The sequence below is a fragment of the Salmo salar genome, chromosome 02 (genome assembly GCF_965601325.2).
Source record: "Salmo salar chromosome 02, fSalSal1, whole genome shotgun sequence".
Classification (NCBI taxonomy): domain Eukaryota; kingdom Metazoa; phylum Chordata; class Actinopteri; order Salmoniformes; family Salmonidae; genus Salmo; species Salmo salar.
In genome coordinates, this window is record NC_138292.1 from 89,919,883 (window position 1) to 89,991,971 (window position 72,089).

Here is a 72,089-nt window from a genome sequence, read left to right on the forward strand (position 1 = left end):
AGCGGATATGAGGCGATCCGTAATTTTGATTAAGATATTAATGAGCGAGCTAGGACCGACGTAGTCAATATAACTATTTTTTTAGCACTTTTGAAATGTACAGTGACAGAATTCAGAACATGGGCCGTTCTAACAATGTCCTCCCTGTACACCAAGTCAGAACCGTAGGATAAATAAAGGGGGCAAATAAGCAGACAATTAAAGTTTACAATATTCAACGATTACATTTCTCTAAAACAGGTTATAGGCTACATGTGCACCACCAAGTCAGAACAGTAGGAGAAATTAAGAGGGGAAAATAGACAAATTATTAGGGTGAGGCACATGGGCTACTAACATCTTACTACATGTTACGCACGCCTCTAGAAAGAGGGAACGCAACACCCTGCTACAACTCAACTCTCCTTGTTGTGAATAAGGTAGGGAAGTGTAGGTGTGAACAAGTATGACGAATAGGCAGAGAATACCGTTAACAGGGAATTTATTCCTTCACGTGGTAAGGTTTGGGAAAAAGGGGCTGGACGGAACCAAAGCAAAGAAAGTAAATATCAAAGCCCCCTCTCCTACCTTACCTGACTACCCACTACTTACCTATCTAGCACCACCTGGTGCACTAACCAAAATACAGGGGATGGTCCGCCCAGGTCTTTCCTAGTGTGCATAGACAGCAAACTACTACGGGTATATGTATGCCCGCGGGCCTCTTGCCTAAACACTCCCTAGGTGCCTTCCCCTTCCCCCCTGGGAACAAATGAAACAGAATTACACAAATGTAAGTCAATAATCAAAACACTGCATCCTATTGACACACACAACCAATCAGCTCCCTCAGCAACAACGGACACAGTACATACCAAAATTCTTGGAAACAACCAACATGCTATAACCCTCAGCCATTAGCCTTGTCTCTCAGCAATCATCTCCCTTCTGAGCAACAGAACTGGGGCTTATATAGCTTCAGAAGAAGTTAGTAATTGGAGACAGCTGCGTCCTGATGAGGGGGCGGGGTCAGCTCTCCAAACAATCAATGTTGATTGCCCAATCAGCTGCTCGTTGAGAACTTCAGGAATCCATCTCCTGAAATACATACATGATAATACACAAACCACAACAGAAACTGGGGAACGTAACACTACACAACATACACTTAGTATTACTTTCTTAGCTACAGTATACATATCTCTGGCATATTACATAATTTATGCAGCAGCATAGAATATATTATATGCAAGATATTTTTGGACTCACTGTGTTGTTCTGTGCTCACTTGAACAGGAAGGTGTCCTTCGTGGGCAAATTTTGTCATCAAAGTCTGTCATTCTCTGGATTTATGGTGATTTCAAGACAACTGGGAACTCGGGGGAAAAACAAGGTTGAATCCTGATGATGTCAGTGATCTTCAGGTCGTAGCTCTAGAAAGAGTCCCGAGTTCCGGATTTACAATTCCCAGTTGGATGACCGTTCAAAACTTATTTTCCCAGTCAGAGCTTGTTTTTTCCTGAGTTCCCAGTTGTCTTGAACTCACGTTTTCATAGTTCCTGAGTTAACAGTTGTTTTGAGCGTGGCACAAACAATGCTTCATTGACAATTCATTAAAATTGGGTTTGATTCACACCCTGCCAGTGTGCCAGGTGGAAATTGGGTTTAATTCAGACCCTGCCAGTGTACCAGGTGGACATTGGGTTTGATTCAGACCCTGTCAGTGTACCAGGTGGACATTGGGTTTGATTCAGACCCTGTCAGAGTACCAGGTGGACATTGGGTTTGATTCAGACCCTGTCAGTGTACCAGGTGGACATTGGGTTTGATTCAGACCCTGTCAGTGTACCAGGTGGACATTGGGTTTGATTCAGACCCTGTCAGTGTACCAGGTGGACATTGGGTTTGATTCAGACCCTGTCAGTGTACCAGGTGGACATTGGGTTTGATTCAGACTCTGCCAGTGTACCAGGTGGACATTGGGTTTGATTCAGACCCTGTCAGTGTACCAGGTGGACATTGGGTTTGATTCAGACCCTGTCAGTGTACCAGGTGGACATTGGGTTTGATTCAGACTCTGCCAGCATGGCCAGAAATATATTCCAAGGTCAGTAACTTATAACCACAGAACCACCCCAGACCGTTCATGCATGACTAAAAACACCTAAGTATTAGATTTACTGCCATGGTCTAGTATGTCACCGCCTCAGACATCATTCACAATGCTGGCTGAGGTACGAGTAAAACATGACATATTATTTCATAACCATTCACAATGCTGGCTGAGGTACGAGTAAAACATGACATATTATTTCCTAACCATTCACAATGCTGGCTGAGGTACGAGTAAAACATGACATATTATTTCCTAACCATTCACAATGCTGGCTGAGGTACGAGTAAAACATGACATATTATTCCCTAACCGAGAATAATTACAAGGATCATATTTCACAATCATTCCCACTGCTGATATTCACAGAGAATAATTACAAGGATCATATTTCTCAGCTGCATTGACCTGCAGACATCAGACACCACCTTTCCGTTATGCACATGTGACTGAAATGTAACCAATCACACAAATTACTGAGACAGCTTTGATGGCCCAATAAAAAAAACAGCAAGTTTCTACCAGCTAATGGGATAATTCCAGTGCAGTACATGTGTAAAGGGTGTAGACTCTACAAGGGTGTAGAGGGATAATTCCAGTGCAGTACATGTGTAGAGGGATAATTTCAGTGCAGTACATGTGTAGAGGGATACTGGAAATCAACCAATCCTCCATTGCTAATGCAATAGAAAGGTCAAATGCTTTATTATCTAAAATTGTAAAGTTCTGGGCGAGAGAGAGAAATAAAATGGTGCAGTTTGAGGCCATGTGGGAGGATGCAGGAGCTGGAGATGGAGGTGTGTTCTAGTGGGTCTGGACAGGTGTGATGTAGTTAATGGAGATGGAGGTGTGTTCTAGTGGGCAGGTGTGATGTAGTTAATGGAGATGGAGGTGTGTTCTAGTGGGTCTGGACAGGTGTGATGTAGTTAATGGAGATGGAGGTGTGTTCTAGTGGGTCTGGATAGGTGTGATGTAGTTAATGGAGATGGAGGTGTGTTCTAGTGGGTCTGGACAGGTGTGATGTAGTTAATTGAGATGGAGGTGTGTTCTATTGGGTCTGGACAGGTGTGATGTAGTTAATGGAGATGGAGGTGTGTTCTAGTAGGTCTGGACAGGTGTGATGTAGTTAATGGAGATGGAGGTGTGTTCTAGTGGGTCTGGGCAGGTGTGATGTAGTTAATGGAGATGGAGGTGTGTTCTAGCGGCATAGGCAAGATGCAGTAGATGGTATAGAGTACAGTATATACATATGAGATGAGTAATGTAGGGTAAGTAAACATTATATAATATAAAGTGGCTAGTGATAAATAGATTACATACATTTTTCCATTATTAAAGTGGCTGGAGTTGAGTCAGTATGTTGGCAGCAGCCACTCAATGTTAGTGATGGCTGTTTAACAGTCTGATGTCCTTGAGATAGAAGCTGTTTTTCAGTCTCTCGGTCCCAGCTTTGATGCACCTGTACTGACATCGCCTTCTGGATGATAGCGGGGTGAACAGGCAGTGGCTCGGGTGGTTGTTGTCCTTGATGATCTTTTTGGCCTTCCTGTGACATTGGGTGGTGTAGGTGTCCTGGAGAGCAGGTAGTTTGCACCCGGTGATGCGTTGTGCAGACCTCACTACCCTCTGGAGAGCCTTCCGGTTATGGGCGGAGCAGCTGCCGTACCAGGCGGTGATACAGCCCGACAGGATGCTCTCGATTGTGCATCTTGTAAAAGTTTGTGAGTGTTTTTGGTAACAAGCCGAATTTCTTCAGCCTCCTAAGGTTGAAGAGGCGCTGCTGCACCTTCTTCACCACGCTGTCTGTGTGGGTGGACCATTTCAGTTTGAGCTGATCTGGGGATCTGGGGAAGGGTACCAAAAAATGTCTTCGGCATTGAAGGTCCCCAAGAACACAGAGGCCTCCATCATTCTTAAATGGAAGAAGTTTGGAACCACCAAGACTCTTCCTAGAGCTGGACACCCAGCCAAACTGAGAAATAGGGGGAGAAGGGCCTTGGTCAGGGAGGTGAACAAGAACCCGATGTTCACTCTGACAGAGCTCCAGAGTTCCTCTGTGGAGATGGGAGAACCTTCCAGAAGGACATTTTCGAATCCAAGAGTAAAGAGAGACAAATATATTGATACAAGTATTTGTATTTATTATGGATCCCCATTAGTTCCTGCCAAGGCAACAGCTACTCTTCCTGGGGTTTATTATGGATCCCCATTAGTTCCTGCTGAGTAAGGTAGCGTGCCAGCCGACTTGAACCGCCCCTTTCAAGCAAAAGGTATAAATGATGGGTTATGAATTAACAGGTATATGTGATGGGATATGGATTAACAGGTATAAATGATGGGTTATGAATTAACACATCCCCTGCGAGCCCAGGCATTTCAATACATTCAAGACTTCTTACGGTCCATGTGCAATGGATATGGTTCTCTCTCTCTCTCTCCATCTCTTCTTTAACAAGCAGCCATGTTGTCATTCCGCTAGTGACCCGTTTTCAGCATTTTAAGTCTCCAGTCAACAGTGCACTGGAATTATCCCTCAACACCCTTTACACATGTACTGTACTGGAATTATCCCTCAACACCCTTTACACATGTACTGTACTGGAATTATCCCTCAACACCCTTTACACATGTACTGTACTGGAATTATCCCTCTACACCCTTTACACATGTACTGTACTGGAATGATCCCTTTACACATGTACTGTACTGGAATTATTCCTCAACACCCTTTACACATGTACTGTACTGGAATTATCCCTCAACACCCTTTACACATGTACTGGAATTATCCCTCAACACCCTTTACACATGTACTGTACTGGAATTATCCCTCTACACCCTTTACACATGTACTGTACTGGAATGATCCCTTTACACATGTACTGTACTGGAATTATCCCTCAACACCCTTTACACATGTACTATACTGGAATTATCCCTCAACACCCTCTACACATGTACTGTACTGGAATTATCCCTTTACACATGTACTGTACTGGAATTATCCCTCAACACCCTTTACACATGTACTGTACTGGAATTATCCCTCAACACCCTCTACACATGTACTGCACTGGAATTATCCCTCAACACCCTTTACACATGTACTGCACTGGAATTATCCCTCTACACATGTACTGTACTGGAACGATCCCTCTACACATGTAATGCCCTGGAACGATCCCTCTACACATGTACTGTACTGGAATTATCCCTCTGCACATGTACTGTACTGGAATTATCCCTCTACACATGCACTGTACTGGAATTATCCCTCTGCACATGTACTGTACTGGAACGATCCCTCTACACATGTACTGTACTGGAATTATCCCTCTACACATGTACTGTACTGGAATTATCACATTGGCTGGCAGAAACTTACTGTTTTTTTATTGGGCCATCAAAGCTGTCTCAGTGAGAGACTAGTTGATTATGGACTAACAGTCTAACAGTTTGAAGGACACAACTCATGTTATTCTGGTTAAACAGTGAGAGACTAGTTGATTAAGGAGTGGGGATTCTTTTACAATTATGAAAAAAATATTTCATGTTTTATTCGTACAGCAGCCAACATTTTGAATGGTTAGGAAATAATATGTCATGTTTTACTCGTACCTTAGCCAGCATTGTGAATGGTTCGGTAATAATATGTCATGTTTTATTCGTACAGCAGCCAACATTTTGAATGGTTAGGAAATAATATGTCATGTTTTACTCGTACCTTAGCCAGCATTGTGAATGGTTCGGTAATAATATATCATGTTTTACTCGTACCTCAGCCAGAATTGTGAATGGTTCGGTAATAATATGTCATGTTTTACTCGTACCTCAGCCAGCATTGTGAATGGTTCGGTAATAATATGTCATGTTTTACTCGTACCTCAGCCAGCATTGTGAATGGTGTCTGATGCAGTGACATACTAGACCATGGCAGTAAATCTAATACTTAGGTGTTTTTAGTCAGGCATGAAAGGTCTGTGTTGGTTCCGTGGTTATAAGTTACATCTGTGGCCATGCTGGCAGGGTCTGAATCAAACCCAATGTCCAGTGGGATTGATCTGTTTGATCCATTTGTTTGTTTCAGTTTACAGTTGTTGAATCCTTTGACATATTGTTGATTTCAACATTTTTCATTTTCAACTATTTTTTTATTTATTTATTCCACCTTTATTTAAGCAGGTAGGCTAGTTGAGAACAAGTTCTCATTTACAACTGCGACCTGGCCAAGATAAAGCAAAGCAGTTTGACACATACAACAACACAGAGTTACACATGGAGTAAAACAAACATACAGTCAATAATATAGTAGAAAAATAAGTCTATATACAAAGTGAGCAAATGAGGTGAGATAAGGGAGGTAAAGGCAAAAAAGGCCATGGTGGCGAAGTAAATACAATATAGCAAGTAAAACACTGGAATAGTAGATTTGCAGTGGAAGAAGGTGCAAAGTAGAAATAATAGGGTGCAAACGAGCAAAATAAATAAATAAATACAGTAGGGAAAAGGTAGTTGTTTGGGCTAAATTATAGATGGGCTATGTACAGGTGCAGTAATCTGTGAGCTGCTCTGACAGCTGGTGCTTAAAGCTAGTGAGGGAGATAAGTGTTTCCAGTTTTAGAGATTTTTGTAGTTCGTTCCAGTCATTGGCAGCAGAGAACTGGAAGGAGAGGCGGCCGAAGGAGGAATTGGCTTTGGGGGTGACCAGAGAGATATACCTGCTGGAGCGCGTGCTACAGGTGGGTGCTGCTATGGTGACCAGCGAGCTGAGATAAGGGGGAACTTTACCTAGCAGGGTCTTGTAGATGACCTGGAGCCAGTGGGTTTGGCGACGAGTATGAAGCGAGGGCCAGCCAACGAGAGCGTACAGGTCACAGTGGTGGGTAGTATATGGGGCTTTGGTGACAAAACGGATGGCACTGTGATAGACTGCATCCAATTTATTGAGTAGGGTATTGGAGGCTATTTTGTAAATGACGTCGCCGAAGTCGAGGATCGGTAGGATGGTCAGTTTTACGAGGGTATGTTTGGCAGCATGAGTGAAAGATGCTTTGTTGCAAAATAGGAAGCCAATTCTAGATTTAACTTTGGATTGGAGATGTATGATGTGAGTCTGGATGGAGAGTTTACAGTCTAACCAGACACCTAGGTATTTGTAGTTGTCCACATATTCTAAGTCAGAACCGTCCAGAGTAGTGATGCTGGATGGGCGGGCAGGTGCAGGCAGCGATCGGTTGAAGAGCATGCATTTAGTTTTACTTGTATTTAGGAGCAATTGGAGTTGCACTGGGTTGGTTGAAAAGTGATACTAAACTTATAGACCATGCACTATATTGACATAGTGGAAGATTTCTTAATTTTTTTTATATATAAAAGTTTTTATTACGTACAATGCCATTCATACAAAACCATCAATATTCCAAACAAACTCAAATATAGGCATTTTTAAATTCAAAACGAAACAAAAACCCAATAACAAAAAACTCAGGGGAGCATCTTCCCTCCCCTTCATGCCTACAAACTACATCTCTAAAGCCCTACCTTCCCCTATCTCCCAGTCACTATTCTATTCCCTTAAATCATCTAAATTAACCCTAGCCCTAAACCTCCCTTCCACCTCTGCCGGGCAGCATGCTGCCCCCACTTCCTCTCCTCCCTCTTCAACCTCCCCCTCAAATTTCCTTCCACCCTCCTCACTTTCCCCTCCATCCCCCAATCTCTCCCTGTCTTTACCATGTCCTGCCTGGCTTCCCACAGCCCCCGTTTAAAGAGGCTTATGAGAAGCCAGAGCAGAAACCTGTCCTTGACCGTCCCCCTCGCTCTCCCTACACCTCTCTCTACCCTAGCCCAAGTTAAAACAAAATTCCCTTTCACCTTACCTAACAACAGCCGTGCCCATACTACTCCGGCAAAGGCACAGTCCCAAAAGGTGCACTGTCTCCTCCACACCACAAGATGGTCTTGGACAGGTGGGGGATCGCGCCAAGCTATGCCGGTACATGATGGAACGTACCGGTAAGCACTTGTGGAGGCTCAACCAATTCAGGTCCTTGAGCTTGTTGTCCATACCTTACCTTAACTAAATCCCACCACTCTAACACCCCCTCACACATGGACCGGAGGCCTTCAATCCCCCGAAACAAACCAGTAAAGGCTTCAATGAAAGCTCATCCAGCACATCCCGATCTAATTTCCAGTACCCCCTACCGAAGAGGCTGACTGGTGACCTCACCTGCAGGAGCAGCCCGTCGGGATCCGAAATGAACACAGGCAACAGCTGCCTAGACAACTGACCCAAGGACCTGGACAGAAAAATATAGTCAGGCCTCCGTTCGAGTTGCACCAAGTGGAACCAGCCATTGTAGGAGTAGTGTGCAGGCCTCCATCAATCCCCCGGGAGTTGCACCAAGTGGAACCAGCCATTGTAGGAGTAGTGTGCAGACCTCCATCAACCCCCCGGGAGTTGCACCAAGTGGAACCAGCCATTGTAGGAGTAGTGTGCAGACCTCCATCAACCAGACCATGGAAGCCATTAGCCCGGTGATGGCGCCTGCACTGCTATCCCCCCCTACCCCTAAATCTATATTAAAATCCCCCCTACCCCTAAATCTATATTAAAATCCCCCCTACCCCTAAATCTATATTAAAATCCCCCCTACCCCTAAATCTATATTAAAATCCCCCCCACCCCTAAATCTATATTAAAATCCCCCCCACCCCTAAATCTATATTAAAATCCCCCTCTAATCCCTAAATCTATATTAAAATCCCCCCCTACCCCTAAATCTATATTAAAATCCCCCCCCCTACCCCTAAATCTATATTAAAATCCCCCCCCCACCCCTAAATCTATATTAAAATCCCCCCCTACCCCTAAATCTATATTAAAATCCCCCCCTACCCCTAAATCTATATTAAAATCCCCCCAACCCTAAATCTATATTAAAATCCCCCCCACCCCTAAATCTATATTAAAATCCCCCCCCTACATCTATATTAAAATCCCCCCCACCCCTAAATCTATATTAAAATCCCCCCTACCCCTAAATCTATATTAAAATCCCCCCTATCACCACTTGCCTATTTGTGGCGCACAGGGGCCCAAGACAGTTCACCATCTCCTTCCTGTCTGCCGCCACCTGTGGCCCGTACACCCCCACTAATCTATATCTGCAATCCCTTAAGGTGACATCCACCCCCAAAACTCTCCCCTGCAATACCACAAATGAACCCTCAACCTTTACCTCCCAGTGCCCACACAATATCCCTACCCCCGATGAGTGCAACCCCCCTATACCCCAAACTGACTCACCTTGTCCCACTCCCTCCTAAATCTATTAACATCCCCTCCATCCCTCCCCCCTATACCCCAAACTGACTCCCCTTGTCCCACTCCCTCCTAAATCTATTAACATCCCCTCCATCCCTCCCCCCTATACCCCAAACTGACTCCCCTTGCCCCACTCCCTCCTAAATCTATTAACATCCTCTCCATCCCTCCCCCCTATACCCCAAACCGACTCCCCATGTCCCACTCCCTCCTAAATCTATTAACATCCCCTCCATCCCTCCCCCCTATACCCCAAACCGACTCCCCATGTCCCACTCCCTCCTAAATCTATTAACATCCCCTCCATCCCTCAGGTGAATCTCCTTTAAAAAACAAAAGTCAAAACCCACACCCTCTATATAACTAAAAACCTTCCTCCTCTTAACAAAATCCCTTAAATGCTTCCATTTAAACTAACAAAAGTTATAGTAGACTCCATGAAAACAATTATAAAATCAAAAACAACAATCACCCAACTGCTAACCCCCCCAGGAGTCTCACCCGATGCTCCCCTGCTCCATCTCCACCGGCAGGGACGCCGTCTCTCCTCCCGACGTCCCCCCGTCTTCCTCCATCTCACCAACCCAGGATGCAGGAAGGGTGTTTGGCACCTGAGTGCTCTGCATCCTGGGAAGACCACCAAACTCCTCCACTTCCCCAGCCCTGTATCTGGTTGGGTAGAGAGTAGGGGAGCCCGTGTCCCCAAACAGGAACTGCGACCCCCCCCTCAGTTGACCAGCCCTGAGCCATGCTTGGTGTATCAAGCTCCACCAGGAGTTGAGGGGCTGGGGAAGCCAGCGAGGACACAGAAGTTTCTCCCGCCCCCATCACTCGCTTGGCCACCCCCTCCCCCCCATACCCCCTTCCCTCTCGCTGTCCGTCGAGAGCCCCTTCCTCTTCCCTCTCTTCTTTGGCGATAACAGGGAGACACCACCCCCCCTCCCCACAAGCTCCTCCACCATTCCCCCCATCTCTTCCACGAGGGCGCTCGACATTCTGCTGTCCCCCCACTCCCTCTCCCCCCCTCTCCCCTCCTCCACTGGTCTTGCCACCGACTCCTTCTCCACCACCTCTCCCTCCATTGCTGCCCTCTCTGGCTCCTCCACTCCCTTGCTTCCTTCCACCTCTTTTCCCTCCTCTCCTCCCGGTTCTGCTGCTCCCGTGCCTTCTCTGTCCCCCTTTCCTCCTGCTGCCGCTCTTTGCTCCTCCTCCTTCCGTGAGGCCGTCCCCTCTGGGCCTGTGTTCGGTTCTTGGTCTGGGCCTCCTCCCCTTCTTCCCCCATCCCCATCCCCCGCTCCTCCCCCAGCCGCAGACACGTATGATCTCTGACGAGCTGGGAATTCCTGCCCCAGGTGTGCTGACGAGCCACACCCGTGGCACGCCTTGAGCTCGTCACAGTCCTTCGCCTTGTGCTCCCCAGATCCACAATATCTGCACTTTCTTGTGCTGCACGAGGCTAGGATGTGGCCGTTGGCCATACAACGCCTGCAAAACGGGGGCTGACATGCATAAAACAATGTCCCCCTGTCAGCCCCCAGGGAGAACAGAGCTGGAGGATGAAGGTAGCCGCCCAGTCCCTTTGGGTCCTCCCTGAGGAGGGCCTGGAAGTCTCTCCTCCCGTTCCAAAAACCCAGGGAGTCCTTGAGGTGCCTTGCTGAGGAGATGTCATCCATGTATCTCCCCAGAAAGGCCCTCACCTCCTCGTCCTTGACGTACGGGTTATAAATGTTCACAGTTACAATCCTGAAATTGTTTTTGCTGTTTTTTGCCAAGCTGGTTACCTCGTAGTGACACATCGGCCTCGCACCTCCCACTTCTCTAACCTTTTTCAGGATCTCGTCGTGTTTTTCTTCTGTGTGTAAAGCCACATCATAAGTTCCCTCCAACGGGTGACCTTGGAGGCAAAACACATCCTTCCCTGTCAGTTTAAGGATCCACATCAAGATAGTCCTTCCAAAAGTTTCACGTCCGAATGGCTCCATCTCCTTGTCCTTCCACGCAAAGCGAACCGTATTCGCCAGTCCGATCCCAGGGACCGACCTACTTGAAGAATTTTGCGCCATCTCCACTCCCGCTCTCTTCCAAAAAAGGAAAAACTGAAAAGAAAAGCAAAAACGGCTGAGAATCGTTACCCCCCCCCAAAAACTTTTTTACCGCCCTCCAGCCTTTGACTTTCAGCTAAGAGGTTACGGTACCTCAGTACCCAACTTGAACTTAGCCACACAGGAAAAGCCTTATAGCTGTGATCAATGTGACAAGAGATACTCTCATTCATGTGGTCTGATTAAACATCAGAAAATATATGCAGGAGATCCACAGAGTGTAGAATGATCTCCAACACAAGACCTGGGTAGTAGAACACAGAGTGTTGAATGATCTCCAACACCAGACCTGGGTAGTAGAACACAGAGTGTAGAATGATCTCCAACACCAGACCTGGGTAGTAGAACACAGAGTGTGGAATGATCTCCAACACCAGACCTCTATACATCAAATCACATTGTATTTGTCACATACACTTGTTTAGCAGATATTATTGCGGGTGTAGCGAAATGCTTGTGTTTCTAGCTCCAACAGTCCAGTAATATCTAACAAGTAATATCTAACAATACACACAATCTAAAGGAATGGAATTAAGAATATATAAATATTTGGATGAGTGATTTCAGAGCGGCATAGACTAAGATACATTAGGATAGAATACAGTATGTACATATGAGATGAGTAATACATAGACTAAGATACAGTAGAATAGGATAGAATACAGTATATACATATGAGATGAGTAATACATAGACTAAGATACAGTAGAATAGGATAGAATACAGTATATACATATGAGATGAGTAATACATAGACTAAGATACAGTAGAATAGGATAGAATACAGTATATACATATGAGATGAGTAATACATAGACTAAGATACAGTGGAATAGGATAGAATACAGTATATACATATGAGATGAGTAATACATAGACTAAGATACAGTAGAATAGGATAGAATACAGTATATACCAGAGGTGGGACCAAGTCATTGTTTTACAAGTCACAAGTAAGTCTCAAGTCTCAGCACTCAAGTCAAGACAAGCTATGGGGCGCAATCGGGCGATGTAGGCTTGTACACAATCGCCCAACCTTAACACACACACACCCTCTGTGTGTGTGGTTACAGTAGGCTAACACATGTCAATGGTTTTAGGAACAGCAGTAACATCAGGCAGGATTTATACCAACAGCCTAGCCAGTTGTAGCTCAATCTTGGGTGCAATGTTCACGTTCCCGCACTGACTGACTGTGTGGAGGCTCATTGATTTAATGTTACGTTAGCCTTCATGCTATACTAGCAAAAAAGAATTATATAGCTGTCGGCTATATTAGCCACGACTTACCGTTCTTTGTGCAGCTTCAAATGTCGAACAATTTTTTGCGCCTCCGTCTGTAATTTTCTTCCCGGATGTTTTGCAAGTTGCAATCCGTTTTTTGTTGATACAGCGTAGTCTTTATATCCGAAAATAATAATTACATCACGCGTTCCAATGGTAAAACGTCTGATTTAATTACATCACGCGTTCCAATGGTAAAACGTTTGATTTAATTACATCAAGCGTTCCAATGGTAAAACGTTTGATTTAATTACATCAAGTGTTCCAATGGTAAAACGTCTGATTTAATTACATCAAGCGTTCCAATGGTAAAATGTTACAGTTCATTGTGACACGGTCACTTTGCCTGCTGTTTATTGCCACGTTGGGATGCAACCTTTTTTTAATATCCTTTTTTTTATATAAATATAATTTTACCCCCGTTTTTTCTCCTCAATTTCAATCTTGTCTCATCTTTGCAACTCCCCAACAGGCTGGGGAGGCGAAGGTCAAGTCCTACGTCCTCAGACACACATTATAGCAAATACATTTTGGGTCTAAGTTAAAGGAGCTACAATTAGAATTTAATTTTAAAAAATTAAGAAAATCTCGGTAATATCTACATTAATAGTGGAATGATCGTGTTTCACAATATTCCTTCACAAAGAAATATATATTTTGGGGTCAATACAAGAGGTTCAGCCAGGACTCATATACCAAAGACTGATCCTAAAGTAATCTACCAAGGCCCTACAAGAAGTTCAGTCAGGACTCATATACCAATGACTGATCCTAAAGTAATCTACCCAAGGCCCTACAAGAGGTTCAGTCAGGACTCATATACCAAAGACTGATCCTAAAGTAACCTACCCAAGGCCCTACAAGAGGTTCAGTCAGGACTCATATACCAAAGACTGTTCCTAAAGTAATCTACCCAAGACCCTACAAGAGGTTCAGTCAGGACTCATATACCAAAGACTGATCCTAAAGTAATCTACCAAGGCCCTACAAGAGGTTCAGCCAGGACTCATATACCAAAGACTGATCCTAAAGTAATCTACCCAAGGCCCTACAAGAGGTTCAGTCAGGACTCATATACCAAAGACTGTTCCTAAAGTAATCTACCCAAGGCCCTACAAGAGGTTCAGTCAGGACTCATATACCAAAGACTGATCCTAAAGTAATCTACCCAAGGCCCTACAAGAGGTTCAGTCAGGACTCATATACCAAAGACTGTTCCTAAAGTAATCTACCCAAGGCCCTACAAGAGGTTCAGTCAGGACTCATATACCAAAGACTGTTCCTAAAGTAATCTACCCAAGGCCCTACAAGAGGTTCAGCCAGGACTCATTTGTGGATGAGGTTCAGAATGTGCGATGGCTGGAAGTGTGTAGTGAGGATGATCCTGAAAGGGCACTGAGTGTGTTTATGAAATGATTTATGAGTTTTGTTGATAAGCAAGGCCCCAAAAAGAAAACGGACTGAGGTCAAACGATGCCTCAGGGATTGATGAGCTGAGAAATGGAACGGTTCAACTTAATGAAACCAAAAAATGTAGAGGACAGATCTGTCTGATGAGCAAAGTTATTGTAGATGAATGCATCTAGTGACCAAGCTAGACCAGTTATTGTAGATTAATACATCTAGTGACCAAACTAGACCAGTTATTGTAGATTAATACATCTAGTGACCAAGCTAGACCAGTTATTGTAAATGAATACATCTAGTGACCAAGCTAGACCAGTTATTGTAAATGAATACATCTAGTGACCAAGCTAGACCAGTTATTGTAAATGAATACATCTAGTGACCAAGCTAGACCAGTTATTGTAAATGAATACATCTAGTGACCAAGCTAGACCAGTTATTGTAGATTAATACATCTAGTGACCAAGCTAGACCAGTTATTGTAGATGAATACATCTAGTGACCAAGCTAGACCAGTTATTGTAAATGAATACATCTAGTGACCAAGCTAGACCAGTTATTGTAAATGAATACATCTAGTGACCAAGCTAGACCAGTTATTGTAGATGAATACATCTAGTGACCAAGCTAGACCAGTTATTATAAATGAATACATCTGGTGACTAAGGTAAAAAGAAAGGATATTATCATCACTAAATCAAGGCTGATGGAAAACATCTATGGACAACTTTGATTCAACACAAGTGGCAGACATGTTTGAATTCCTATCCATTATAACATTCATTACCAAAACCACCTGACATTGCAAATTGCTTTAATTACTATTTGACGGGTCAGGTGGACACATTGAGAAATGAGTCCAACTGACGGCTCCCTGAATTGGACCACAGAGTGAAGGAAAAGCAGCCAACAAGTGCTCAGCATATGTGGAAACTCCTTCAAGACTGTTGGAAAAGCATTCCAGGTGAAGCTGGTTAAGAGAATGCCAAGAGTGTGCAAAGCTATCATTAAGGCAAAGCGTGGCTATTTGAAGAATCTCAAATATAAAATATATTTTGAATTGTTTAACACTTTTTTTTGGTTACTACATGATGTGTTATTTCATAGTTTTGATGTCTTCACTATTATTCTACTATGTAGAAAATAGTAAAAATAAAGAAAAACCCTTGAATGAGTAGGTGTTGTAAGACTTTTGACCAGTAGTGTATATTATGTTATATAATAAATATGTAATAACATTAAAACATGACTGTTTGTCCTTATAGGGAACCAGATTGTGACTACAACTCAGTTACTAAGTCTTTAACAACACTGTGTTGTTACACTGGTGAGTAAAAACTCATGCTTCCGACACTTTAACTTTTTGTCTGAAAATTAAAATAAACATTTTAATCAACTGCGTTACCCACTCCGGTCAGCAGATGGCGGTGTGGGAATGTAAGGTAATGCTGTTGGTGTGACGTATAATGTAGTGGACGGAACGCTTCTTTCAACAGCAGCAACAGTTATTCAGCCACCTCGGTAGCTTGCTAGACAAAATAGCCGAACCAGTAAAGCTTTAGTGTATATTAGCCACTTTGTTTTAAAACCACTTCTGTCGTCTAGTTAGTTATCCGATTTAATTTCATATTTACTGTGTTGTTATTAGTCAGCTAGCGGGCTGGTTAAGTTAGCATTAGCCTAGCTAGCTAACTGTTAGCTAACATTCCCGACCATGAGTTCACTAAGCTACTCTCCTGCTAAAGAAGAGGTCTGCTGGACGGAGAAAGAAGCTCTCGTCAAAGCGGAGGAGGAAGTGGAGGATGTTTCAATACAAAAACAAGTAGAGGGTGAGGCTGTTACTGTGAAAGAAGAGAAAGACGTTACAGTGAAAGAAGAGGAAGATGCGTTCAGAGTGAAAGAAGAGGAGGATGTTACAGTAAAAGGAGAGGTGAAGCATTTTTTGGATTGGAAGAGGGGGAGATGACTGTTACATCCAAAAAGGAGGTGGAAGAAGAGGAGGAAACTGGATATCTGGTCCCGGTTTCCCAAATGCATCTTAAGGCATCCAATGGTTCTAACGGTGAACTTAGGCATAAGATGGTTTTGAGAAACCGTTCCCTGATTAACACTAGTAAGTACTGCCTTAAAAACAGAGGCACAAACTCTGCAGTTGTTGAACTGATGTGTGGTGTTAAAGGGGAAATATGAAATAGCTACATCCATATTTAGACTTTTTAAATGATTTATTTATAGCCATTGATTCTTGAAGAATATAACGCATGCCTCATGAGCTTAGTTCAACTGTAATACCCCAGGCCTCCCAGGTGGCGCAGTGGTCTAAGGCATCGCATTGCTGGCTGTGCCACCAGAGATTCTGGGTTCGTGCCCAGGCTCTGTCGCAGCTGGCTACGACCGGCAGGCCCATGGGGTGGCGCATCTGACCAGGTCACCAGGTGTACGGTGTCCTCCGGTCGGCTTCCGGGTTGGATGTGCATTGTGTCAAGAAGCATGGCTTTGTTGGGTTGCGTTTCGGAGGACGCATGGCTCTCGACTTTCGCCTCTCCCGAATCCGTAAGGGAGTTGCAGTGATGAGACAAGACTACTACCAATTGGATACCACAAAATTGGGGAGAAAAAGGGGTAAAATATAAAAAAACTGTCATTCCCCATCAGAACCCCAAATAAGCATTTTTTTACTCCAATGTTTATAAACTGTCGTGGAAATATCATGTCATTCCCCAAATAGACTTTATTACAAAGTAACAAGCCGAGCTGGTCCATGGAACAACTGCCGGACTCAGTCTCAGTCCTATTATACAGTTTCATGCTTATACAAGTGTCATAGTCCCTCCCCTTTATGCTAATAACCATATCCCTTCAGCTTTACTCCACCATTATTTACAAATCTAAGTTCTTTCCTGTGGTCCCGTGTGGCTCAGTTGGTAGAGCATGGTGTTTGCAACGCCAGGGTTGTGGGTTCGATTCCCACGGGGAACCAGTACGGGGGGAAAAATGTATAAAATGTATGCATTCACTACTGTAAGTCGCTCTGGATAAGAGTGTCTGCTTAATGACTAAAACGTTTAAAAAATATATATGTTTTATCTCTTATTCTTTTCTGTATGTTTTTGAAACTGCACTGTTGGATAGGGGCTCGTAAGTTTATTTTTGGGCTCGTTCCAAGGGGATGAGGGTTCTAGAAGCTAGTGAGTTTTAGGAAGAAAGAAGAAAAAAATAATATGATTGTATATTATTATTTAAATGCGTGTTTTTAATTGTTGACAGCCAGTAGACACCATGTTTATATTGGTGAAGGTGAAGCATTGTAGTTGGTTATAATGTGAAATGGAAGTTGTTTTCTGTTGGTGGTGAGCAAGCTTGTCCAACAAAAATATAGGATATATTTGTTGTCTTAAGGGGGAAGGTGTTACAGGCTTTGGTTTTGCCATTTATGTTTTGAGGTTGGATTTTAACACGTCTAGCTCGTTAGCACGTCTAGCTCCGTTAGCACGTCTAGCTCCGTTAGCACGTCTAGCTCCGTTAGCACGTAGGACGCACTGATTGGTGTCACCTCGTTAGTCAGTATGTGTTACACCTGTGCTGGCTTGTCCATCTCGTTAGTGGGAAGGTGTTTCACCTGAGCTGGTCCAGGTTCTATTTAAGAGTGTCTGGCCCAGTGCTCCAGTTGTCTTGATAGATGTGGAGAGTCAACACCTTTAGTTGCTCCACCTTTTTGGTTTGCTTCCTGTCTTTAAGTTTGTTGTGGGTTTTTATTTTGTTTTCCTCTTCTTGGGCAGATTTAGTGGGTCTCATGGTGGGTGTCTTTTAGGTCCCAGTTGTTGTTACTAGTCAACTTTCAGTGGACACCCCCATAGTGTCTTTCAGAACCCCTCCTAAAAAACAAGCTTATATTTTGGGTTGGATATTGCACCCAATTAATATTTTAATCAATGGAATTTCTTTAGGGTGCTCATTAGTCTTTAAGTTGTTAATTTACTTTTTTATCCTCTTCTGTTTGTTGTGTACTAAATATTTGTTTATTTTCATTGTTTTTCTCCCCTGTGAAGCCATTTAGTTGCATCCATGTCTGAAATGTGCTTTATAAATAAAGCTTGATTTGAACATATTGCAAAACAAATTAACCCAATGATCGACCAACCAATCAACAGACTTGCAAAACCAATTAACAAATATGTGCAAAAGCAACACATATTGGTCCATCTTAGTATGAAAAACAGTATAAATTCAGTATATCTTCCACTGTCAATATAGTGCAAATGGTATGCATGTTTAGTATCACTTTTCAACCAACCAGTTCATTTGTTAAAAATGTTGAACTCAATATCAGAGGATTCAACTACTGAGAACTGAAACAAACAAATGGACCAAACAGATCAATCCCATTTTTCCAGCGTGGTGGAGTGGTAAACACCACCCCCGGCTCTACCAGGGGCTTGAGGTGGTCTCCCACAGCTCTGCTTATGTCATGTTCTGTGGCCTTGCTGTTCCATTTCTTGACTGCCCCTGTAACACAGAAACACATTTAGTCATATTATATAAAACACTCAAAGTAATGGATATGGAGCATCTAGGGCCTCAGTTACACCTGGCACCTAAATGTGACTTCTGTCATCTGATCACTCCAAGCTGCATATCTACCAGGATTAACATTCACACAGCCAAAAGGGATGAGAAATTACACCCATATCAGTGGACAATTTGCACTAATGTAAATAAACATAGATGATGGAACATATTCCCTTTTGCTGACGTGATGAACCGCTAAGAGGACATAAATATTTACCATCTAAACCATGTGTGACCTCTCACCTCTCTGGCTGTAGAAGTGTTCTTCCTAACCAGTCCCTCAACAGCTCTCTGACTGAGCTCCACCCTCACTGGGTCTTCAGAGGAGAGGAAGGCTGAGGAGGGACTGAAGGATGAATGGATCAGTCAGTCAATAAAGTGTAGAGCTGCTGTCTATGCTGTCTGACAAAATCACAATTTTAGTAGTTCATTAAAGTAAATAAGGCTTTATGACTGCTGAATACCAACTATCATTCACTTAGATCATGTATTTTCAGGTAGAGATACATCCTTGAGACGTCCCTAGCCCGTTGAAGTTGACATTTAAAATGGTTAAGGTAGGGATTAAGGTTAGGGTTTAGGGTAGGGATGTCCCAAGGATCCCAGATAGCATTGACCATTGTGCATTCTTCTGTCTCTTTTACATAGCAGGTGTAAAAGAAACACAGACAAGACAAGTAGGCTCGCAATGGATTATGCTCATTGTAGTTAATTACGTTTTATGCGCTAAACTATGTAGAATATTGGCCTGTTGGAAACTACAACTCTACTATCACACACAGTTCAGTCTGGGTCTGATTTATCTCTAGAGAAACTACAACTCCCTACTACATCACACAGTTCAGGCTGGATCTGATTTATCTCTAGAGAAACTACAACTCCCTACTACACCACACAGTTCAGGCTGGATCTGATTTATCTCTGTACAATGTTGTGAGGGAAAATCTATGTTAACCTCTTTAAGTTGATATGACTTATAATGTGTTGAAGGATCTTTTTAAGGTTGAGAAGTTTGTGTGGGTCTGTAACCACACACCCTCTGGGCAGACAGACCAAAGCCCCAATTCAGGGAACCGTTGATCTACTTCAGAGGAACTGTGTCTAGAGTGATTTCCTGTTGTTTTGACACCTCACTAGAAGACTAGAATAACTAGCTGTTGCTACAGAACGAGACGACCAATTCACAGTTAGTCTGTGTCTCGTTCTCCACACACGTACACAAACCAAGATCACGTGTTTTCTATATGCACAAGATAGTTTGACTATATAAGGCTTCTGAACTCCTTGTGTCATCGAGCTCTCGACCTTCCACCTCAGAGTGTAGGGCTGACCAGCTACTTTATTGTAATTCTTATCAAATAAAGGTTGATTGTTTGAAGAAATGACAAAGTCTCTCCTTATTGGTTAGAAATTCCACCACAATGTGCAGTAACAATGATAGACCAGACTCATATCAGTTCACCGTCTCACCTCATACTGTATTGGAGCAGCAGCAGCTGACTGCCCGGTTCAACATCAGCTCACCGTCTCACCTCATAATGTATTGGAGCAGCAGCAGCTGACTGCCCGGTTCAACATCAGTTCACCGTCTCACCTCATACTGTATTGGAGCAGCAGCAGCTGACTGCCCGGTTCAACATCAGTTCACCGTCTCACCTCATACTGTATTGGAGCAGCAGCAGCTCAAATGATCCATTAAAGATTCCAACTCAAAACCTACGTTCGTCTACATATGGGTTGTTTAAATTGTATCTAATTATATTCCCAGTATTACTTCATCAAATCTCTAGTAATTGATTATACACACATACAATTCATCATATTTTCATATATTCACAGAATCCATATAAAACGTAAGAAATTCTCAGGTAGTCACGACAACCATTCCATTTGCTTTTTCAAGGACTCCACAGCTACGAAGCAGCTCTCCATAAATACTCCCAGCAGAACAAAAAATAAACTTTTGTTTCCCAGACAATGACCATGGGATCCTTAACGGTTCTCTAACCTCCCAGAGACCACGGCAAAATCAAGCCTCCCAGGAACTATAGACCTTCAGCTGCTTTCTAAAATATCATCCTGCTTATTATCCACATTTCAATCATCTGATTAAGAATACTTCTATATGTTACTATCCAGACGACAGACTAAGACTCATTTCCACAACTCTCATATCACAGTCACACAACTCTCATATCACAGTCACAACTCTCATATCACAGTCACAACTCTCATATCACAGTCACACAATGCTATTCATTTACATTTACGTCATTTAGCAGACGCTCTTATCCAAAGCGACTTACAAATTGGTGCAATCACCTTATATCCAGTGGAACAACCACTTTACAATAGTACATCTATATCTTTTTTTTTGGGGGGGGGGGGGGGGGGTTAGAAGGATTACTTTATCCTATCCCAGGTATTCCTTAAAGAGGTGGGGTTTCAGGTGTCTCTGGAAGGTGGTGATTGACTCCGCTGTCCTGGCGTCGTGAGGGAGCTTGTTCCACCATTGGGGTGCCAGAGCAGAGAACCGTTTTGACTGGGCTGAGCGGGAACTGTGCTTCCGCAGAGGTAGGGAGGCGAGCAGGCCAGAGGTGGATTAACGCAGTGCCCTTTTTGGGTGTAGGGACTGATCAGAGCCTGAAGGCACGGAGGTGCCGTTCCTCTCACAGCTCCGTAGGCAAGCACCATGGTCTTGTAGCAGATGCGAGCTTCAACTGGAAGCCAGTGGAGTGTGCGGAGGAGCGGGGTGACGTGAGAGAACTTGGGAAGGTTGAACACCAGACGGGCTGCGGCGTTCTGAATGAGTTGTAGGGGTTTAATGGCACAAGCAGGGAGCCCCGCCAGCAGCGAGTTGCAGTAATCCAGACAGGAGATGACAAGTGCCTGGATAAGGACCTGCGCCGCTTCCTGTGTAAGGCAGGGTCGTACTCTGCGAATGTTGTAGAGCATGAACCTACAGGATCGGGTCACCGCCTTGATGTTAGCAGAGAACGACAGGGTGTTGTCCAGGGTCACGCCAAGGCTCTTAGCACTCTGGGAGGAGGACACAATGGAGTTGTCAACCGTGATGGCGAGATCATGGAACGGGCAGTCCTTCCCCGGGAGGAAGAGCAGCTCCGTCTTGCCGAGGTTCAGCTTGAGGTGGTGATCCGTCATCCACACTTATATGTCTGCCAGACATGCAGAGATGCGATTCGCCACCTGGTTATCAGAAGGTGGAAAGGAGAAGATTAATTGTGTGTTGTATGCGTAGCAATGATAGGAGAGACCGTGTGAGGATATGACAGAGCCAGTGACTTGGTGTATAGCGAGAATAGGAGAGGGCCTAGAACTGAGCCCTGGTGGACACCAGTGGTGAGAGCACGTGGTGCGGAGACGGATTCTCGCCACGCCACCTGGTAGGAGCGACCTGTCAGGTAGGACGCAATCCAAGAGTGAGCCGCGCCGGAGATGCCCAACTCGGAGAGGGTGGAGAGGAGGATCTGACTGTTCACAGTATCAAAGGCAGCAGATGGTCTAGAAGGATGAGAGCAGAGGAGAGAGAGTTAGCTTTAGCAGTGCGGAGAGCCTCAATGACACAGAGAAGAGCAGTCTCAGTTGAATGACCAGTCTTGAAACCTGACTGATTTGGATCAAGAAGGTCATTCTGAGAGAAATAGCAAGAGAGCTAGCCAAGGACGGCACGCTCAAGAGTTTTGGAGAGAAAAGAAAGAAGGGATACTGGTCTGTAGTTGTTGACATCAGACGGATCGAGTGTAGGTTTTTTGAGAAGGGGTGCAACTCTCGCTCTCTTGAAGACGGAAGGGACGTAGACAGCGGTCAAGGATGAGTTGATGAGCGAGGTGAGGTAGGGGAGAAGGTCTCCGGAAATGGTCTGGAGAAGAGAGGAGGGGATAGGGTCAAGCGGGCAGGTTGTTGGGCGGCCGGCCGTCACAAGTCGCAAGATTTCATCTGGAGAGAGAGGGGAGAAAGAGGTCAAAGCATAGGGTAGGGCAACGTGAGCAGGTCCAGCGGTGTCGTTTGACTTAACAAACGAGGATCGAATGTCGTCAACCTTCTTTTCAAAAGGGTTGATAAAGTCATCCGCAGAGAGGGAGGGGGGGGGGGAGGATTCAGGAGGGAGGATAAGGTGGCAAAGAGCTTCCTAGGGTTAGAGGCAGATGATTGGAATTTAGAATGGTAGAAAGTGGCTTTAGCAGCAGAAACAGAGGAAGAAAATGTAGAGAGGAGGGAGTGAAAAGATGCCAGGTCCGCAGGGAGGCTAGTTTTCCTCCATTTCCGCTCGGCTGCCCGGAGCTCTGTTCTGTGAAGCCACGGAGCAGGAGGGGAGGACCGAGCCGGCCGGGAGGATAGGGGACATAGAGAGTCAAAGGATGCAGAAAGGGAGGATAGGAGGGTTGAGGAAGCAGAATCAGGAGATTGGTTGGAGAAGGATTGAGCAGAGGGAAGAGATGATAGGATGGAAGAGGAGAGAGTAGCAGGAGAAAGAGAGCGAAGGTTGTGACGGCGCAATACCATCTGAGTAGGGGCAGAGTGAGTAGTGTTGGAGGAGAGTGAGAGGGAAAAGGATACAAGGTAGTGGTCGGAGACTTGGAGGGGAGTTGCAGTGAGATTAGTAGAAGAACAGCATCTAGTAAAGATGAGGTCAAGTGTATTGCCTGCCTTGTGAGTAGAGTGGGACGGTGCGAGGGTGAGGTCAAAAGAGGAGAGGAGTGGAAAGAAGGAGGCAGAGAGAAATGAGTCAAAAGTAGACGTAGGGAGGTTAAAGTCACCCAGAACTGTGAGGGGTGAGCCATCCTCAGGAAAGGAACTTATCAAGGCGTCAAGCTCATTGATGAACTCTCCAAGGGAACCTGGAGGGTGATAAATGATAAGGATGTTAAGCTTGAATGGGCTAGTGACTGTGACAGCATGGAATTCAAATGAGGAGATAGACAGATGGGTCAGGGAAAGAGAGAATGTCCACTTGGGAGAGATGAGGATTCCAGTGCCACCACCCCACTGACCAGATGCTATCGGGGTATGCGATAACACGTGGTCAGATGAGGAGAGAGCAGTAGGAGTAGGAGTGTTTTCTGTGGTAATCCATGTTTCCGTCAGCGCCAAGAAGTCGAGGGACTGGAGGGTAGCATAGGCTGAGATGAACTCTGCCTTGTTGGCCGCAGACTGGCAGTTCCAGAGGCTGCCGGAGACCTGGAACTCCACATGGGTCGTGCGCGCTGGGACCACCATGTTAGAGTGGCAGCGGCCACGCGGTGTGAGGCGTTTGTGTGGCCTGTGCAGAGAGGAGAGAACAGGGATAGACAGACACATAGTTGACAGACTACAGGAGAGGCAAAGGAGATTGGAATTAAAATTAACTTAACTGGGGAAGCGAGAGCGCAGGGCCTCCCTCAAATAACCATTCACTGAAACACTCAAATATAACTTTTCCAACTTCCACTTTATTAATTATAATTGATGTAAACTACAGTGGTTCAATGTTTCCAGGAATAGGCTCAATCTATTCCCAAACATACCTAATCAATTAGTTGTTTTTCAAAAATATTTTTACCTGCAGGAATATTTTCACATTTCAATCTCATGGTTAGTTCCTAGGATAATGTAACTCATACATTTACATCTGTCAATACTTCTTAAATGGGGTACAGGTTTAAAACAATTACAGGTGCACCTTACTATCTTATACTATACCATAAATGGTCTTAACTAGAATCTGTGTTTACTAGTTTTCATCCAGTTCACACAGATAGCCGACTCAGCCTCAGAGCCTCCTGACTGGGCCCTGTTTACACCTCCACACAGGAATGCACACTCAGAGCCTCATGACTGGGCCCTGTTTTCACCTCCACACAGGAATACACACTCAGAGCCTCCTGACCGGGCCCTGTTTTCACCTCCACACAGGAATACACACTCAGAGCCTCCTGACTGGGCCCTGTTTACACCTCCACACAGGAATACACACTCAGAGCCTCCTGACTGGGCCCTGTTTTCACCTCCACACAGGAATACACACTCAGAGCCTCCTGACCGGGCCCTGTTTTCACCTCCACACAGGAATACACACTCAGAGCCTCCTGACCGGGCCCTGTTTACACCTCCACACAGGAATACACACTCAGAGCCTCCTGACTGGGCCGTTTTCACCTCCACACAGGAATACACACTCAGAGCCTCCTGACCGGGCCCTGTTTTCACCTCCACACAGGAATACACACTCAGAGCCTCCTGACCGGGCCCTGTTTTCACCTCCACACAGGAATACACACTCAGAGCCTCCTGACCGGGCCCTGTTTTCACCTCCACACAGGAATACACACTCAGAGCCTCCTGACTGGGCCCTGTTTACACCTCCACACAGGAATACACACTCAGAGCCTCCTGACTGGGCCCTGTTTTCACCTCCACACAGGAATACACACTCAGAGCCTACGGGGCTTTCCTAAAAACTCCACTTTGTGTGTGTCGCGCACCTCTTTCTTTAAACTACGTTCGAGATGTGGTATCCACTCAGCTCGCTGCCTCTGGAGATGTACTGATGTATATACTATTCTGATGGTATCCACTTGGCTCGCTGCCTCTCAGATCAAAGGTGGGTCCATCTGCTCCGTTCCCGAAGTGTGGTCACCCTGAGATCCCAAGTTAGAGGGATCCCTCATGCACCATTTACCCAGGTCATCAGGAGCAGTCACCAAGTCAAGATTCACATCCCCAAATGTGGTTGTTAATTTCTTTAATATCAAATGAGGTGAGACAAACTTATCATACAAGTCAGTTATTCTTAAACTAAATATTTATTCACTTATAAGGGAGCAGGTCAATACAACGTACACATATAAAGTGAATCAATTGAGTGCCCTACGATAATGATGGCTGGTGGACCTACGGGACAAAAGTACAAAGGTCTTTTATAGCCCCTTTCAACCTACATGACGAACAATAGATGTACAGAACGGGTCACAAGGTTAAGATTTGTATGAAAGATACTTATTATTCTCAGCAGACAGAATCTGCTGTAAAAACACTACTCTTTGTGTCGAGACCAGGGTCTGGCCCTGGGGTCATCTCTCCCTGGTACCATATAGAACAGAAACATTAACTCATGCTCTGGAATCCAGTCTCTTTAGGTTTTATCACACAAAAGACATTGTAAATCTCCTGTCAGTGTTTTCTCCCAGAGGCCCATCCTCAGTAGAACACAGACACAATAGTTCTAAGAACACTATTCTGTTGCATAAAACAACCATTTGATGCAATAAAAGTATTATAACATAATCTTGCAGTTTTGCTCTCAGTGTCCACTGAAAGTTGCCTAGTAACAACAACTGGGATATAAAAGTCACCCACCATGAGACCCACTAAATCTGCCCAAGAAGAGGCAAACAAAAGAAAAACCCACAACAATCTTAAAAACAGGAAGCAAACCAAAAAGGTGGAGCAACTAAAGGTGTTGACTCTCCACATGTATCAAGACAACTGGAGCACTGGGCCAGACACTCTTAAATAGAACCTGGACCAGCTCAGGTGAAACACCTTCCCACTAACGAGATGGACAAGCCAGCAAAGGTGTAACACATACTGACTAACGAGGTGACACCAATCAGTGCGTCCTACGTGCTAACGAGCTAGACGTGCTAACGAGCTAGACGTGCTAAAGTCCAACCTCAAAACAAAATGGAAAAACCAAAGACTAACACCTGAAAAGTTTGCTTACCACCAACAGAAAACAACTTCAATTTCACATTATAATCAACTACAATGCTTCACCTTCTACAATATAAACATGGTGTCTACTGGCTGTCAACAATAAAAAAAAACAAGAAAAAAACCTTGTCTTCCTAAAACTCACTAGCTTCTGGAACAAATGTTTTATATTTTTTTCCCCACTAGCTTCTCGAACTCTGGTCCCCGTGGAACGAAAAATACGGAAAAGAATAAGAGATAAAACATATTCGCCAATACGGAAAACCAGTCAAAATAAAATGTAATCAATGGCAACGCACTGGCTAACGCAAAACTTTTTAACTGCCCACAATCAGCAACCAAGTTGTCCTTACCACGGACATGTCTGATTTGGAGCTTCTCTCTCTTCTCAGGGTTCACTAGATAGGCATGTTGTTGGATCGGGGCCCAGTCCCCAATGTCATGCTCTAGTACATTTGGGTTGGCACATCTGAGAATGAACCCTGATATTCTAATAGCAGGGCAACAATGTCAATATAATTGTACCAAAAATTGTCAGTTGGTTACATAAATAAATATTTGGTTGCATAGTCCTTTTTTCAAAGTATTTTCAATTACATTTTTCTAGGTGGGATAGCACAATGTCAAAACACAGTTTTAACATGTACAAATCAATAACCAATATGCAGAAACAGTTTGTGATATATTGAAAACCTAAACATAAAATGGGCCACACTGCATACACAAACATCTGCCACAATAATCATATTACTTTTTAAAAACAAGCACCTTATAAACTGCACAAGCTCCAAAAACGCTGTTGTTTTGACAAGTAGCAATAAATCACTGATATCAATTAGGGGTGAAATCAGGTTGTACGGGATGTTGAAACTAACACAACTAAAAAACACATGGAAATGGGAGATATATTTTACCTCACTGGTTAGAGGACAACCTGCCGAAGACAGTCAGCTACATTTTGGAGTGATACATTTAAATTTAGGGGTCGCTAAACAAAGGAACACAACACTTATTTGTCATAACTCATCGCTAAAATCATTTCTGCGAGAGGAGGGAGATGAGGTTGCACGCCCTGTTAAAACTAACAGCTCAAAAACCACACGGAATCTGGGAATAATGTGTACATCCCTGGTTAGAAGACAATTTGTAGAAAACAGCTCGCTACATTTTGAAGTGTTGCATTTTGATTCAAGTGGGTCACCAACGTGGTAAGTGTAACACAACTCTTTTTTTGTAAGTCACTTTTTGTTAAATCACATAAATAGTAACTCTTTCATTTCAGAGCCTGGATTTCCCCACTGAGGCTAATATCCATATCATGTTGAAATCAATAGAACAGGGGACAAACGTTTAGGGTTCTACATTGTGACATCATTACAATACTGCTACTACAATGTTAAAACTTTCTACATTGTGCCATTAATTCATAGATATCATGAAACAACTCCTTCATGTATGTATTTTCTGATATTTGATCAGAGATTTTTTATCAGATTATCTCTGGTCACAGGTATGAGGTTTCTCTCCTGTGTGTGTTCTCTGGTGTTTAGTCAGACCACCAGACTCAGTAAAACTCTTCCCACACTGATCACAGCTATACGGTTTCTCTCCTGTGTGTGTTCTCTGGTGTACTGTCAGCTGGCTAGATTGAACAAAACTCTTCCCACATTGACCACAGCTATAAGATTTCTCTCCAGTGTGCGTTCTCTGGTGTAAAGTCAGATGGTCAGATCTAGTAAAACTCTTCCCACATTGACCACATCTATACGGTTTCTCTCCTGTGTGTATTCTCTGGTGTAGAGTAAGATAGGTAGATGCCGCAAAACCCTTCCCACATTGACCACATCTATACGGTTTCTCTCCTGTGTGTATTCTCTGGTGTAGAGTAAGATTGCTAGATGCAGCAAAACCCTTCCCACATTGACCACAGATATAAGGTTTCTCTCCTGTGTGTATTCTCTGGTGTAAAGTCAGATGGTCAGATTGAGTAAAACTTTTCCCACATTGATCACAGCTATAAAGTTTCTCTCCTGTGTGCTTTCTCTGGTGTAAAGTCAGATGGTTAGATCTAGCAAAACCCTTCCCACACTGACCACAGATATAAGGTTTCTCTCCTGTGTGTATTCTCTGGTGCACTGTCAGATAGCTAGATTGAACAAAACTCTTCCCACATTGACCACAGCTATAAGGTTTCTCTCCTGTGTGTATTCTCTGGTGCACTGTCAGAGATGTAGATTGAACAAAACTCTTCCCACATTGAGTACAGCTATAAGGTCTCTCTCCTGTGTGGATTCTCTGATGAATTTTAATGCCCGAGGAGGTGAATCTCTTCCCACAGTCAGAGCAGCAGTGAGATTTCTTCCCTGTGGATCTCTGCAGGTGTTTATTGAGGTGTTCTGATCTGGAGAGACTCTTCTCTGCCTCTTCAGCATCAAGAGGTTGTTGAGACTCCCCAGAGGATCCACAACTGTCCCGCCTCTCTCCTGTGTGAACAACAAAGACAGACAGATGGTTAAAGGCCCACAACAGCGGTAATCCACTGTAAAAGGTGATGCCAACAGCGCAGCCACGATGTTGTACAACAATTGACCTCTGTAATGAATGTTAAAATTATTTGACAATTGTCTTAAAATTAGCTAGAATAGTCATATTTTGTCTTGTTTTCACATTAGTAGTAAAATCGATGATGTTAGGCTAGAAATAAGTTAAAGTTATTGAAACTCGAAGCAGTGTGCCAGACAACTTTTTGTATCCAATGTAGGCCCCTTTTTGTGTTTGCTAAAATTGCGGCACGAGGGCGATGCACATGCAATTTGATTGCAGAAACTCCTCCCTGCTAATGAGGAAACCGCTAGTTATGGATGTAGTATATCTGCCTGGAGCAGAAATGGTGAGCAAAGATTTTAGTTTTTCACAATGTATTCTGAATGTGAACGGGGGAAAACTCAGGGGAGAAACCTCCATTTCCAGGTTGCTTATGAGTACATTTCACACTACTTTGGATTATAATTGTAAGGCTCGTTTGAATGCCCTGCTTAATATAATGTTTGTGTCATCATCTCAAATAAACCACTTTGTACTTAAAAACACTTCAACCAGTAAAATGCTCTTTGGCTTTTCCATCAGCTTGACAATGAGGGTTTGTACAGTTTGCCAAATTGGCCCATAACTTCACCTAACAATAACATAGACATACTGTAGGACCCATAACTTCACCTAACAATAACATAGACCTACTGTAGGGCCCATAACTTCACCTAACATAGACCTACTGTAGGGCCCATAACTTCACCTAACAATAACATAGACCTACTGTAGGACCCATAACTTCACCTAACAATAACATAGACCTACTGTAGGGCCCATAACTTCACCTAACAACAACATAGACCTACTGTAGGACCCATAACTTCACCTAACAATAACATAGACCTACTGTCGGACCCATAACTTCACCTAACAATAACATAGACCTACTGTCGGACCCATAACTTCACCTAACAACAAATATAGGAAAATAGCTCTGTGTGTTGTACAATAGCCTATCCATCAAGGAACATTTCTCTACACATTATGAGCAAAGTATCTCTGTGTCCAAACAGACTAACGAGACCCTACAGTAAATCAAGCAGACAATAACACTTTATAAACATCAATTTGTTAGGGATGTTGGATTCAAAGTGGAGCACGGCATAACTTTCTTTACCAGAGTAATGAATGAAGAAGCACTTTGGTTGTTGTTGCATGTCGTGATGTTTGTCATGTGACTGTCATTCAGAAAATGATTTCCTGGATCAGCTGATGATAGTTGAACATGTGACTGTAACTAAACAGCTACAGTATTAAGTATTATGTGTAATTATTGAAGAACCACATTAATGACAGTATCCATTTGGGTGTTGTCAATAAAGTTAAGGTGACTCTCGGTTAGAACCATTGGATTTAGCAAACTCTGAAATGATTTAGGATTTTTGTGCCCATGAAAACTATTTTCCCAGCGTAATATAAGGAGACACTAAATGTTACGTAGGTAGAGTGTATTTCAGAGATCTGAATACAAAAAAACTGTCCTAACAGGACAATAACCAAAACCACGAGGCCAAATCTACACTGGAGGAACTTACCAAGATGACATTGAATGTTCCTGAGTGGCCTAGTTACAGTTTGGACTTAAATCGTCTTGAAAGTCTATGGCAAGACTTGAAAATGGCTTTCCAGCAATAATCAACAACCAACTTGACGGAACATGAATGATTTTAAATAGAATAATGAATATTCACATGAAGATCAGTAGCCTATTGGATGACATCACGACTTCCTATCAAGCCAACTCCTTGAAGGCCTTACTTTGACATCACTCCTTCTAGTTTGCAGATCTAAAAAAAAAAAAACTATTTTGCTCCAAACATTTATTTGTTTCCCTTTAGTGTGTTTATACTTTACTGTATTTATATATCCCTTTTCAACAGGAAAAGTTTAAAAATCCCTGGAGGACGTCATGAACAATTCACACAGTACAAAAACATATTCAAGTGTAGAATGCCCTTTTAAAAATCACACATTAGTTCAACAACTGCAGAGTTTGTGTCCCTCTTTTATAAGATGGTACTCACTGAATTTACTGGTGTTAATCAGATCAATGTCCCTGTTTTATAAGATAGTACTCACTATATTTACTGGTGTTAATCAGATCAATGTCCCTGTTTTATAAGATAGTACTCACTATATTTACTGGTGTTAATCAGATCAATGTTCCTGTTTTATAAGATAGTACTCACTGTATTTACTGGTGTTAATCAGATCAATGTTCCTGTTTTATAAGATAGTACTCACTATATTTACTGGTGTTAATCAGATCAATGTCCCTGTTTTATAAGATAGTACTCACTATATTTACTGGTGTTAATCAGATCAATGTTCCTGTTTTATAAGATAGTACTCACTGTATTTACTGGTGTTAATCAGATCAATGTTCCTGTTTTATAAGATAGTACTCACTGTATTTACTGGTGTTAATCAGTTCTCCAGTCTTCTCTTCTTCGTCCTCCTCTAATGTGACAGTAATCTCCCCCTCTTCATCCTCCACTCCAAAAACTGCATCCTCCTCCTCTTTCACTCTGAAGGTGTCTTTCTCTGTAACGTCTTTCTCTTCTTCTTTCACTGTAACAGCCTCACCCTCTACTTGTCTTTGTAGTGTGACATCCTCCTCTTCCTCTTTCACGACAACGTTCAGCCACACTCCCTCTTTCTCCTCCTCTTTCACGAGAGCTTCTTTCTCCGTCCAGCAGACCTCCTCTTCTTTAGCAGGAAGAGAGTAGCTTAGTGAACTCATGGTCGGGGATAATAGCTAGTTAGCATTAGCGACTAGACTAGTGCTAACTTAACCAGCCAGCTAGCTGACTTACAACGATAATATTAAATTTAATGGGGTAGCTAGTTGTTTCCACATAAGTATGTTTAAAGCAAAGTGGCAAATAAACCACGAAATTGTCTAAAGAGCTTGAATGTTCAGACTTTGTCGGCTAGCGAGCTACCGAGGTGGCTGCAGTTGTTGAAGAAGCGTTCCGTCCACTAGATTATACGTCACACTAGAAACATCGGCTGAAAGACACATATCGCCATCTGCTGTCTGGAGGGAAGAAACGCAGGTGAGGAGGGAAAACTATTTTTTTTCTTTATTGAATTATAATATTATAAAGCAGTTTAGGGAAACGTTTTTTTCTCTCCATTAAATATGAATATTATATCAGCACGTACAAAGAGCAACAAGTGTTGTTTGATTAGTTCAGATTTTTATGAGAATTTCAAACAAACTCTACATCTACTCCACATCTGTATTTCTGATTCAGTCAAATAATTAGATATCAAAATAAGCACCTAGTTATTGATACCCTTGATAAAGATGATAAAGAATTACTGTATAAAATAAATCATTAAACTTTACCCACTACTAGGATATTTTAGCCCAAAACCTGGTTACCTCTCTGCTAGGAGGCTGAAACTTGGCCTTAAGTGGATCTTCCAGCAAGACACATCATTGTCCACGAAGAAATGGTTAATCGGGCACAAAATCAACGCTTTCAATGGCCATCTCAGTCTTCGGACTTGAACTCCATTGAAATCCTGTGGTTTGAATTGAACAGGGCAGTCCACAAGCGCAGACAAAATAAATCAAGGACATGGAGAGATTCTGTATGAAGGAATGGTCTAAGATCACACCCAATGTGTTTTCTAATCTCATAAAACATTTCAGTGTCGTTATTCTCCCAAGGGGAAGGTGCTGGAGTATTGAAAACATGGGTGGCAATAATTCAGACCCCTACATTTTGAGAATTACATGTTAAACTAAATCTCTTTCTCTGAGCTATTGTATTAGTATAAAATAAAATCATTTCCCTGTATTTTTGACACAATATAGCTCAGAATTTGATTTTTTTTATAGAGTCGTTTTCACTCATCTTTATCAAGGGTGTTAACAATTTTGTCCCCCACTGTACCTCCATACTGCTCCTACACGGTGTAACAATACATCATGTAGATGTATATAATGAACAGACTAGGTCTATACTGCTCCTACATGGTGTAACAATACATCATGTAGATGTATATAATGAACAGACTAGGTCTATGCTGCTCCTCCATGGTGTAACAATACATAATGTGGGGCTTTAAGGCGATGCTGTTAGTGTGACGTATAATATAGTGGATGGAACGCTTCTTTCAACAGCAGCAACAGGGAATTTGTACATCAGTCAGTCGGCAATCGCCTGTCGAACAAGCCCAATACCAAACCAATTAGGTGGTTCTTTGATGAAATGAAGCTTCAGACGCCATTGATGACGTGCTGCTGATAAAATAATACAGGCATCGGTACACTGCTTTGAAGTTTACTGCTTAGCGATTTGGACGCAGGCCTCGTAGCTCCGGTATCAAACATAACATCCCTACTGACAACAAGGCACCAGAGCCTACCGTGCTAATGCGTTCCCACTAGATATCACAACCACACAGTATATGAAAGCATGAGGTGTGGCTGACGTTTGCAAGCTGGAGCTAGCTACCGAGCTAGCATACAAACTCTGCAGCACAGAGTAGATCCTCCATATGACGTTGAGAAATACTGCATTGTGGGTAGTTTAGAAGATATCCGGAAATAAGTCAAGAAATATGTAACAACGCTAAAAACATAACTGTTTGTACTTATAGGGAACCAGATCGTGACTACAACTCAGTTACTAAGTCTTTAACCACACTGTGTTGTTACACTGGTGAGTAAAATCTCATGTTTCCTACACTTTAACCCTTTGTCTGACAATAAAATAAACATTTTACTCAACTGCGTTACCCACTCCAGTCAGCAGATGGCGGTCTGGAAATTTAACGCAATGCTGTTGGTGTGACGTATAATGTAGTGGGCGGAACGCTTTTTTCAACAGCAGCAACAGTAGCTTGCTAGACAAAATAGCCGAACCAATAAAGCTCTTTAGACGCTTTAGTGTATATTAGCCACTGTGTTGTAAACCCACTTCTGTCGTCTAGTTAGTTATCCGATTTAATTTCATATTTACAGTGGTGTTGTTACTAGTCAGCTAGCGGGCTGGTTAAGTTAGCATTAGCCTAGCTAGCTAACATCCCCGACCATGAGCTCACTAAGCTACTCTCCTCCTGCTAAAGAAGAGGTCTGCTGGACGGAGAAAGAAGCTCTTGTGAAAGAGGAGGAGGAAGAGAAGGATGTTACAATACAAAAACAGGTAGAGGGTGAGGCTGTTACAGTGAAAGAAGAAGAGAAAAACGTTTCAGTGAAAGACGGGGAAGACCCGTTCAGAGTGAAAGAGGTGGAGGATGTTACTGTGAAAGAAGAGGAAGACGCGTTCAGAGTGGAGGAGGATGCAGTATTTGGAGTGAAAGAGGAGGAGGAGATGACTGTCACATCGAAGAAGGAAGAAGAGGAGGAAACTGGATATCTGGGCTCGGTTTCCCAAGGGCATCATAAGGCGTCCAATGGTTCTAATGATGAACGTGCCCTGATTAACACTAGTAAGTACTGTCTTAAAAACAGAGGCACAAACTGCAGTTGTTGAACTGATGTGTTCAAGGGGAAATCTGCAATTGCTACATCCATATTTTACTTTAAATGTATTTAATTATAGCCATTGGTTCTTGAAGAATATAACACATGCCTCATGAGCTTAGTTCAACTGTTGTACCCCATCAGAACCCCTAATAAGCTTTTTTTACTCCAATGTTTAGAAACAATGTAAACCAACATGGTTAAAACTATAATGTTGATATCATGGATGGTCAGTCCTTGCATCCATAGGTCTGTCTATGAATTTGAAACTACTTACATTTCTCCAACCCCATCATCATCTTATTACCATAACAGTGGTGGAATTACAGCTTTGTTATTGTTTGGACTGCAGATTGGTTGATTGATTGTGTGGCTTTTTTAAAGGGGCAACCTAGTTTTTAAACAGAAACAAAATGGCTGCCCAGAGACTTGAGCTGTGTTCGAATAGTCATACTAACCATACTATCTATTATGTTTATTTGTCATAGTATGGATATAGTTAGCATGCCAAAGGTTCCCAGATGTTGTACTACAGTCGCTAAAATACGAAGTATACATGCAGAGGACACTATTTCTGTGTTTTTAGGGCCCAAAATGCAATTCTTCACGAAATGGGTGTGGCTTCAACTATTTTCAGATTTGAAGAAAATGGCAGAAAATATGCAGCCAAAGTCCGACGAGAGAGCGGATACAAGTGAATTCATTGCTTTAACTAATTATGACAAATGTTAAGAAAATGTTGAGCAATGTAATGACTTTTCAAATAAGTTACGTTACACATTACGTTAGCTACGCTATCCTTACAAACCGCATAGCGTATCTTCACAGCAGTATGTGCCAGTATGTCAGCTAGCTACCTAACATTAGTTGGCTACTGTCAAAGGAATTTTCTATCCCAATGATAATAATTAACAGTCAATAAGCCTTGACTAATTCCCAAGGTTTGTAAGACAATGGGTTAATAATTAGGCAAGGACTCAGCTTTCTGCAAAAGGTTCATTCAGCTTTATTCAGAGAACGTTCTGAGGTCAAAAAAACAAAGACATTTATTTTATCGTTCCCTCCCTGCTAACGCACATACATTTTCACAAACACTAGATATATGAAACACTCCTCGGATTTCTCACAACCGGTAATCACTATCCAGCGCTGTCTGTGCTCTCCCCCCGAGATTAGAGAAACCTTGGAGGTACCTCCCGGTTTTCTCCAAAGTCTCTCCAACTTTCTAGGTCGGGTAAAACAGATGCCTACTGTTCTCTTATCTCCCTGCTAAAACCACACACACACACATTTTGTCCTGGCCCTCTACTAGACCTTATGTGACTAACCATTCAGTACCTTAATTATTCATTATCCATGCTACATAACTACTAATTCATAATGGATTATTGATTCATTTACCTTTATTAGATAATTCTCTTATCAGCTACTTATACATCAAACTTGCCAGTATATTAACTATATTCTAACTACCTACCCGACTTGATTATTAACGTCATTCTTAGCCAAGGGGTTGTGTGCATTCTCAATGGAAATTGTTAATTTGGGTGCGTTCATAAATTCGCTCTGGCTCTCTACTCCGATTTCAGAGCACTCTTGTCTGAGTACCAGAGCGCAGAATAACTGATGAATTTACTGACGCTCAACACCCGTTGAATATGGCCGGTGTCAGTAAACGTCTGCAAAAAAACTCAAATTAAATTGTTGCCAGCAGCACAGTTATTCACCAACGTTCTGGATAACATGAAAACCGCCTAACCAGCTCTGCTAGGGCAAATAAAATGGTAAGAGTGAGGTTCTCTCTCATTTGTGTCTAGCAAGCTATCCAACCGTAGCCAGTTAGCTTGGGTGCTTTACTGTCATTGTGAGGTCAGAACGCTTGGCTCGACCCTACCCCTCAGCCATATAGTATTTGTTTACAAACAGTGGCCTTATACATGCTCATGTTTTGGTTTCTGATGGGGTTATACAGTTGAAACATACATTTCATTTCATGTATTTGTTATTTTTTTTTGCATTCTGACATAGGTGTTCCTTTTGTCCACGTGGGAAAAGACAGTGTGGAGTGCAATAGAGATTGCATCATCTGTGGATCTGTTAGGGCGGTATGCAAATTGGAGTGGGTCTCGGGTTTCTGGGATAATGGTGTTGATGTGAGCCGTGGCCAGCCTTTCAAAGCACTTCATGGCTACAGACGTGAGTGCTACGGGTCGGTAGTCATTTAGGCAGGTTACCTTAGTCCCTGTGCCCAAGAACACTATGGTGGTCTGCTTAAAACATGTTGGTATTACAGACTCAGACAGGGAGTGGTTGAAAATATCAGTGAAGACACTTGCAGGTTGGTCAGCGCATGCTCGCAGTACACATCCTGGTAATCCGTCTGGCCCTGCGGCCTTGTGAATGTTGACCTGTTTAAAGGTCTTACTCACATCGGCTGCGTAGGGCGTGATCACACAGTCTTCTGGAACAGCTGGTGCTCTCATGCATTAGTGTTATTTGCCTTAGTTTATCTCATCTTGTAGGCTCGTGTCACTGGGCATCTATCGGATGTGCTTCCCTTTGTAGTCTGTAATGGTTTGCAAGCCCTGCCACATCCAACGAGTGTCAGAGCCTTTAATACGATTTGATCTTAGTCCTGTATTGACACTTTGCCTGTTTGATGGTTCGTCGGAGGGCATAGCGGGATTTCTTATAAGCTTCCGGGTTAGAGTCCCGGTCCTTGAAAGCGGCAGCTCTAGCCTTTAGCTCAGTGCGGATGTTGCCTGTAATCCATGGCTTCTGGTTGGGGTATGTACGTACGGTCACTGTGGGGACGAGGATAGAATTATGGTCAGATTTGCCAAATGGGGGGGGAGAGCTTTGTATGTGTCTCTGTGTGTGGAGTCAAGGTGGTCCTGAGTTGTTTTCCCTCTGGTTGCACATTTAACCTCTTGGGGCTAGGTGGGACGCTAGCGTGCCACCCGTGGTGCACTCCATCAACAGCAGGTGCATTTCAAGAGCGGCAAATTTGAATCCAAATAAATGTCAAAATTCAAATTTTTCAAAAATACAACTATTTTACACCATTTGAAAGATAAACATCTCCTTAATCTAACCACGTTTTACGATTTCAAAAAGGTTTTACGGCGAAAGCATAAATTTAGAGTATGTTAGGACAGTACATTTACAAGAGTTGTGTGTAATGTTTTGTCAAGTCAAAGACAGGGTCACCAAAACCATAAAACCAGCTAAAATGATGCACTAACCTTTTACAATCTCCATCAGATGACACTCCTAGGACATTATGTTAGACAATGCATGCATTTTTAGTTCTATCAAGTTCATATTTATATCCAAAAGCAGCGTTTTACTATGGCATTGATGTTGAGGAAATCGTTTCCCTCCAATAACCGGCAGTCAAGTCAGCGTCACAAATTAAATAATTAAAATTAGAAAACATTGGTAAAATATTATATTGTCATTTAAAGAATTATAGATTTACATCTCTTGAACGCAATCAACTTGCCAGATTTAAAAATAACCTTACTGGGAAATCACACTTTGCAATAATCTGAGCACTGCGCCCAGAAAAATACGCGTTGCGATACAGACTAGACGTCATGTTGGGGAGATCTAAAATCGAAAATACTATGTAAATAATCCATTACCTTTGATTCTCTTCATCAGATGTCACTTCCAGGTATCACAGGTCCATAACGAATGTAGTTTTGTTCAAAAAAGCTCATCATTTATGTCCAAAAATCTCCGTCTCGTTAGCACATGATGTAAGCCAGCCGGACTTCTCGTCATGAACGAGGGGAAAAAATATATTTCCGTTCGTTCAAACATGTCAAACGTTGTATAGCATAAATCATTAGGGCCTTTTTTAACCAGAACATGAATAATATTCAAGGTGGACGAATGCATACTCTTTTATAACGTATTGGAACGAGGGTACCCAACATGAACTCGCGCGCCAGGTGTCTAATGGGACATCATCGTTCCATGGCTCTTGTTCGGTCAGATCTCCCTCCAGAAGACTCAAAACACTTTGTAAAGGCTGGTGACATCTAGTGGAAGCAATAGGAAGTGCCAAAATATTCCTAAGCCCCTGTGTTTTTCAATGGGATAGGTTTAAAGTCAATACAACACATCAGGTATCCACTTCCTGTCAGAAAATGTCTCAGGGTTTTGCCTGCCAAATGAGTTCTGTTATACTCACAGACACCATTCAAACAGTTTTAGAAACTTTAGAGTGTTTTCTATCCATATATAATAAGTATATGCATATTCTAGTTACTGGGTAGGATTAGTAACCAGATTAAATCGGGTACATTTTTTTTATCCAGACGTGCAAATGCTGCCCCCTAGACCCAACAGGTTAACATGCTGATAGAAATTTGGTAAAACGGATTTAAGTTTCCTTGCATTAAAGTCCCCAGCTACTAGGAACACTGCTCTGGGGGAGCGTTTTCCTGATTGTTTTTGGCGGAATACAGCCCATTCAATGCGGTCTTAGTGCCAGCCTCAGTCTGTGGTGGTATGTAAACAGCTACGAAAAATACAGATAAACTTTCTAGGTAGAAAGTGTGGTCTACAGCTTATCATGAGATACTCTACCTCAGGCGAGCAATAGCTCGAGACTTCCTTAGATATCGTGCACCAGCTGTTATTTACAAAATACATAGTGCGCCGTCCCTTGTCTTACCAGACGCCGCTGTTCTATCCTGCCTGTGCAGCGTATAACCAGCCAGCTGTATGTTGATAATGTCATCGTTTAGCCACGACTCCGTGAAGCGTAAGATATTACAGTTTTGAATGTTCCGTTGGTAGTTTAGTCTTCCGCGTAGATCTTCGATTTTATTTTCCAAAGATTGCACGTTTGCTAGCAGAATGGAAGGAAGTGGGGGTTTATTCAATCACCTACGAATTCTCAGAAGGCAGCCTGTCCTTTGGCCCCTATTTATCCACCTTCGCTTCACGCAATTGACGGGGATCTGGGCCTGTTCCCGAGAAAGCAGTACATCGTTCACGTCGGACTCGTTAAAGGAAAAAAAGGATTCTGCGCCACGTTGGATCCAACCTCCCTAAACAAAATTATGTTTATAATGTGTTATTGTCTACTTGATTTCCAGTAGGGTCTCGTTAGTCTGTTTGAACACAGAGATACTTAGCTCATAATGTGTAGAGAATTGTTCCTTGATGTATAAGCTATTGTTCAACACACAGAGCTATTTTCCTTTATTCAGGACATTTAGAATGACAACACATTACAGAGTAACCTAGTGGGATTATTCACAAAATTATCTGGTGATCAGATTATGAAATGTCATGACAAATACATTTTAGTTTCCTTGTTTCACCTGAAATATTAAATTAGTCCTAGGTCTATGTTGTTGTTAGGTGAAGTTATGGGTCCTACAGTAGGTCAATCAATCAAATGTTTTTATAAAGCCCTTTTTACATCAGCTGATGTCATAAAGTGCTATACAGAAATCCAGCCTAAAAACTCCCTAGAAAGGCAGGAACCTAGGAAGAAACCTAGAGAGGAACCAGGCAATGAGGGGTGGCCAGTCGTCTTCTGGCTGTGCTGGGATGAGATTATAACAGTACATGGCCAAGATGTTCAAACGTTCATAGATGACCAGCAGGGTCAAATAATAATAATATCACAGTGGTTGTAGAGGGTGCAACAGGTCAGCACCTCAGTAGTAAATGTCAGTTGGCTTTTCATAGCTGAGCATTCAGAGTTAGAGACCGCAGGTGCGGTAGAGAGAGAGTTGAAAACAGTAGGTCCGGGACAAGGTAGCACGTCCGGTGAACAGGTCAGGGTTCCATAGCCGCAGGCAGAACAGTTGAAACTGGAGCAGCAGCACAACCAGGTGGACTGGCGACAGCAAGGAGTCATCAGGACAGGTATGTCTATGTTGTTGTTAGGTGAAGTTATGGGTCAATTTGGCATACACAAAGTGTACAAACACTCATTGTAAGGCCGATGGAAAAGCTAGCCAAAGAGCATTTTACTTCTTGAAGTATAAAGCAGTTGATTTGCGGCAATAACACAAACATTATACTAAGCAGGAGATTCAAACGAGCCTTACAATTATAATCCAAAGTTGTAATATTCAGAACACATTGTGTAAAAACCAGAACCTTCGTCCAAAACTAGCGGTTTCCTCATTAACGTTGTCGGGGTAGGTTCCTTGTCCCTCTTTGGCTTTTTTTTGTTGTACCTTTATAACAAGTCAGTTAAGTACAAATTCTTATTTTCAATGACGGCCTAGGAACAGTGGGTTAACTGCCTTGTTCAGGGGCAGAACAACAGATTTTGTACCTTGTCAGCTCAGGGATTCCAACTTGCAACCTTTCGGTTACAAGTCCAACGCTCTAACCACTACGCTGACGCCCCAGCTTATTGGTGAAATCAGCAGTCAGACAATATCTTCTTTAAGTAAACCAATCAAACCTTTATTTAATGTAATTGCAGACAGATGTTGACAACAGGAACATAAGGCATGTTTCTGAGTAAGTTCTGCTCCCCACCTAAAGGCCCAGCTGATTTTATACATGTGATCACTCCCTAGTGGTATGATCACCTATGTCAATGTATGTGTGTATCAATAAGCTGAGGTTACCTTATAAGGCAACCTAGTACAGTAGCTCCTCTGAATTTCTTAGAATTGTAAACTGTCACACAAGATCAAACTGTCAAAACCAGACAGTGGTTACTTCTCTTTATCTAGTTTCAGTCTGACTCAGACCCAGCCTGCAGCACACTCTCACAACAGCCAGAGCTTAACCACAAAGACTAATATAGATGGCTTGGACATCTAATGAGAGTTGGCTAAATCCTGGGATCGTTAAACTCATACGGGCCTGTAAACAATAGGTTCAATTATTCACCCACTTTCCCAGGACAGCCACACCCCAGGAGGGTATGACTGACATACCAAAAATCTCCCCCGGGCGTAGGACATGACCATAGTCTTCCTGATTGTCTGGGATGAGTCGTTTGGCACGCTTCAGTTCCCCAGAGTTGGTTTTACCTGTCTCATTGATCAGGTCGGTGACCGGAATTCTTAACATGTACATTTCTGTTCTCCCCAAATAACAACATCCCCCCCCCCATCCAGGAGGTAAAGTGAGGTATCCCCTGTTACTGCATACCCACATCCATCCAAAAGGTGCTCCCATGCCTTCCTCCATCCTGGAAAAGTTTACACCTGTCACCTGTTGCATTACCCATGTTCCAGATGTGTTCCCCTTTAATCCTATGTATGTCACTGCTTTCACCCATTTATTATTGTCCACATCCCCGTCCACAAAGGGAACCAGTAGGATTTGGAGAGCAATAAATACCCTGCATGTGTTTCCATGGTTGTGATTTTCTTGTTTCACAACCATAGTGTGTGATGGTGTCCTCGACATCTGATGACTCTTCTGGTTCTGTGGCTGAACCCTCTGTTGGTTCTTCTGGCCTTTGGTCTCGGCCCTCTGGCTGTGGTCTTCCCCGTTTCTCCTCTGGCTGTGGTCTTCCCCGTTTCTCCTCTGGCTGTGGTCTTCCCCGTTTCTCCTCTGGCTGTGGTCTTCCCCGTTTCTCCTCTGGCTGTGGTCTTCCCCGTTTCTCCTCTGGCTGTGGTCTTCCCCGTTTCTCCTCTGGCTGTGGTCTTCCCCGTTTCCCCTCTGGCTGTGGTCTTCCCCGTTTCCCCTCTGGCTGTGGTCTTCCCCGTTTCCCCTCTGGCTGTGGTCTTCCCCGTTTCTCCTCTGGCTGTGGTCTTCCCCGTTTCTCCTCTGGCTGTGGTCTTCACCGTTTCTCCTCTGGCTCCTCCTCATCGGTGGATCTCAGCCTCTTTTGTTGCCATGGTCACCTGGAAGGGTCCCATCCATCTTGGCTGGTTCCATTTTCTCTTATGGACTCGTAGTTTCACCCAGTCTCCAACGTTTATGGTAAGCTCGTCAGGGTCTTCACCTGGGGGAACCTCGTTTGCTTTGCTAGTGTGAGAGTGGAGAAAACTTACAGCAGAGGTTAGTTCCTTCATGTACTCAAGATGGTCACACAGTGTCTCAGTTATTTCTGTCGGTCAGTCATAGGTCTCACCCCTGGGGTGTTCATTGGTCATCTTGTTAACATCTCATAAGGTGTACACCCAATACCGTTGTTAAGGCTGCTGCACATTTTCATGAGGGCAAGGGGCAAGCATTCCACCCAGCTCATTTTTGTGTAATGACAGGCTTTTGCAAGCCCCCCTTTGATCATTTAATTAACCCTCTCTGTAATCCCGTTACTCCACGGGTGATAGATGGACACAAACCTCTGGTCAACACTCATCATTTTGGCCACTTGGGCAACCACATCTCCTATGAGATGGGTCCCATTGTCTGCAGACAAACCTCAGGCACTCCGAACCGGAGTATAATTTCCCTAACTAGCAATTTTGCAACTGTACGCGCAACGCAGTTGGTAGTGGGATGGTTCCACCCACCTGGTAAACCTGTCAATTATCACCAGGCAGTATCTCTTTCTTTCTTTTCACTCTATCATGTCTATGAAGTCCATAGCAAGGTGGACAAAAGGTCCTTTTGGAGGGGAACTTCCCTGATTGCAGTGGAGTTCCCTTGTCTGTTTTTAATAGGTGTGTCTGTGGTATTAGTCACCTCTCCTGCTCTCTAAACCCCACTATGCTGAATCTGAGTAGACAGTAAGGGCCTTCCCTTCCCCCAATTCACAAGCTGTGTTCAGAGCTAATAAATGTGCTGTGATAAATGTTCTGGTAGGGGCCGTATAACCTCAATGTCACCTCCCACATCTACTACAGCTGATCCTACATATCTTCCCTGTGCTTTGATCTATATAAGTAGAACCATCAACAAACAGCACCATGTCAGAGTCAAGCAGAGGTTCATCAAACAAGTCTTTGTCCAGTACACATTCCTGGGCTGTCCCCATGTCCCTGTTATTGTTCCTTCATTGTTGATTCTGAGGGAAATAACAACTGTTGGTGTTGTGATTTCCCATTGGCCACGGCTCTTCTCTGTCATTAACTTGTCCTCCTTGTCCATAGGGCATAAGTGGCCCCAGGGAGCATATTCAGCTCCGGCCGAGTGGTACTGTGGCTGAGTTTCCTCTTCCTCTGCCAGACCCAAAGTTTCCTCTGCCCTTATTGTAACCTCTTCCTCTTTCATTTCCCCCACACTGCGAACTCGCATGCCCCAAATGCCCACAGGTCCAGCATTGAGTGTTGTTCCAGTCATGCAGGGCTCTGGCGGGCCCACCTCCTCTTCCAGTCCATGGTTGAGGGTCACCATAAGGTTGAGTGGTGAAAAGCACATACCCTGCAGGCACCAGGTTCACGGGTGTGACTGATGTGACTGTGGGGGGAGCTGCAGGCTGTGGTTGTGGTGAGCCTGTAGAAACAACTTTGAGCAGCCATCATATTGTGAGAAAAACCACCACTTCCTGTCTGGATCTGTGCAAGCTGGGCCTTCTTCAGTGCTGTGTCTAGTCCTCCTTGTCTTGCTCTCTGAGAAGATTCCATGCAGGAAGTGCCCTGTCTGACAATTTGTTGTCCTTCTGTTGCATCTCTCTCGAAATTACAGAATCTGTGCTGTTACGTGACACTTTCTAAGGCTTCCATTGGCTCTCTAAAGCCTTTAGAAAGTGGAATGACGCGTCTCCTGTCTCTGGGCAAAGTACAGCAGCAGAGTTTGTAAGTGGCCTGCCTGGGGACAGTGACACTGGAGAGCGCGTTCACGAGACTTCAGCATTTTTTTCTTTCTCTCTTTGAATGAATAAAACGTTGTCCGGTTGGAATATTATCGCTATTTTACGAGAAAAATTTTAACCTGTTGGGGCTAGGGGGCAGTATTTTCACGGCCGGATGAAAAACGTACCCAATTTAAACAGGTTACTACTCTGGCCCAGAAAATAGAATATGTATATTATTAGTAGATTTGGATAGAAAACACTCTGAAGTTTCTAAAACTGTTTGAATGGTGTCTGAGTATAACAGAACTCATATGGCAGGCAAAAAAACTGAGAGAAATTGAATCAGGAAGTGGGAGAAATTAGAAATGTGCACTGCTCAAAAAAATAAAGGGAACACTTAACAGATTTAGTTTAATATATACGGCGTTGTTGTTGTTAGTCAGCTAGCGGGCTGGTTAAGTTAGCATTAGCCTAGCTAGCTAACATCCGCGACCATGAGTTCACTAAGCTACTCTCCTCCTGCTAAAGAAGAAGAGGATATCACAGTAAAACAAGAAGTAGAGGGTGAGGCCGTTACTGTGAAAGAAGAGGAAGACGCGTTCAGAGTGAAAGAGGAGGAGGATGTTACAGTAAAAGGAGAGGAGGATGCAGTTTTTGGAGTGAAAGATGATGAAGAGGAGATGACTGTTACATAGGAGGAGGAAGAAGAGGAGGAAACTGGATATCTGGGCTCGGTTTCACAAACGCATCTTAAGGCATCCAATGGTTCTAACGGTGAACTTAGCCATAAGATGGTTTTGAGAAACCGTTCCCTGATTAACACTAGTAAGTACTGTCTTTAAAAACAGAGGCACAAACTCTGCAGTTGTTGAACTAATGTTTGGTGTTAAAGCGGAAATCTGCAATTGCTACATCAATATTTGGACTTTAAATTATTTGTTTATAGTCATTGATTCTTGAAGAATATAACACATGCTTCATGAGTTTAGTTCAACTATTGTTCCCCATCAGAACCCCAAATATTTTTTTTTTACTCCAATGTTTAGAAACAATGTAAACCAACACTGTATAGCCTCAACATGGTTAAAACTATAATGTAGATAGTATAATGTTGATGGATGGTCAGTCCTTGCATCCATAGGTCTGTCTATGAATTTGAGACTAGTTACATTTCTCCAACCCCATCATCATCATCATCTTATAACCAAAACAGTGGTGTAATTACAGATTTGTTATTGTTTGAACTGCAGATTGCTGGGTTGTGTGGGTTTTTTAAACAGTAACAAAATGGCTGCCCAGAGACTTGGTTTGGTCAACAGCTGAGGGATGGAAGGAGAAGTGTAACCACTCTCAAATTCATAGAGAAAGCTGTTGTAGAAACCGTAACTCAACACCTAGCGACCTCGTCAAGAAGTTCAGACATCTTGGCATAACAGTTATAAGGTGTTTGCTTGACAGTCGCTGGACCCAGGTTTGAGTTCAGCTCAGGGCTACCCCCCTGAATTCACTACACTACGAATACAAAGACTGGCCATCCATGATGTCATAATGATAGATTAACCAGGTTTCTAGGATATATAGTATATTCTAGAATTCATCCATGATGTCATAATGACAGTTTAACCAGGTTTCTAGGATATATAGTATATTCTAGAATTCATCCATGATGTCATAATGACAGTTTAACCAGGTTTCTAGGATATATAGTATATTCTAGAATTCATCCATGATGTCATAATGATAGATTAACCAGGTTTCTAGGATATATAGTATATTCTAGAATTGCCAGTGAAGATTTCCTGTGGAGGCAAATTATTAGAGCTGTTGATAAGTCATTGTATAATATTCAGTAAAAAAATGTTGTGCCATTACATTAAAGGCAAGACATACCTAGATTCAATTACATTCATGAATTGGTTTGAAACCTTTGTTTTAAACCCTTCTCAAAGTTGGTGCCTTGACGGATTTCTAAAAAAACGGTTTGTCATGAAACACTATTTTTTATAAATGTATTTAAATGTAACCTTTATTTAACTAGGCAAGTCAGTTAAGAACAAATTCTTATTTACAATGACTGCCTACCCCGGATGACGCTGGGCCAATTGTGCGCCGCCCTATGGGACTCCCAATCACGGCCGGTTGTGATAGAGCCTGGATTTGAACCAGGGTGTCTGTAGTGACGCCTAAAGCACTGATATGCAGTGTCCGCTGCGCTACTCGGGAGCCCCAAAATCATGTTCTAGTGCTGTCCCCAACTAAAATACATCTTGGTTAACCAAGAGTCATCTGTTCTTTCTACCAATCACCCCATGTGTTTTTATAAAATCTAAATGTACTGAACTTGTCTGATGCTTTAAGCACGCTGTTTGATTAAATAAATAAGACACACAAATGACTAGAGGGAGCCAGTCATCAACATGACCTGACCAGAGGGAGCCCCCCTTCCCCCTCTGCTGCTGGACTTCGTAAATTCTGCCGTTCTGCTCCTGAAATTTTCAGTAATCGACTACACCAGCAATCAGCAACCTTTTCCAGTTTGAGTGCCAATTTATCTGACCATTTCTACCAATCTGTGTGCCAGTTATGATTTTCAGATGCACATTTTCGTGGAAGAGTTTCATTTAATTTATAATAGTATCTCAAAATTATTGTCTGTGATTAATCTACATTCTATCTAAATCTAAATGAAAATTTTACAAATCTAAAAGTAACTTTTATTGCCATTGCCAACTATGTAAAAAAATAGCCTCCATAAAGCCAACAAATAAAAACATTGCATTCTGCATGTAGAAAATATCCTGATAAAAATAAATATCCTAAAAATCACATTGGCTGCACATTGGCCTGTCTACAACAAACTTGAAACATTGTATCAACTGGGTCAGCAAAACTCAGATAGCAAGCTTGCAACATTGTATTAAATATTCTAGGCCCTCAGTTTCCTACTCCAGTGAGTTCTGGACAGACACAGCTGTAGGCTATTTGTGCAAAGGATAAGAAGTAATCAGGTATTTTATGACATTTCCACTGGATCAGAGCATTACATTTTTCCCTTTTATGCTGAGTGGTTATCAAAAGGTGGAAATATTGCTGCTGGAAATATTTAACGAAAATACTTTGAGGAACTATTGTCATTTGCAATTGATTTTGATTACTTTGTTTACTTGCTGTTTGGGGTGAAGAAAAATTTGCTTTGAGAAGCTCCACAACTCATTAGTGGTGGTGCATTAAGACAATCAGAAATACTATCAGACATCCCCAAATGGGCACATTTATAGGCCTACATTTGCACACAGGCCAGGTAGACTAGTCCTACTTCTATATGCGTAATAAGGTGTGCGTCCTTACTCAACATTGACAGGAGTGTTTCAAACAAAGACAATGAATAAATTGGCAAAACTGACGCAAATTGCGGGGTCAGGTCTGGGTGGTCTGCCAGGGGCCGTTTCATTTAGTGTCCGTTTGGGTCGGCATGGGGAATGATTTTATTTTCCCATAGTATGTTGTACCGAAGTTGACCGACTGAAAGGGAACAGTATTTATAGTCATAACGTTACGCTTGTCATATGATGAACTTCAACTTAAATACGGGATCTTGCTATCCGACAGTTCTTTTGTATTCTGAAATGCACTCGAACTACGTATCATTTAGTGGCTCCTTATGTTACGCTGGGAAAACAGTTTTCGTGGGCACAGAAATACTAAATAATTTCAGAATTTGCTAAATCCAATGTTTTTTAACTGAGAGTCATCTTGTAATCCTAGATGGCGTAGCAGTAAGACGTGTTTGTTGTAAATGTTATGTTCTTTTCGTCTTTTTTGTATACATTGCAAAATATTTCACTCTTTTTCCATTTTTAAATTAAATATACCTTCCGGCAACACACTTCACCCAATGTGATACGGATCTGCTATATTTTAGACCTTATAGCTAGAACCTCCATCAGCAGCTAGCCATCAGAAGCTAATTAGCTACTAGCTATTTAGTCATTGTTAGCCACTGCTTTACCTTTTTAGCTCAGATACCAGCCGCTTTTTGCCTGGATAATACCTGCCAGTCTGCACAGCGCGATATCAACCCTGAGCATATCAGACTGTTTTTCTCCACTACATCACCGTATTCCTGCCGTAAGCTCTGGACCATTACACCAGATAATCGCAGCTAGCTAGCTGCTTCCTCGTGCTCCTAGATCTTAGTGCTGCTTTTGATACCATCGATCACCACATTCTTTTGGAGAGATTGGAAACCCAAATTGGTCTACATGGACAAGTTCTGGCCTTGTTTAGGTCTTATCTGTCGGAAAGACATCAGTTTGTCTCTGTGAATGGTTTGTCCTCTGACAAATCAACTGTACATTTCGGTGTTCCTCAAGGTTCCGTTTTAGGACCACTATTGTTTTTACCTCTTGGGGATGTCATTCGAAAACATAATGTTAAATTTCAATGCTATGCAGATGACACACAGCTGTACATTTCAATGAAACATGATGAAGCCCCAAAATTGCCCTCGCTAGAAGCCTGTGTCTCAGACATAAGGAAGTGGATGGCTGCAAACTTTCTACTTTTAAACTTGGACAAAACAGAGATGCTTGTTCTAGGTCCCAAGAAACAAAGAGATCTTCTGGTGAATCTGACAATTAATCTGGATGGTTGTACAGTCGTCTCAAATAAAACTGTGAAGGACCTCGGCGTTACTCTGGACCCTGATCTCTCTTTTGAAGAACATATCAAGACTGTTGAAAGGACAGCCTTTTTCCATCTACGTAACATTGCAAAAATCGGAAACTTTCTGTCCAAAAATGATGCAGAAAAATTAATCCATGCCTTTGTTACTTCTAGGTTGGACTACTGCAATGCTCTATTTTCCGGCTACCCGGATAAAGCACTAAATAAACTTCAGTTGGTGCTAAATACGGCTGCTAGAATCCTGACTAGAACCAAAACATTTTATCATATTACTCCAGTGCTAGCCTCCCTACACTGGCTTCCTGTTAAGGCAAGGGCTGATTTCAAGGTTTTACTGCTAACCTACAAAGCATTACATGGGCCTGCTCCTACCTATCTTTCCGATTTGGTCCTGCCGTACATACCTACACGTACGCTACGGTCACAAGACGCGGGCCTCCTAATTGTTCCTAGAATTTCTAAGCAAACAGCTGGAGGCAGGGCTTTCTCCTATAGAGCTCCATTTTTATGGAATAGTCTGCCTACCCATGTGAGAGACGCAGACTCAGTCTCAACCTTTAAGTCTTTACTGAAGACATCTCTTCAGTAGGTCCTATGATTAAGTGTAGTCTGGCCCAGGGGTGTGAAGGTGAACGGAAAGGCTGGAGCAACGAACCGCCCTTGCTGTCTCTGCCTGGCCGGTTCCCCCTCTTTCCACTGGGATTCTCTGCCTCTACCCCTATTACGGGGGCTGAGTCACTGGCTTACTGGTGTTCTTCCATGCCGTCCCTGGGAGGGGTGCGTCACTTGAGTGGGTTGAGTCACTGACGTGGTCTTCCTGTCTGGGTTGGCGCCCCCCCTTGGGCTGTGCCGTGGCGGAGATCTTTGTGGGCTATACTCGGCCTTGTCCTGGGATGGTGTGTTGGTGGTTGGAGATTTCCCTCCAGTGGTGTGGAGGCTGTGCTTTGGCAAAGTGGGTGGGGTTATATCCTACCTGTTTGGCCCTGTCCGGGGGTATCATCGGATGGGGCCACAGTGTCTCCTGACCCCTCCTGTCTCAGCCTCCAGTATTTATGCTGCAGTAGTTTATGTGTCGGGGGGCTAGGGTCAGTCTGTCACATCTGGAGTATTTCTCTTGTCTTTTCCGGTGTCCTGTGTGAATTTAAATATGCTCTCTCTAATTCTCCCTTTCTCGCTTTCTTTCTTTCTCTCTCTCAGAGGACCTGAGCCCTAGGACCATGCCTCAGGACTACCTGGCTTAATGACTCCTTGCTGTCCCCAGTTCACCTGGCCGTGCTGCTGCTCCAGTTCCAACTTTTCTGCCTGCAGCTATGGAACCCTGACCTGTTCACCGGATGTGCTACCTGTCCCAGACCTGCTGGAACCCTGACCTGTTCACCGGACGTGCTACCTGTCCCAGACCTGCTGTTTTCAACTCTCTAGAGACAGCAGGAGCGGTAGAGATACTCTCAAAGATCAGCTATGAAAAAGCCAACTGACACTTACTCTTGTGTTACTGACTTGTTGCACCCTCGACAACTACTATGATTATTATTGTTTGACCATGCTGGTCATTTATGAACATTTGAACATCTAGGCCATGTGCTGTTATAATCTCCACCCGGCCCAGCCAGAAGACGACTGGCCACCCCTCATAGCCTGGTTCCTCTCTAGGTTTCTTCCTAGGTTTTGGCCTTTCTAGGGAGTTTTTCCTAGCCACCGTGCTTCTACACCTGCATTGCTTGCTGTTTGGGGTTTTAGGCTGGGTTTCTGTACAGCACTTTGAGATATCAGCTGATGTAAGAAGGGCTATATAAATACATTTGATTTGATTTGTTACAGACCCCCCTTAGCTCCCAGCTGTGCCCTGGACACCATATGTGAATTGATTGATTCCCGTCTATCTTCAGAGTTCGTTCTGTTAGATGACCTAAACTGGGATATGCTGAACACCCCGGCCGTCCTACAATCCAAGCTAGATGCCCTCAATCTCACACAAATTATCAAGGAACCCACCAGGTACAACCCTAAATCCGTAAACATGGGCACCCTCATAGATATTATCCTGACCAACTTGCCCTCCAAATACACCTCTGGTCTGCTGTTTTCAATCAGGATCTCAGCGATCACTGCCTCATTGCCTGCATCCGTTATGGGTCCGCGGTCAAACGACCACCCCTCATCACTGTCAAATGCTCCCTAAAACACTTCTGCAAGCAGGCCTTTCTAATCGACCTAGCCCGGGTATCCTGGAAGGATATTGACCTCATCCCGTCAGTAGAGGATGCCTGGTTGTTCTTTAAAAGTAATTTCCTCACCACCTTAAATAAGCATGCCCCTTTCAAAAAATGTGGAACTAAGAACCGATATAGCCCCTGGTTCACTCCAGACCTGACTGCCCTCGACCAGCACAAAAACATCCTGTGGCGTACTGCACTAGCATCGAATAGTCCCCGCGATATGCAACTTTTCAGAGAAGTCAGGAACCAATACACACAGTCAGTTAGGAAAGAAAAGGCTAGCTTTAACAAACAGAAATTTGCATCCTGTAGCTCTAACTCCAAAAAGGTTTGGGACACTGTAAGGTCCATGGAGAATAAGAGCACCTCCTCCCAGCTGCCCACTGCACTGAGGCTAGGAAACACTGTCACCACCGATAACTCCACGATAATCAAGAATTTCAATTAGCATTTCTCTACGGCTGGCCATGCTTTCCTCCTGGCTACCCCAACTCCGGCCAACAGCTCCCCAACCCCCGCAGCTACTTGCCCAAGCCTCCCCAGCTTCTCCTTCACACAAATCCAGATAGCTGATGTTCTGAAAGAGTTGCAAAACCTGGACCCCCTCTTTCTAAAATTATCCGCCGCCATTGTGGCAACCCCTATCACTAGTCTGTTCAACCTCTCTTTCGTATCGTCCGAGATTCCTAAAGATTGGAACGCTTCTGCGGTCATCCCCCTCTTCAAAGGAGGTGACACTCTAGACCCAAACTGTTACAGACCTATATCCATCCTGCCCTGCCTTTCTAAGTTAACATATCACTGACCATTTTGAATCCCACCGTACCTCCGCTGTGCAATCCAGTTTCCGAGCTGGTCACGGGTGCACCTCAGCCACGCTCAAGGTACTAAACGATATCATAACCGCCATCGATAAAAGACAGTACTGTGCAGCCGTCTTCATCAACCTGGCCAAGGCTTTCGACTCTGTCAATCACCGTATTCTTATCGGCAGACTCAACAGCCTTCGTTTCTCAAATGATTCCCTCGCCTGGTTCACCAACTTCTTCTCAAACAGAGTTCAGTGTTTCAAATCGGAGGGCCTGTTGTCTGGACCTCTGGTGGCAGTCTCTATGGAGGTACCACAGGTGTCAATTCTCACCCCAACTCTTTTCTCTGTTCAACGATGTTGTTCTTGCTGTGTGTGATTCCTTCATCCACCTCTACGCAGACGACACCATTCTGTATACATCTGGCCCTTCTTTGGACACTGTTAACAATCCTCCAAACGCGCTTCAATGCCATACAACACTCCACCCGTGGCCTCTAACTGCTCTTAAACGCTAGTAAAACTAAATGTATGCTCTTCAACCGATCACTACCCGCCCGTCCAGCATCACTACTCTGGACGTTTCTGACTTAGAATATGTGGACAACTATAAATACCTAGGTGTCTGGCTAGACTGTAAACTCTCCTTCCAGGCTAATATTAAGCATTTCCAATCCAAAATTTAATCTAGAATCGGCTTCCTATTTCGCAACAAAGCCTCTTTCACTCACGCTGCCAAACATACCCTCGTAAAACTGACTATCCTACTGATCCTTGACTTCGGCGATTTCATTTTCAAAATAACCTCCAACACTCTACTCAGCAAACTGGATGCAGTCTATCACAGTGCCATCCGTTTTGTCACCAAAGCCCCATATACCACCCACCACTGGAACCTGTATGCTCTCGTCGGCTGGCCCTCGCTACATATTTGTCGCCAAACCCACCGGGTCCAGGTCATCTATAAGTCTTTGCTAGGCCGCCTTCACTGACTGGTCACCATAGAAACACCCACCAATAGCACGCACTCCAGGAGTCACCCCCAAAGCCAACACCTACTTTGGCCGCATTTCCTTCCAGTTCTCTGCTACCAATGACTGGAACGAATTGCAAAAATCACTGAAGTTGGAGACTTATATCTCCCTCACTAACTTTAAGCATCAGCTATCTGAGCAGCTTACCGATCGCTGCAGCTGTACACAGCCCATCTGTAAATAGCCCATCCAACTGCCTACCTCATCCCCATGTTTTTATTTAGTTTTTCTGCTCTTTTGCACCCCAGTATTTCTACTTGCACATCATCATCTGCACATCTAAATGACGTAGAGTGTTAATTTGACTCCAGTGTTAATTTGTTCAATTGTAATTACTTCGCTACTATGGCCTATTTATTGCCTTACCTCCGTTCTCCATTTGCACACACTGTATATAGATTTTTCTATTGTGTTATTGACTGTACATTTGTTTATCCCACGTGTAACTATTGTTTTTGTCCCACTGCTTTGCTTTATCTTGGCCAGGTCGCAGTTGTAAATGAGAACTTGTTCTCGACTGGCCTACCTGGTTAAATAAAGGTGAAATAAAAAATAAAATCTTAACTTTATTGACAACACCCAAATGGATACTGTCATTAACGCGGTTCTTCAATAATTACACATAATTCATAATACTGTAGCAAACATTATATTAAGCGGGACATTCAAACGAGCCTTACAATTATAATCCAAAGTAGTGTGAAATGTACTCATAAGCAACCTGGAAAGTTTTCCCCTATTCACATTCAGAATACATTGTGAAAAACTAAAATCTTTGCTCACCATTTTTGCTCCAGGCAGATATAGTACATTCATAACTATCGGTTTCTGCAATCAAATTGCCCTCGTGCCGCAATTTTAGCAAACACAGAAAGGGGCCTATATTGGAGACCAAAAGTCATCTGGCACACTGCTTAGAGTTTCAACAACTTTAATAACTTATTTCTAGCCTACAATTATCGATGTTACTACTAATGTGAAAACAAGACAAAATATGACTATTCTTGCTCATTTTAAGACAATTGTCAAATAATTATAACGTTCATTACAGACGTCAATTGTTGTACAACATCATGGCATCGCTGTTGGCATCACCTTTTTACAGTGGATTACCGCTGTTGTGGGCCTTTAATCATCTGTCTGACTTTGTTGTTCACACAGGAGAGATACTTAACTATCGTAGATCCTCTGGGGAGCCTCAACAACCTCATGATGCTGACGAGGCAGAGAAGAGTGTCTCCAGATCAGAACACCTCAAGAAACACCTGCAGAGATCCACAGGGAAGAGAACTCACTGCTGCTCTGACTGTGGGAAAAGATTCACCTCATCAGGCATTAAAATTCATCAGAGAACACACACAGGAGAGAAATCTTATAGCTGTGATCAATGTGGGAAGCGTTTTACTACATCTAGCATTCTGACTCTACACAGGAGAGAAATCTTGTTGCTCTGGTCAATGTGGGAAGAGTTTTGGTCGATCTGACTCTACACCAGAGAATACATACAGGAGAGAAACCTTATAGCTGTACTCAATGTGGGAAGAGTTTTACTTTGCTTAACAGTCTGGTGTCACACCAGAGAACACACACAGGAGAGAAGTCTCTTAGCTGTGATCAATGTGGGGAGAGAGACACTGATAAAAGACACTGATAATAAACATCAGAAAATACATGGAGTTGTTTCATGATTTCAATGAAATAATTTCACAATGTAGAATGTTTTAACATTGTCACAATGTTGAACCCTAAACGTTTGCCCCCTGTTCTATTGATTTCAACATGATATGGATATTAGTCCCAGGGGGAAAATCCAGGCTCTGAATTGAGAGGGTACTATTTATGTGATTTAACAAAAAGTTACTAACAAGAAAAGAGTTGTGTTCCAATTACCACGTTGGTGACCCACTTGAATCAAAATGCAACACTTCAATATGTAGCGAGCTGTTTTCTACAAATTGTCTTCTAACCAGTGGTGTACACATTATTCCCAGATTCCGTGTGGTTTTTGAGAGTTTAGTTTTAACAGGACGTGCAAACTCATCTCCTGTCGTACAATTGATGTACAATTAAATTAAACACCACCCCCGGCTCTACCAGGGGCTTGAGGTGGTCTCCCACAGCTCTGCTTATGTCATGTTCTGTGGCCTTGCTGTTCCATTTCTTGACTGCCCCTGCAATAAATAAATCACTCCAAACTGCATTAGGTTCAGATCTACCAGGATGGGACTTTGACATAGTCTGGATGCAGTCAGGCCACCGAATATGCATTAGCAATGTAAAGAGATCAGGTGAATGAGTGGGGAAAAGTACTTTCTACACAAATGACCTTCATAATATCAAAGAACAAATGTGTGTGCCTGAGAGGAAATTAACTTTCATACAGCCCAAAGGGATGAGAAATTACAGCAATATCAGTGGACAATTTGCACTAATGTAAATAAACATAGATGATGGAACATATTCCCTTTTGCTGACGTGATGAACCGCTAAGGGGACATAAATATTTACCATCTAAACCATGCGTGACCTCTCACCTCTCTGGCTGTAGAAGTGTTCTTCCTAACCAGTCCCTCAACAGCTCTCTGACTGAGCTCCACCCTCACTGGGTCTTCAGAGGAGAGAAAGGCTGAGGAGCAGTGGCGATTTCAGCATGTAAATCTTGGTGGGCAAACACAGCACTAAACAATACATTAATTGCACTATAACGGTGACAAACGGTGCCCACAGACTGTTAAGGCCTACATAAAGCTGTCCCAACAGCAGTCCCAACATCTTACCACTACAACACCTGTCTATCAGTGGATCCTTGTCTGGCAGTTCATTCAGCTTCATTTACTGACTTTAAAAGAACATAGCTAATATGGCTGACTTGCTTAAACAAATGTGGTTTCTACTGACAATTGAGATGTACAAACTATGGCATAAGGGGACGACAAGCGGATATGAGGCGATCCGTAATTTTGATTAAGATATTAATGAGCGAGCTAGGACCGACGTAGTCAATATAACTATTTTTTTAGCACTTTTGAAATGTACAGTGACAGAATTCAGAACATGGGCCGTTCTAACAATGTCCTCCCTGTACACCAAGTCAGAACCGTAGGATAAATAAAGGGGGCAAATAAGCAGACAATTAAAGTTTACAATATTCAACGATTACATTTCTCTAAAACAGGTTATAGGCTACATGTGCACCACCAAGTCAGAACAGTAGGAGAAAATAGACAAATTATTAGGGTGAGGCACATGGGCTACTAACATCTTACTACATGTTACGCACGCCTCTAGAAAGAGGGAACGCAACACCCTGCTACAACTCAACTCTCCTTGTTGTGAATAAGGTAGGGAAGTGTAGGTGTGAACAAGTATGACGAATAGGCAGAGAATACCGTTAACAGGGAATTTATTCCTTCACGTGGTAAGGTTTGGGAAAAAGGGGCTGGACGGAACCAAAGCAAAGAAAGTAAATATCAAAGCCCCCTCTCCTACCTTACCTGACTACCCACTACTTACCTATCTAGCACCACCTGGTGCACTAACCAAAATACAGGGGATGGTCCGCCCAGGTCTTTCCTAGTGTGCATAGACAGCAAACTACTACGGGTATATGTATGCCCGCGGGCCTCTTGCCTAAACACTCCCTAGGTGCCTTCCCCTTCCCCCCTGGGAACAAATGAAACAGAATTACACAAATGTAAGTCAATAATCAAAACACTGCATCCTATTGACACACACAACCAATCAGCTCCCTCAGCAACAACGGACACAGTACATACCAAAATTCTTGGAAACAACCAACATGCTATAACCCTCAGCCATTAGCCTTGTCTCTCAGCAATCATCTCCCTTCTGAGCAACAGAACTGGGGCTTATATAGCTTCAGAAGAAGTTAGTAATTGGAGACAGCTGCGTCCTGATGAGGGGGCGGGGTCAGCTCTCCAAACAATCAATGTTGATTGCCCAATCAGCTGCTCGTTGAGAACTTCAGGAATCCATCTCCTGAAATACATACATGATAATACACAAACCACAACAGAAACTGGGGAACGTAACACTACACAACATACACTTAGTATTACTTTCTTAGCTACAGTATACATATCTCTGGCATATTACATAATTTATGCAGCAGCATAGAATATATTATATGCAAGATATTTTTGGACTCACTGTGTTGTTCTGTGCTCACTTGAACAGGAAGGTGTCCTTCGTGGGCAAATTTTGTCATCAAAGTCTGTCATTCTCTGGATTTATGGTGATTTCAAGACAACTGGGAACTCGGGGGGAAAAACAAGGTTGAATCCTGATGATGTCAGTGATCTTCAGGTCGTAGCTCTAGAAAGAGTCCCGAGTTCCGGATTTACAATTCCCAGTTGGATGACCGTTCAAAACTTATTTTCCCAGTCAGAGCTTGTTTTTTCCTGAGTTCCCAGTTGTCTTGAACTCACGTTTTCATAGTTCCTGAGTTAACAGTTGTTTTGAGCGTGGCACAAACAATGCTTCATTGACAATTCATTAAAATTGGGTTTGATTCACACCCTGCCAGTGTGCCAGGTGGAAATTGGGTTTAATTCAGACCCTGCCAGTGTACCAGGTGGACATTGGGTTTGATTCAGACCCTGTCAGTGTACCAGGTGGACATTGGGTTTGATTCAGACCCTGTCAGAGTACCAGGTGGACATTGGGTTTGATTCAGACCCTGTCAGTGTACCAGGTGGACATTGGGTTTGATTCAGACCCTGTCAGTGTACCAGGTGGACATTGGGTTTGATTCAGACCCTGTCAGTGTACCAGGTGGACATTGGGTTTGATTCAGACCCTGTCAGTGTACCAGGTGGACATTGGGTTTGATTCAGACTCTGCCAGTGTACCAGGTGGACATTGGGTTTGATTCAGACCCTGTCAGTGTACCAGGTGGACATTGGGTTTGATTCAGACCCTGTCAGTGTACCAGGTGGACATTGGGTTTGATTCAGACTCTGCCAGCATGGCCAGAAATATATTCCAAGGTCAGTAACTTATAACCACAGAACCACCCCAGACCGTTCATGCATGACTAAAAACACCTAAGTATTAGATTTACTGCCATGGTCTAGTATGTCACCGCCTCAGACATCATTCACAATGCTGGCTGAGGTACGAGTAAAACATGACATATTATTTCATAACCATTCACAATGCTGGCTGAGGTACGAGTAAAACATGACATATTATTTCCTAACCATTCACAATGCTGGCTGAGGTACGAGTAAAACATGACATATTATTTCCTAACCATTCACAATGCTGGCTGAGGTACGAGTAAAACATGACATATTATTCCCTAACCGAGAATAATTACAAGGATCATATTTCACAATCATTCCCACTGCTGATATTCACAGAGAATAATTACAAGGATCATATTTCTCAGCTGCATTGACCTGCAGACATCAGACACCACCTTTCCGTTATGCACATGTGACTGAAATGTAACCAATCACACAAATTACTGAGACAGCTTTGATGGCCCAATAAAAAAAACAGCAAGTTTCTACCAGCTAATGGGATAATTCCAGTGCAGTACATGTGTAAAGGGTGTAGACTCTACAAGGGTGTAGAGGGATAATTCCAGTGCAGTACATGTGTAGAGGGATAATTTCAGTGCAGTACATGTGTAGAGGGATACTGGAAATCAACCAATCCTCCATTGCTAATGCAATAGAAAGGTCAAATGCTTTATTATCTAAAATTGTAAAGTTCTGGGCGAGAGAGAGAAATAAAATGGTGCAGTTTGAGGCCATGTGGGAGGATGCAGGAGCTGGAGATGGAGGTGTGTTCTAGTGGGTCTGGACAGGTGTGATGTAGTTAATGGAGATGGAGGTGTGTTCTAGTGGGCAGGTGTGATGTAGTTAATGGAGATGGAGGTGTGTTCTAGTGGGTCTGGACAGGTGTGATGTAGTTAATGGAGATGGAGGTGTGTTCTAGTGGGTCTGGATAGGTGTGATGTAGTTAATGGAGATGGAGGTGTGTTCTAGTGGGTCTGGACAGGTGTGATGTAGTTAATTGAGATGGAGGTGTGTTCTATTGGGTCTGGACAGGTGTGATGTAGTTAATGGAGATGGAGGTGTGTTCTAGTAGGTCTGGACAGGTGTGATGTAGTTAATGGAGATGGAGGTGTGTTCTAGTGGGTCTGGGCAGGTGTGATGTAGTTAATGGAGATGGAGGTGTGTTCTAGCGGCATAGGCAAGATGCAGTAGATGGTATAGAGTACAGTATATACATATGAGATGAGTAATGTAGGGTAAGTAAACATTATATAATATAAAGTGGCTAGTGATAAATAGATTACATACATTTTTCCATTATTAAAGTGGCTGGAGTTGAGTCAGTATGTTGGCAGCAGCCACTCAATGTTAGTGATGGCTGTTTAACAGTCTGATGTCCTTGAGATAGAAGCTGTTTTTCAGTCTCTCGGTCCCAGCTTTGATGCACCTGTACTGACATCGCCTTCTGGATGATAGCGGGGTGAACAGGCAGTGGCTCGGGTGGTTGTTGTCCTTGATGATCTTTTTGGCCTTCCTGTGACATTGGGTGGTGTAGGTGTCCTGGAGAGCAGGTAGTTTGCACCCGGTGATGCGTTGTGCAGACCTCACTACCCTCTGGAGAGCCTTCCGGTTATGGGCGGAGCAGCTGCCGTACCAGGCGGTGATACAGCCCGACAGGATGCTCTCGATTGTGCATCTTGTAAAAGTTTGTGAGTGTTTTTGGTAACAAGCCGAATTTCTTCAGCCTCCTAAGGTTGAAGAGGCGCTGCTGCACCTTCTTCACCACGCTGTCTGTGTGGGTGGACCATTTCAGTTTGAGCTGATCTGGGGATCTGGGGAAGGGTACCAAAAAATGTCTTCGGCATTGAAGGTCCCCAAGAACACAGAGGCCTCCATCATTCTTAAATGGAAGAAGTTTGGAACCACCAAGACTCTTCCTAGAGCTGGACACCCAGCCAAACTGAGAAATAGGGGGAGAAGGGCCTTGGTCAGGGAGGTGAACAAGAACCCGATGTTCACTCTGACAGAGCTCCAGAGTTCCTCTGTGGAGATGGGAGAACCTTCCAGAAGGACATTTTCGAATCCAAGAGTAAAGAGAGACAAATATATTGATACAAGTATTTGTATTTATTATGGATCCCCATTAGTTCCTGCCAAGGCAACAGCTACTCTTCCTGGGGTTTATTATGGATCCCCATTAGTTCCTGCTGAGTAAGGTAGCGTGCCAGCCGACTTGAACCGCCCCTTTCAAGCAAAAGGTATAAATGATGGGTTATGAATTAACAGGTATATGTGATGGGATATGGATTAACAGGTATAAATGATGGGTTATGAATTAACACATCCCCTGCGAGCCCAGGCATTTCAATACATTCAAGACTTCTTACGGTCCATGTGCAATGGATATGGTTCTCTCTCTCTCTCTCCATCTCTTCTTTAACAAGCAGCCATGTTGTCATTCCGCTAGTGACCCGTTTTCAGCATTTTAAGTCTCCAGTCAACAGTGCACTGGAATTATCCCTCAACACCCTTTACACATGTACTGTACTGGAATTATCCCTCAACACCCTTTACACATGTACTGTACTGGAATTATCCCTCTACACCCTTTACACATGTACTGTACTGGAATGATCCCTTTACACATGTACTGTACTGGAATTATTCCTCAACACCCTTTACACATGTACTGTACTGGAATTATCCCTCAACACCCTTTACACATGTACTGGAATTATCCCTCAACACCCTTTACACATGTACTGTACTGGAATTATCCCTCTACACCCTTTACACATGTACTGTACTGGAATGATCCCTTTACACATGTACTGTACTGGAATTATCCCTCAACACCCTTTACACATGTACTATACTGGAATTATCCCTCAACACCCTCTACACATGTACTGTACTGGAATTATCCCTTTACACATGTACTGTACTGGAATTATCCCTCAACACCCTTTACACATGTACTGTACTGGAATTATCCCTCAACACCCTCTACACATGTACTGCACTGGAATTATCCCTCAACACCCTTTACACATGTACTGCACTGGAATTATCCCTCTACACATGTACTGTACTGGAACGATCCCTCTACACATGTAATGCCCTGGAACGATCCCTCTACACATGTACTGTACTGGAATTATCCCTCTGCACATGTACTGTACTGGAATTATCCCTCTACACATGCACTGTACTGGAATTATCCCTCTGCACATGTACTGTACTGGAACGATCCCTCTACACATGTACTGTACTGGAATTATCCCTCTACACATGTACTGTACTGGAATTATCACATTGGCTGGCAGAAACTTACTGTTTTTTTATTGGGCCATCAAAGCTGTCTCAGTGAGAGACTAGTTGATTATGGACTAACAGTCTAACAGTTTGAAGGACACAACTCATGTTATTCTGGTTAAACAGTGAGAGACTAGTTGATTAAGGAGTGGGGATTCTTTTACAATTATGAAAAAAATATTTCATGTTTTATTCGTACAGCAGCCAACATTTTGAATGGTTAGGAAATAATATGTCATGTTTTACTCGTACCTTAGCCAGCATTGTGAATGGTTCGGTAATAATATGTCATGTTTTATTCGTACAGCAGCCAACATTTTGAATGGTTAGGAAATAATATGTCATGTTTTACTCGTACCTTAGCCAGCATTGTGAATGGTTCGGTAATAATATATCATGTTTTACTCGTACCTCAGCCAGAATTGTGAATGGTTCGGTAATAATATGTCATGTTTTACTCGTACCTCAGCCAGCATTGTGAATGGTTCGGTAATAATATGTCATGTTTTACTCGTACCTCAGCCAGCATTGTGAATGGTGTCTGATGCAGTGACATACTAGACCATGGCAGTAAATCTAATACTTAGGTGTTTTTAGTCAGGCATGAAAGGTCTGTGTTGGTTCCGTGGTTATAAGTTACATCTGTGGCCATGCTGGCAGGGTCTGAATCAAACCCAATGTCCAGTGGGATTGATCTGTTTGATCCATTTGTTTGTTTCAGTTTACAGTTGTTGAATCCTTTGACATATTGTTGATTTCAACATTTTTCATTTTCAACTATTTTTTTATTTATTTATTCCTCCTTTATTTAAGCAGGTAGGCTAGTTGAGAACAAGTTCTCATTTACAACTGCGACCTGGCCAAGATAAAGCAAAGCAGTTTGACACATACAACAACACAGAGTTACACATGGAGTAAAACAAACATACAGTCAATAATATAGTAGAAAAATAAGTCTATATACAAAGTGAGCAAATGAGGTGAGATAAGGGAGGTAAAGGCAAAAAAGGCCATGGTGGCGAAGTAAATACAATATAGCAAGTAAAACACTGGAATAGTAGATTTGCAGTGGAAGAAGGTGCAAAGTAGAAATAATAGGGTGCAAACGAGCAAAATAAATAAATAAATACAGTAGGGAAAAGGTAGTTGTTTGGGCTAAATTATAGATGGGCTATGTACAGGTGCAGTAATCTGTGAGCTGCTCTGACAGCTGGTGCTTAAAGCTAGTGAGGGAGATAAGTGTTTCCAGTTTTAGAGATTTTTGTAGTTCGTTCCAGTCATTGGCAGCAGAGAACTGGAAGGAGAGGCGGCCGAAGGAGGAATTGGCTTTGGGGGTGACCAGAGAGATATACCTGCTGGAGCGCGTGCTACAGGTGGGTGCTGCTATGGTGACCAGCGAGCTGAGATAAGGGGGAACTTTACCTAGCAGGGTCTTGTAGATGACCTGGAGCCAGTGGGTTTGGCGACGAGTATGAAGCGAGGGCCAGCCAACGAGAGCGTACAGGTCACAGTGGTGGGTAGTATATGGGGCTTTGGTGACAAAACGGATGGCACTGTGATAGACTGCATCCAATTTATTGAGTAGGGTATTGGAGGCTATTTTGTAAATGACGTCGCCGAAGTCGAGGATCGGTAGGATGGTCAGTTTTACGAGGGTATGTTTGGCAGCATGAGTGAAAGATGCTTTGTTGCAAAATAGGAAGCCAATTCTAGATTTAACTTTGGATTGGAGATGTATGATGTGAGTCTGGATGGAGAGTTTACAGTCTAACCAGACACCTAGGTATTTGTAGTTGTCCACATATTCTAAGTCAGAACCGTCCAGAGTAGTGATGCTGGATGGGCGGGCAGGTGCAGGCAGCGATCGGTTGAAGAGCATGCATTTAGTTTTACTTGTATTTAGGAGCAATTGGAGTTGCACTGGGTTGGTTGAAAAGTGATACTAAACTTATAGACCATGCACTATATTGACATAGTGGAAGATTTCTTAATTTTTTTTATATATAAAAGTTTTTATTACGTACAATGCCATTCATACAAAACCATCAATATTCCAAACAAACTCAAATATAGGCATTTTTAAATTCAAAACGAAACAAAAACCCAATAACAAAAAACTCAGGGGAGCATCTTCCCTCCCCTTCATGCCTACAAACTACATCTCTAAAGCCCTACCTTCCCCTATCTCCCAGTCACTATTCTATTCCCTTAAATCATCTAAATTAACCCTAGCCCTAAACCTCCCTTCCACCTCTGCCGGGCAGCATGCTGCCCCCACTTCCTCTCCTCCCTCTTCAACCTCCCCCTCAAATTTCCTTCCACCCTCCTCACTTTCCCCTCCATCCCCCAATCTCTCCCTGTCTTTACCATGTCCTGCCTGGCTTCCCACAGCCCCCGTTTAAAGAGGCTTATGAGAAGCCAGAGCAGAAACCTGTCCTTGACCGTCCCCCTCGCTCTCCCTACACCTCTCTCTACCCTAGCCCAAGTTAAAACAAAATTCCCTTTCACCTTACCTAACAACAGCCGTGCCCATACTACTCCGGCAAAGGCACAGTCCCAAAAGGTGCACTGTCTCCTCCACACCACAAGATGGTCTTGGACAGGTGGGGGATCGCGCCAAGCTATGCCGGTACATGATGGAACGTACCGGTAAGCACTTGTGGAGGCTCAACCAATTCAGGTCCTTGAGCTTGTTGTCCATACCTTACCTTAACTAAATCCCACCACTCTAACACCCCCTCACACATGGACCGGAGGCCTTCAATCCCCCGAAACAAACCAGTAAAGGCTTCAATGAAAGCTCATCCAGCACATCCCGATCTAATTTCCAGTACCCCCTACCGAAGAGGCTGACTGGTGACCTCACCTGCAGGAGCAGCCCGTCGGGATCCGAAATGAACACAGGCAACAGCTGCCTAGACAACTGACCCAAGGACCTGGACAGAAAAATATAGTCAGGCCTCCGTTCGAGTTGCACCAAGTGGAACCAGCCATTGTAGGAGTAGTGTGCAGGCCTCCATCAATCCCCCGGGAGTTGCACCAAGTGGAACCAGCCATTGTAGGAGTAGTGTGCAGACCTCCATCAACCCCCCGGGAGTTGCACCAAGTGGAACCAGCCATTGTAGGAGTAGTGTGCAGACCTCCATCAACCCCCCGGGAGTTGCACCAAGTGGAACCAGCCATTGTAGGAGTAGTGTGCAGACCTCCATCAACCAGACCATGGAAGCCATTAGCCCGGTGATGGCGCCTGCACTGCTATCCCCCCCACCCCTAAATCTATATTAAAATCCCCCCTACCCCTAAATCTATATTAAAATCCCCCTACCCCTAAATCTATATTAAAATCCCCCCCCACCCCTAAATCTATATTAAAATCCCCCCCTAATCCCTAAATCTATATTAAAATCCCCCCTACCCCTAAATCTATATTAAAATCCCCCCCACCCCTAAATCTATATTAAAATCCCCCCCTAATCCCTAAATCTATATTAAAATCCCCCCCTACCCCTAAATCTATATTAAAATCCCCCCCCCTACCCCTAAATCTATATTAAAATCCCCCCCCCACCCCTAAATCTATATTAAAATCCCCCCCTACCCCTAAATCTATATTAAAATCCCCCCCTACCCCTAAATCTATATTAAAATCCCCCCAACCCTAAATCTATATTAAAATCCCCCCCACCCCTAAATCTATATTAAAATCCCCCCCCTACATCTATATTAAAATCCCCCCCACCCCTAAATCTATATTAAAATCCCCCCTACCCCTAAATCTATATTAAAATCCCCCCTATCACCACTTGCCTATTTGTGGCGCACAGGGGCCCAAGACAGTTCACCATCTCCTTCCTGTCTGCCGCCACCTGTGGCCCGTACACCCCCACTAATCTATATCTGCAATCCCTTAAGGTGACATCCACCCCCAAAACTCTCCCCTGCAATACCACAAATGAACCCTCAACCTTTACCTCCCAGTGCCCACACAATATCCCTACCCCCGATGAGTGCAACCCCCCTATACCCCAAACTGACTCACCTTGTCCCACTCCCTCCTAAATCTATTAACATCCCCTCCATCCCTCCCCCCTATACCCCAAACTGACTCCCCTTGTCCCACTCCCTCCTAAATCTATTAACATCCCCTCCATCCCTCCCCCCTATACCCCAAACTGACTCCCCTTGCCCCACTCCCTCCTAAATCTATTAACATCCTCTCCATCCCTCCCCCCTATACCCCAAACCGACTCCCCATGTCCCACTCCCTCCTAAATCTATTAACATCCCCTCCATCCCTCCCCCCTATACCCCAAACCGACTCCCCATGTCCCACTCCCTCCTAAATCTATTAACATCCCCTCCATCCCTCAGGTGAATCTCCTTTAAAAAACAAAAGTCAAAACCCACACCCTCTATATAACTAAAAACCTTCCTCCTCTTAACAAAATCCCTTAAATGCTTCCATTTAAACTAACAAAAGTTATAGTAGACTCCATGAAAACAATTATAAAATCAAAAACAACAATCACCCAACTGCTAACCCCCCCAGGAGTCTCACCCGATGCTCCCCTGCTCCATCTCCACCGGCAGGGACGCCGTCTCTCCTCCCGACGTCCCCCCGTCTTCCTCCATCTCACCAACCCAGGATGCAGGAAGGGTGTTTGGCACCTGAGTGCTCTGCATCCTGGGAAGACCACCAAACTCCTCCACTTCCCCAGCCCTGTATCTGGTTGGGTAGAGAGTAGGGGAGCCCGTGTCCCCAAACAGGAACTGCGACCCCCCCCTCAGTTGACCAGCCCTGAGCCATGCTTGGTGTATCAAGAACCACCAGGAGTTGAGGGGCTGGGGAAGCCAGCGAGGACACAGAAGTTTCTCCCGCCCCCATCACTCGCTTGGCCACCCCCTCCCCCCCATACCCCCTTCCCTCTCGCTGTCCGTCGAGAGCCCCTTCCTCTTCCCTCTCTTCTTTGGCGATAACAGGGAGACACCACCCCCCCTCCCCACAAGCTCCTCCACCATTCCCCCCATCTCTTCCACGAGGGCGCTCGACATTCTGCTGTCCCCCCACTCCCTCTCCCCCCCTCTCCCCTCCTCCACTGGTCTTGCCACCGACTCCTTCTCCACCACCTCTCCCTCCATTGCTGCCCTCTCTGGCTCCTCCACTCCCTTGCTTCCTTCCACCTCTTTTCCCTCCTCTCCTCCCGGTTCTGCTGCTCCCGTGCCTTCTCTGTCCCCCTTTCCTCCTGCTGCCGCTCTTTGCTCCTCCTCCTTCCGTGAGGCCGTCCCCTCTGGGCCTGTGTTCGGTTCTTGGTCTGGGCCTCCTCCCCTTCTTCCCCCATCCCCATCCCCCGCTCCTCCCCCAGCCGCAGACACGTATGATCTCTGACGAGCTGGGAATTCCTGCCCCAGGTGTGCTGACGAGCCACACCCGTGGCACGCCTTGAGCTCGTCACAGTCCTTCGCCTTGTGCTCCCCAGATCCACAATATCTGCACTTTCTTGTGCTGCACGAGGCTAGGATGTGGCCGTTGGCCATACAACGCCTGCAAAACGGGGGCTGACATGCATAAAACAATGTCCCCCTGTCAGCCCCCAGGGAGAACAGAGCTGGAGGATGAAGGTAGCCGCCCAGTCCCTTTGGGTCCTCCCTGAGGAGGGCCTGGAAGTCTCTCCTCCCGTTCCAAAAACCCAGGGAGTCCTTGAGGTGCCTTGCTGAGGAGATGTCATCCATGTATCTCCCCAGAAAGGCCCTCACCTCCTCGTCCTTGACGTACGGGTTATAAATGTTCACAGTTACAATCCTGAAATAGTTTTTGCTGTTTTTTGCCAAGCTGGTTACCTCGTAGTGACACATCGGCCTCGCACCTCCCACTTCTCTCACCTTTTTCAGGATCTCGTCGTGTTTTTCTTCTGTGTGTAAAGCCACATCATAAGTTCCCTCCAACGGGTGACCTTGGAGGCAAAACACATCCTTCCCTGTCAGTTTAAGGATCCACATCAAGATAGTCCTTCCAAAAGTTTCACGTCCGAATGGCTCCATCTCCTTGTCCTTCCACGCAAAGCGAACCGTATTCGCCAGTCCGATCCCAGGGACCGACCTACTTGAAGAATTTTGCGCCATCTCCACTCCCGCTCTCTTCCAAAAAAGGAAAAACTGAAAAGAAAAGCAAAAACGGCTGAGAATCGTTACCCCCCCCCAAAAACTTTTTTACCGCCCTCCAGCCTTTGACTTTCAGCTAAGAGGTTACGGTACCTCAGTACCCAACTTGAACTTAGCCACACAGGAAAAGCCTTATAGCTGTGATCAATGTGACAAGAGATACTCTCATTCATGTGGTCTGATTAAACATCAGCAAATATATGCAGGAGATCCACAGAGTGTAGAATGATCTCCAACACAAGACCTGGGTAGTAGAACACAGAGTGTTGAATGATCTCCAACACCAGACCTGGGTAGTAGAACACAGAGTGTAGAATGATCTCCAACACCAGACCTGGGTAGTAGAACACAGAGTGTGGAATGATCTCCAACACCAGACCTCTATACATCAAATCACATTGTATTTGTCACATACACTTGTTTAGCAGATATTATTGCGGGTGTAGCGAAATGCTTGTGTTTCTAGCTCCAACAGTCCAGTAATATCTAACAAGTAATATCTAACAATACACACAATCTAAAGGAATGGAATTAAGAATATATAAATATTTGGATGAGTGATTTCAGAGCGGCATAGACTAAGATACATTAGGATAGAATACAGTATGTACATATGAGATGAGTAATACATAGACTAAGATACAGTAGAATAGGATAGAATACAGTATATACATATGAGATGAGTAATACATAGACTAAGATACAGTAGAATAGGATAGAATACAGTATATACATATGAGATGAGTAATACATAGACTAAGATACAGTAGAATAGGATAGAATACAGTATATACATATGAGATGAGTAATACATAGACTAAGATACAGTGGAATAGGATAGAATACAGTATATACATATGAGATGAGTAATACATAGACTAAGATACAGTAGAATAGGATAGAATACAGTATATACCAGAGGTGGGACCAAGTCATTGTTTTACAAGTCACAAGTAAGTCTCAAGTCTCAGCACTCAAGTCAAGACAAGCTATGGGGCGCAATCGGGCGATGTAGGCTTGTACACAATCGCCCAACTTTAACACACACACACACACACACACACACACACACACCCTCTGTGTGTGTGGTTACAGTAGGCTAACACATGTCAATGGTTTTAGGAACAGCAGTAACATCAGGCAGGATTTATACCAACAGCCTAGCCAGTTGTAGCTCAATCTTGGGTGCAATGATCACGTTCCTGCACTGACTGACTGTGTGGAGGCTCATTGATTTAATGTTACGTTAGCCTACATGCTATACTAGCAAAAAATAATTATATAGCTGTCGGCTATATTAGCCACGACTTACCGTTCTTTGTGCAGCTTCAAATGTCGAACAATTTTTTGCGCCTCCGTCTGTAATTTTCTTCCCGGATGTTTTGCAAGTTGCAATCCGTTTTTTGTTGATACAGCGTAGTCTTTATATCCGAAAATAATAATTACATCACGCGTTCCAATGGTAAAACGTCTGATTTAATTACATCACGCGTTCCAATGGTAAAACGTTTGATTTAATTACATCAAGCGTTCCAATGGTAAAACGTTTGATTTAATTACATCAAGTGTTCCAATGGTAAAATGTTACAGTTCATTGTGACACGGTCACTTTGCCTGCTGTTTATTGCCACGTTGGGATGCAACCTTTTTTTAATATCCTTTTTTTTATATAAATATAATTTTACCCCCGTTTTTTCTCCTCAATTTCAATCTTGTCTCATCTTTGCAACTCCCCAACAGGCTGGGGAGGCGAAGGTCAAGTCCTACGTCCTCAGACACACATTATAGCAAATACATTTTGGGTCTAAGTTAAAGGAGCTACAATTAGAATTTAATTTTAAAAAATTAAGAAAATCTCGGTAATATCTACATTAATAGTGGAATGATCGTGTTTCACAATATTCCTTCACAAAGAAATATATATTTTGGGGTCAATACAAGAGGTTCAGCCAGGACTCATATACCAAAGACTGATCCTAAAGTAATCTACCAAGGCCCTACAAGAAGTTCAGTCAGGACTCATATACCAATGACTGATCCTAAAGTAATCTACCCAAGGCCCTACAAGAGGTTCAGTCAGGACTCATATACCAAAGACTGATCCTAAAGTAACCTACCCAAGGCCCTACAAGAGGTTCAGTCAGGACTCATATACCAAAGACTGTTCCTAAAGTAATCTACCCAAGACCCTACAAGAGGTTCAGTCAGGACTCATATACCAAAGACTGATCCTAAAGTAATCTACCAAGGCCCTACAAGAGGTTCAGCCAGGACTCATATACCAAAGACTGATCCTAAAGTAATCTACCCAAGGCCCTACAAGAGGTTCAGTCAGGACTCATATACCAAAGACTGTTCCTAAAGTAATCTACCCAAGGCCCTACAAGAGGTTCAGTCAGGACTCATATACCAAAGACTGATCCTAAAGTAATCTACCCAAGGCCCTACAAGAGGTTCAGTCAGGACTCATATACCAAAGACTGTTCCTAAAGTAATCTACCCAAGGCCCTACAAGAGGTTCAGTCAGGACTCATTTACCAAAGACTGTTCCTAAAGTAATCTACCCAAGGCCCTACAAGAGGTTCAGCCAGGACTCATTTGTGGATGAGGTTCAGAATGTGCGATGGCTGGAAGTGTGTAGTGAGGATGATCCTGAAAGGGCACTGAGTGTGTTTATGAAATGATTTATGAGTTTTGTTGATAAGCAAGGCCCCAAAAAGAAAACGGACTGAGGTCAAACGATGCCTCAGGGATTGATGAGCTGAGAAATGGAACGGTTCAACTTAATGAAACCAAAAAATGTAGAGGACAGATCTGTCTGATGAGCAAAGTTATTGTAGATGAATGCATCTAGTGACCAAGCTAGACCAGTTATTGTAGATTAATACATCTAGTGACCAAACTAGACCAGTTATTGTAGATTAATACATCTAGTGACCAAGCTAGACCAGTTATTGTAAATGAATACATCTAGTGACCAAGCTAGACCAGTTATTGTAAATGAATACATCTAGTGACCAAGCTAGACCAGTTATTGTAAATGAATACATCTAGTGACCAAGCTAGACCAGTTATTGTAAATGAATACATCTAGTGACCAAGCTAGACCAGTTATTGTAGATTAATACATCTAGTGACCAAGCTAGACCAGTTATTGTAGATGAATACATCTAGTGACCAAGCTAGACCAGTTATTGTAAATGAATACATCTAGTGACCAAGCTAGACCAGTTATTGTAAATGAATACATCTAGTGACCAAGCTAGACCAGTTATTGTAGATGAATACATCTAGTGACCAAGCTAGACCAGTTATTATAAATGAATACATCTGGTGACTAAGGTAAAAAGAAAGGATATTATCATCACTAAATCAAGGCTGATGGAAAACATCTATGGACAACTTTGATTCAACACAAGTGGCAGACATGTTTGAATTCCTATCCATTATAACATTCATTACCAAAACCACCTGACATTGCAAATTGCTTTAATTACTATTTGACGGGTCAGGTGGACACATTGAGAAATGAGTCCAACTGACGGCTCCCTGAATTGGACCACAGAGTGAAGGAAAAGCAGCCAACAAGTGCTCAGCATATGTGGAAACTCCTTCAAGACTGTTGGAAAAGCATTCCAGGTGAAGCTGGTTAAGAGAATGCCAAGAGTGTGCAAAGCTATCATTAAGGCAAAGCGTGGCTATTTGAAGAATCTCAAATATAAAATATATTTTGAATTGTTTAACACTTTTTTTTGGTTACTACATGATGTGTTATTTCATAGTTTTGATGTCTTCACTATTATTCTACTATGTAGAAAATAGTAAAAATAAAGAAAAACCCTTGAATGAGTAGGTGTTGTAAGACTTTTGACCAGTAGTGTATATTATGTTATATAATAAATATGTAATAACATTAAAACATGACTGTTTGTCCTTATAGGGAACCAGATTGTGACTACAACTCAGTTACTAAGTCTTTAACAACACTATGTTGTTACACTGGTGAGTAAAAACTCATGCTTCCGACACTTTAACTTTTTGTCTGAAAATTAAAATAAACATTTTAATCAACTGCGTTACCCACTCCGGTCAGCAGATGGCGGTGTGGGAATGTAAGGTAATGCTGTTGGTGTGACGTATAATGTAGTGGACGGAACGCTTCTTTCAACAGCAGCAACAGTTATTCAGCCACCTCGGTAGCTTGCTAGACAAAATAGCCGAACCAGTAAAGCTTTAGTGTATATTAGCCACTTTGTTTTAAAACCACTTCTGTCGTCTAGTTAGTTATCCGATTTAATTTCATATTTACTGTGTTGTTATTAGTCAGCTAGCGGGCTGGTTAAGTTAGCATTAGCCTAGCTAGCTAACTGTTAGCTAACATTCCCGACCATGAGTTCACTAAGCTACTCTCCTGCTAAAGAAGAGGTCTGCTGGACGGAGAAAGAAGCTCTCGTCAAAGCGGAGGAGGAAGTGGAGGATGTTTCAATACAAAAACAAGTAGAGGGTGAGGCTGTTACTGTGAAAGAAGAGAAAGACGTTACAGTGAAAGAAGAGGAAGATGCGTTCAGAGTGAAAGAAGAGGAGGATG

At 43.4% G+C, this 72,089-nt stretch overlaps 2 protein-coding genes across 2 annotated transcripts; one reads left to right on the top strand and one right to left on the bottom strand.

Moving 5' to 3' along the window:
- Nucleotides 1-25,509: 25,509 nt before the first annotated feature.
- Nucleotides 25,510-33,858, bottom strand: LOC145864036 (uncharacterized). Its single transcript, XM_082968954.1, has 2 exons — nucleotides 31,496-33,858; nucleotides 25,510-28,980 (listed from the first exon to the last, which is right to left on the bottom strand). Exons 1-2 carry the CDS (start codon nucleotides 31,827-31,829, stop codon nucleotides 27,992-27,994), a joined length of 1,323 nt encoding a protein of 440 aa, XP_082825080.1. The 5' UTR covers nucleotides 31,830-33,858; the 3' UTR covers nucleotides 25,510-27,991.
- A 25-nt stretch (nucleotides 33,859-33,883) lies between these two features.
- Nucleotides 33,884-53,578, top strand: LOC145864053 (uncharacterized). Its single transcript, XM_082969095.1, has 2 exons — nucleotides 33,884-34,534; nucleotides 50,137-53,578. The coding sequence occupies exons 1-2, from the start codon at nucleotides 34,138-34,140 to the stop codon at nucleotides 50,178-50,180; spliced, it is 441 nt and encodes a 146-aa protein (XP_082825221.1). The 5' UTR covers nucleotides 33,884-34,137; the 3' UTR covers nucleotides 50,181-53,578.
- The last annotated feature ends 18,511 nt before the right edge of the window (nucleotides 53,579-72,089 follow it).

What these genes read in the sequence shown, in the direction of transcription:
- LOC145864036 (XM_082968954.1), bottom strand. Translation starts at nt 31,829, where the DNA reads ATGAGTTCACTAAGCTACTCTCTTCCTGCTAAAGAAGAGGAGGTCTGC. An exon ending in GATTAACACCAGTAAATACA is followed by an intron (nt 28,981 to 31,495) that starts GTGAGTACTATC and finishes TTGTTCACACAG; the next exon opens with GAGAGAGGCGGGACAGTTGT.
- LOC145864053 (XM_082969095.1), top strand. Translation starts at nt 34,138, where the DNA reads ATGAGCTCACTAAGCTACTCTCCTCCTGCTAAAGAAGAGGTCTGCTGG. An exon ending in ACGTGCCCTGATTAACACTA is followed by an intron (nt 34,535 to 50,136) that starts GTAAGTACTGTC and finishes TCTCTCTCTCAG; the next exon opens with AGGACCTGAGCCCTAGGACC.